We start from the raw sequence: 71,846 nt of genomic DNA, 5'->3' as shown, positions 1-71,846 counted from the left end.
GAAAGGCCGTCAATGATTGGCTGATGAATTTACGATCTCTTCTTTTTTTGAAAGTATGGGCCTTGATTCACAAGGGATCTGGCCTTTGGAACCCGATTTTTCCATAACTGACGATTGTTTGAGATAGCTGCTGGACTTATTGCAAGGATATTGACGACACTTATTCAATATTTTCTATCAGCCATTTCCTATGAGAAGCTATTTACTAGCAGCCATTTCTTAGGTGAAGATATTTCAACACATAACAAATCTCAACTGCTGACTATGCATGTACGGTTACAAACGCAGTGCTGAAGAAATCGCCGAACTCTCCCTGCGACCAAGTGTGTTCAAGATGCTCCAGCAAGTACTGAAGGTCAGAATGGCTATACTGGAAATAGGTACTGGCTTTACTGGAAGAATTGCGTGGGAGAAAGTAGATTACTTTTTGACTATTTTTAGCGCATTTTCTCATTTATGAAAAAAAATGCGCTATTGTGCTCGCCATGTCCGTCCGTCCGTCTGTCTATCCGTCTGTCTGTCTGTCCGTCCGTCCGTGACTCCACGTTTGAAAATGCGCTCTCACTGCAGTGAGTACTGAGTTGCATTTTTTATTTATTTTTATGGCTGTATCTCGTTCTGAAGCGCTGGAGAGGTTCGTGTTCACGATATCAGTGGATGAAATTTAAAGCGTAACGTACGTTATCCAAACAACTACAGTATTATTTTTCTCAAACAGGGCTACAACAAATGCGACTTGCAGCAGAGCGACCAGCAGATGCTGTTTGGCCTTTATTCTTTGGTTGCGCTTACCCAGACGCGCGGATACGCCATGGTCAATTATGCTTATATGCTCCTCAAACTATATGATAAAGGTGGGTTCTTGACACGTCAATTATGCTTATATGCTCCTCAAACTATATGATAAAGGTGGGTACTTGACACGTCATTTATGCTTATATGCTCCTCAAACTATACGACAAAGGTGGTTCTTGACACGTCAATTATGCTTATATGCTCCTCAAACTGTATGATAAAGGTGGGTACTTGACACGTCAATTATGCTTATATGCTCCTCAAACTGTATGACAAAGGTGGGTAGTTGACACGTCAATTATGCGTATATGCTCCTCAAACTATACGACAAAGGTGGGTTCTTGACACGTCAATTATGCTTATATGCTGCCCTAACTATACGACAATGATCAGTGCTTGGTCAAAGACTGCAAAGAATTGATGCTGTGTCAAAATTAGAACAAAAAGCCCCGATGTGACTATAATTCTCAACAATTTACTGATTTCCTTGTTGTATACACATTTCATGAAAGTTCCTGTTACGTTTGGAGAAAATCGACAAACCTCATTAATCGGCGCCCTCCATTTCATGGAAGCGAAGTGCCATATAGCCAATTAATTAATTATCTAACTTTGAGACTTTGATTTATAGCCAGCATGCCAAAGTGGTTTTTCTACCATATATTGACGGGATTTTTTTTTTTTGTACAACATCAAATATTTCAAAACCAATGATCGTGCGAGCATATTTTAAATTTATTTTGATAAATTTATTGATTTCTAAAATGACGTATAGAAATCGAAACGACAACGACAAATTTTCATTAAAGAAAGAACTGACGGATTGATGATCTTTTTGGACAATTTTTATTCCTGCTTCAATGATCTTTTACTAATTTCTATTTGTACTTTCACACTTGAATGTGAAATTTTACTGTGTGAAGTCTCAATATTGATATTATTTTATGAAATATCTCTGTAAATGTCTACATGCGAAATTAACCTAGTTTAGATTTACACTCTAACGACTTGAATTATCTCTTTAGCGGAGCGGGCTGACCTCAAAGTAATGTTGTACGTTACATTTAAATGAATATGGCAAAAGTACCACATAGGCGACTATCACACCCAAGTTTTTTATGCAATTCTTAAAGAAGTAAGCAGGTGCAACAATTGCAGTTCCCGTAGACGATGCTCAGTGCGGTATAATTTTTAATGAAGTTAACTCGTATAACGTTTGCGGTTTCTTGAGACGATTCTCGATAATTTTTACTGAACTTGAAATGTGTAACATTATGAGTTACTTAACCCTCTACCGCCTGACATGAGTAACCGGAGCAATATTGTCACGCGCCTACTTCCCAAAAAAGATACGTTCTAGTGAGCGCAAAATGACTTGCACTGATGGTTGCCGCCACGTACGACAACTTTAAAATGTTCTCTGTTGCGTACAAACGTCCTCAGGTTGCTACACTCAATAGTTTACGTATAATTTAAGTTGAAAGTTGTGTTCCCGGAGAGTGACATACGGCGGTAGAGGGTTAAGTTGAAAGTTATGTTCCCGGAGAGTGACACACGGCGGTAGAGGGTTAAATATACAACGGTAATTGAATGCGGGTAAAGAGGGTTATATATACGGCGGTAGAGGGTTAAGATGATATTCGGTATCATATTTTGTCAGGTAACTTCACCGTGGAACAGGACTTGTCACGCACTCTGTACGACCATTACTCGCGCTTTTTAATGAAGTTGAAATGTGTAACATTATTAGTTACTTAAGACGATATTCGGTCTCGTATTTTGTCAGGTAACTTGACCGTGGAGTAGAATTTGTCACGCACTCTGTACGACCATTACACGCACTTTCGCTTTTTAACGCTCGCACTTTCGCTCATAATGTGTAACATTATGAGCTACTTTAAGACGATATTCGGTCTCGTATTTTGTCAGGTAACTTGACCGTGGAGTAGAATTTGTCACGCACTCTGTACGACCATTACACGCACTTTCGCTTTTTAACAAAGTTGAAATGTGTAACATTATGAGTTACTTTAGACGATATTCGGTCTCGTATTATGTCAGGTAACTTGACCGTGGAGCAGAACTTGTCACGCACTCTGTACGACCATTACACGCACTTTCGCTTTTTAATAAAGTTGAAATGTGTAACATTATGAGTTACTTTTAAGACGATATTCGGTCTCGTATTTTGTCAGGTAACTTCACCGTGGAGCTGAACTTGTCACGCACTCTGTACGACCATTACACGCACTTTCGCTTTTTCGCTCGCACTTTCGCTCATAATGTGTAACATTATGAGCTACTTTAAGACGATATTCGGTCTCGTATTTTGTCAGGTAACTTCACCGTGGAGCAGAACTTGTCACGCACGCAAGTTGAACTTGTCACGCACGCAAGTTGAATTGTGTAACATTATGAGCTACTTAAGACGATATTCAGTCTCGTATTTTGTCAGGTAACTTCAGCGTGGAGCAGAACTTGTCACGCACTCTGTACGAGCATTACTCTCGCACTGGTGACACCTTCGTCATGTTCACTGAACTGTTGCAGGTGAAGAATGCCTTTACTTTACATAATAAAAGAATTTATAATGCCTTTGAAGAGCAGTGCAATTAGAGGTACCTATGCTTTGAACTTCTGTAGAGATAATCTATGTTTTCGGGAGCTGGTGACACCTTCGTCATGTTCACTGAACTGCTGCAGGTGAAGAATGCCTTTGATTTACATAATAAAAGAATTTTCGTAAATGTAAATCATTTAAATTTGTAATTTTTTTAATTAAATTTCGTAAATGTAAATCAAATAATCAAAGAATGCCTTTGATTTACATAGTCAAAGAAAGAAGAATGCCTTTGTTCACTGAACTGCTGCAGGTGAAGAAAGTCTTTAATGAACAGTGCAATTAGAGGGATGTTTTGAATTTCTGAAGAGGTTATCTATGATTTTGGAAGTTACAGATTGTTTAAGATTGACGTTATCTGAGCTTTTCAGTCAGCGTAACTTCATGTTATATCGTGTAACATTGCGCTGTTTTTACTTTAGTGCTCGATAATAATTATTGATATACCGGACTTGGAGTGATTATTAATAGAACTCGTTTCTAAAGTGAATGAATTTTTCAAACTGACAGATGAGTAATAGTATATTGTCTACATTCGAGTAGAAAGTAGGTACAGTTAGCAAATTATTTAAGATTCTGAAGTGTGTTTTACTTGAAAATGTCTTTACCTAATTGCCATCTTAACGCAATGAAGCATTAGTGAGGTAAGGCTGTATTTTTTGCCCTCATATATATATAAATAGACCGATACTCTCCTTGACTTCGAGTATTCATACTAAAACTTATCTGTTGGATGTTGCAAATATTAACAGTAATGTTTTTATTAACGTTGAACTGTTGACTCATCGGATCATTGATCAATTCATGATGCATGAGTCATCAATTTTGAAATGAGAAGATACGAGTCACTGGCTCATGCTTCTTTTCCTATTTTACAACACTTCTCTTTAACTTCTCTTCTCGTTTGTTTGTTTGTCTGCATTAATCTTATAGTCGATATTTAACTTCTACGCACCTTACTTCTATTATACCTCCCCTATCAAAATTTTTAGTTTTGATAGGGTACCTATATCCAATCGATCTTAAATTTTACACACTTGCTTAGAGTCGGAGACAATGCTTGAATCAATTGACAGAATAAATAATTTTAAAAATGTTTAAATTTTTTAAATGAAAAAATTAAAAAAATCTAAATATTTAAACATTAAATTAAAAATTCATAGTACTTGTGTGACATCGGAGATGCTGGCCTCTTTAGAAGTGTTGTCTTTAAAAAGTAATTTTTTAACGCACATTATTTTATTAAAAGAAATATGACTATTATGCGCTTACGACAGAGCTACCTATTTTTTATTAAAAGAAATATGATTAATACCTATGCTTATGAAAGGGCCACTTGAATATTTTATTAATAGAAATATGATAGATGAAAATAAATATGCTGATGGCAGGGCCACATGGAGAACGAGGTTGACTTAAACCATTGGTCACTCTGCTGCAAGTCGCATTTGAATTTGTTTTTAGCGCATTTTCTCATTTATGGAATAAATGCACTATTGTGCTCGCCATGTCCGTCTGTCCGTCTATCCGTCTGTCTGTCTATCTGTCTGTCCGTCCGTCTGTCTGTCTGTCCTTCCGTCCGTGACTTCACGTTGTCGTCGACGAGAAAATGCACTCTCTGTCACTCACTGCAGTGAGTACCGTACTGAGTTATATTTTTTGACTATTTTTCGCGCATTTTCTCATTTATGGAAAAAAGGTGCTATTATGCTCATCAAGTCCATCCGTCCGTCTATCCGTCTGTCTGTCTGTCCGTCCGTCCGTCTGTCTGTCCGTCCGTGACTTCACGTTTTCGTCCACGAGAAAATGCGCTCTCTGTCACTCACTGCAGGGAGTACTGAGTTATATTTTTATGATTATTGTTTACCTATGACAGGGTCACCTGGAGAACGAGGTTGACCTGAACCATTGGTCTCTCTGATGCAAGTCGCATTTGAATTTCTTTTTATGATTTAATTTGAATTTGTTTTTATGTTTAATATTGTTTAATTATTGCAGGGAGAATGAGGTTGACCTGAACCATTGGTCTCTCTGATGCAAGTCGCATTTGAATTTGTTTTTATGATTTAATTCGAATTTGTTTTTATGATTTAATTTGAATTGGTTTTATGATTTTAATATTGTTTAATTATGACAGGGTCACCTGGAGAACGAGGTTGACCTGAACGAGGGCAGCACCTGCTGGAGTAAGTGCGATAACTACGAGCACGCCCGAGCCCAGGGCTGCTATGCGCCTAGCAAACAAATATGCGGCTCCAGGAAACCGTGTAAAGGCACCATGCACAACTGCAGGTTAGATTAATTTTTAATGCAGTTCTCGCTATAATGCACTACCGGTAGTTCTTCTTAAAAGTTCTTTAGCTCGTCATATCCGTCCGTCCGTCCGTGACTTCACGGACGGACGGACGGACGAGAAAATACGCTTTCTGTCACTCACTGCAGTGAGTACTGATCTAATTTTTAAAACAAACTTTGCCATCGCGAGGGATTTTCAAGTCTTGCATGACTGCTGTTCTAACATAACATTGTCGATGATTGACAGAAACCAAGAATTTCTCAATTATTTAATAAATACTGTTATTCTATTCCTGATTCATCTTTTCGGTTAGTCTCAAACGATAAAAAATTAGAAGTTTTCATCGAACGAAATACTGTCATCCAAAGTCCCGTTTGCACGACTTCCAATTCTACAGTAACACTTTACTTTTTCCTTCCGTGAATAATTGTGGCCGATTTGTCGAGCGTCGCGCCACACGCGAAGGGGAGAGCTGCGGCGACGGAAGCGAGTGACGTCATCACAGAGTCGGCGTACCCGGTGACCTGCGAGTTCATAGGAATTCATAAGACGTTTTAAATGAAATTGAAGTATTAAACTGATGAATACGATTACATAATCACAAAAGAAGTTAGATAATGTGCTGCAGTTTTTCGACACCACAGATAACTACCTCAGCCGATGGATAAGCACTTGCATCATACTGCACTGCAGCATAATTTATGGTAAGATTGTAAAAGCACTTGTATGTTGTATCACACTGCAGCATATTTATGGTGAGATTGTAAAAACACATGTACCATAGCTACTGCAGCATATTTATGGTAAGATTGTAAACTGACTCAACTGATGGATGAGCGTGATCATGCGAGGGAGCTTTGACAGGGTCACCTGGAGAACGAGGTTGACCTGAACCATTGGTCTCTCTGATGCAAGTCGCATTTGAATTTCTTTTTATGATTTAATTTGAATTTGTTTTTATGTTTAATATTGTTTAATTATTGCAGGGAGAATGAGGTTGACCTGAACCATTGGTCTCTCTGATGCAAGTCGCATTTGAATTTGTTTTTATGATTTAATTCGAATTTGTTTTTATGATTTAATTTGAATTGGTTTTATGATTTTAATATTGTTTAATTATGACAGGGTCACCTGGAGAACGAGGTTGACCTGAACGAGGGCAGCACCTGCTGGAGTAAGTGCGATAACTATGAGCACGCACGAGCTCAGGGCTGCTATGCGCCCAGCAAACAAATATGCGGCTCCAGGAAACCGTGTAAAGGCACCATGCACAACTGCAGGTTAGATTAATTTTTAATGCAGTTCTCGCTATAATGCACTACCGGTAGTTCTTCTTAAAAGTTCTTTAGCTCGTCATATCCGTCCGTCCGTCCGTGACTTCACGGACGGACGGACGGACGAGAAAATACGCTTTCTGTCACTCACTGCAGTGAGTACTGATCTAATTTTTAAAACAAACTTTGCCATCGCGAGGGATTTTCAAGTCTTGCATGACTGCTGTTCTAACATAACATTGTCGATGATTGACAGAAACCAAGAATTTCTCAATTATTTAATAAATACTGTTATTCTATTCCTGATTCATCTTTTCGGTTAGTCTCAAACGATAAAAAATTAGAAGTTTTCATCGAACGAAATACTGTCATCCAAAGTCCCGTTTGCACGACTTCCAATTCTACAGTAACACTTCACTTTTTCCTTCCGTGAATAATTGTGGCCGATGGTCTATGCAAAACGACCGCGGTACTCATATAAATGAGTTTAATTTTTACTGGTAATCTTCTAGCCGCCTTGTAATCCGGCTCAAACCTCCTTATCGTTCATAGAAGTTAAGAGGAGATCGTTCATAGAAGTTAAGAGTTTATCGTTCAAGAAGTTAGTTCTAAACTTTTTATTGCATGTATCATCTTGTTTTCCAATAAAAATATACGATCACGAAATAATTTTTTTTGTAAACTAACTCAGCATTTGATTCCAGATTCATACACGCTGATGCAGACGTTTGCTACTCATCAAACCCATATCGACGCTATGATTGGCTACATTATGAAAATGGTAAATATTATACTAAGTTATTTGCGCTAATTATTCAATAACCTTCAAAATTAAGTCAAGCTTTATTCCTACTATTTTTTATTCTACTTTTATCCCCACTTTCGCGGAACGAAGTGTGCCGTTTATATCAGTGTTACCCTCGACTTTAAAAGCAAAGAAAAAGTCAAGTGAATTCAACATATTTTCTTTGCGCTTGGTACTATTTTACCTCTTCAGACTGACTATGGTGGAAGAAACTAATGATATAAGTTCAACTATCGATAACTCTCATTCCCAGGCCTATGGATGCGGATAAGAGTGAGGACATGTAATGTATCCGTAGCCGAAGCATTATTAAAAAGACCGGTTTTCGGGTACCATGATATCTTGCTTTTCCTTTGCACGTTAGTTTTCATTATCACAGACAACCTCGTTGTCCCCACGACGAACTTAGGACGACCGCAATTCGAGCGCCGACCAAGTGAAGACGATAAAGGTATCCGTAATTGAAGAATTAAAAGGAGCAGGATTTTTGTACTGTGATATCCAACAGCGCTACGGATGTACGTTATTACGTTTTGTAATAACGACTAATTTCGTTGTTCCCAGGACGAACTTTAGGCGTGCGCAACTCGTGCGCGGACCAGCAGAAGGTGGATTCGTGGTGGCGTTTCCTGGTGCATTGTTCCTACTGCATGTGCCTGTGCGACGACCCAACATCGCAGTCGTCCGACCGCTTCCTCAGTCTCGTCGCCACCGAGACTAACGTCGACGAAGGCATGGTGGGTTACCATAAGAACGTTGGTGTCGTTTCTCTGTCACATATATTGGATGAGTTCCTTGAAATGTTTTAGTTAGTTAGGGTTTAAACTGGTTACTAATCGCACAGCTAACACCTGAAAGGAACTCAGAAGTGAACCAAAAATTTTGGAAAGTCTACGTAGCTTTCGAAACTTTAGATGCCTGCCTTAGTGGCCTTACTTGAACATATTCCGCAACCTAGTCTCCCTCCTTTTGAAATTTGAGTTTAAAGTTTGTTATTTAAGTTTAAAGTTTAAGTTTTTAACTCCAGTAACTATTGTATTTGTTTATTTTTTCGTTCAGGTGCTGACAGGAGTCAAGCTGAGCAAGCATAAGCGCGTGGTTATGATGGAGGTGCAGCAAGGACGAGCGATGCCTCAGGGGCAAGTGGATCCTTCATCACTGGAGTGGATCTCAGTGCCTCCCATCGACGTCGACAGGTTGCTGCTAGTCATAAGCAAATGCAATTTCTTTGTCCAACATTGCTTGAAATTAATGCTTATCAAGATTTATTTTTAATGCAGTCGTTAGTTAATCAAAATTTCTGTTCTCTGGTGTATGTTATGGCACGATTTTTGTCATCATTGAGTTAAGAAAGTGATTCATCTGTTTGGAGATAAAGTAAATAAGCTGTTGCGCACCAACCGAACCGTAATTGCGAAACGTGAGTTGTTTGGCTGCATGGGAACAAGTAAAATAGCTTGATTCCTATCCTCAAGCCAAGTCTCTATCATCAAGTCCTATCATGTACACACTTGCCAGGGTGATCTTCAATGAGATAACTAATGCTCCGTCTGTTACAGGCCTTACAGCATCGCATTCATTTGGCTCATCTTCAATGAGGTAACGAATACCCCGCTTGTTGCAGCATCGCGTTCATTTGGCTCATCTTCAATGAGGTAACTAATGCTCCGTCTGTTACAGGCCTTACAGCATCGCATTCATTTGGCTCATCTTCAATGAGGTAACTAATACCCCTCTTGTTACAGCATCGCGTTCATTTATCTCATCTTCAATGAGGTAACTAATACCCTCTTGTTGCAGCACCGCGTTCGTGGAGGGACAGCACTACCAAACTCTGACGTACGAGGCGCGCTCCATGGACCTGGATGAACTCAAGGCCCCCACCGACCACGTCATCACCGGCACGCGCTTCCGCATGCTGGGACCGCATGCTAATCTCGAGGTAGGATGATAATAATGTGATACTGATGATGATGTTAAAATTTCGCTTGAATAAAGAACTGTAAAAGTACAAATATAACAGCGATTTGTTAAAGTACATTTGTTAAGGTACATCGATTTAAAGTGCACTAAAATTAAAGTGTTATATTTGTTAAAAAACAAATATAACAGGGATTTATATTTATGAAAAATTAAGCGCTAGCACAACCTAGGTTCTTAGTATGAATAGCGAAAGTCTTATGCTTTTCTGTCGTGCTATACATTTATTCATAGATATGAATTTACTCGTTATAATTTATTCTTTGTTATAAATTTTCTCATTATAATTTACTGATTGTTATAAATTCACTAGTTATAATTTACTCGTTGCTATAAATTTACTCGTTATAACTTACTAGTAGCTATAAATTTATTCGTTATTATTTACTCGTAGATATAAGTTCACTCCTTAATAAAAATTAACTCGTACCTATATATAAATTCACTCGTTATTATTTACTCATTAGAATTTACTCATTGCTATAAATTTACTCGCTGTTATGGACTCACTCGTTGTTGATACAGATTCGTGTGACTCCAATTAATTTCGTGGACGGGAAGTTGAACCCGAACCTGAGTTACTGGGTGAGCAACGACAACACGCCGGTCATGTCCAAATCTCCTCGCCAGGAATTGAAACTCTACAGACCTGATGATCCATCCAAGTCAACAATTCCTTCCCGCATGGACAGCCACAGCGACATGTACGTCGAGTTCCAAGCTACAGACCTGGACTCTGACGCTTCACAAATGACCGTTCCTTATTTCGACGCTCAACCCGTAACCACTTCACCACCTACGTGGATCTCGGGGCTGCATTTGTTCCATAAAGGCAGGCCTTTCAGTGGTGGCTTCATTGCCTTGCAGTTGCAGTGCTACAATGTCTCACGACAGTTCGAAATGGCCGTTGTTTCGCTAGATACTTAAAGAAATATAACTCAGTACTCACTGCAGTGAGTGACAGAGAGCGCGTTTTCTCGTCGACGAAAACGGATAGAAAAACAGACGGACGGACGGGCATGGCGAGAACCATAGGACATTTTGTCCATAAATGAGAAAATGCGCTAAAAATGTGTGTTTATATTACGCATTGTTGTAATTCACTCCTTTATGCAATATACGTATATAGGATAATGTTTATGCTATATTAACCCTTTCATCTCGAATACATTTACCGTTGTCAATGCTATTCGTACCTAGTAGTTTGGTGCCGAGAAGTCCCGTCAGTCACGAAAGGGTTAAATTGAAAGCGTCCTTTATATGTTATGATTATTGCATCAACGTTCTCATTATGTGTGTCAGAGCCAGAGGACATTTTTTTCGTGTGACTTTGGGTCCTAGAATTATATAGCGAGCACTGTGATGCATTTCATCGTATTAACAAGCGCTCGGCCGGACTGAATAGGTACCACTTGCTACTGTGATGCGCAACTTCAGTGAGACTTACTCGTAAGTTTAATAAGTGTTGGATAGAAGCTGATTTGATCTCCTTCCCCTCTTTGATAATGGAGATGGTTTTCCTTCCATCGTGACCTTTCAATTTTTGGTTCACCGTTGAATTTAAGCACTCGCTTTACGACTTTCACATCTGATCCAAACTCCATGAAATTAAGTCATTCAGTCTCGTAGGCATGAAATCAAAACTGAAAGTCACGCTTGGAGACTTTAATTATGCTCATGGAAGTTGAAGAACGTGACTTTGGATTAAACTCTTTACCTTCAGTTATTGAAAAACACGTAAAGTTATGAACATCATTGCCTTTCTCCGCTGAGTTACATCTAGGTAGAAGTTGACAATTTTTTAACTAAAGGATTTTTTTTACAACTAAAACAAATAATTTTACAACTAAAATCATAAAATAATCTTTTTTTTGGCGTGCCTTCTTTCGGAGTTGACTTGTATTCTAGAGAAAAATAGAAAAAAAACTCTACGAACTCTACGTATTAAGAATGGGATAGTTTAACTGTCTTATTATTATTATTATATTAACTGATATTTTATGCGAATGCCGTCTTGATTGCCCTGACCACAATACGTTTAAAAAATTAAAAGTTCGAAAGTAAGAATTGCACAAAAATGTTATTTCAATGAAATTAACTGATTGCAGTGGACAGAAAAACAGACATGTGTGAATTTCCTTGTGTGTTTTTCTTACTTGCAAACACAAGGTACGGAATTATCTGTTCAGCCTGATCGGTGGATTTCATATGACTTTTCAACGAATTAGTAATAAAGGTTTCAACTGTGTATAAATTTAGTCTAAGAATTAGCATCATTGTGCAAAACATGAAAATGTAATTAAACTTAGACTTTGCCAATACTTTTTCTCACCAAGCACGATTGTATAATTTTTTTTAACTATTAGGACAGAAATTGTAGAGCTTGATCTCAAATCTAACTAGCAGATTCATTGAGAAATTAACTTGAATTATAACTATCCCATTGTAATGACGCTGGTGCTTCATCGGGTTTATTAATACTCGTGTCAGGCGTTCAAGTTCACAAGATGAATTTATTTATTATACTATTGGAATGAAACAAATATTAGTGTATCAGATATAATTAGTACCGTAACATAATAAATCTTTTTACTACGTACACTATAATACAACTCTTCAGTAAAAAAGGTTTACACATTTTTTGGTGCGGAATGAGAAATAAAACGTCAACAGTACCTACAACAGTTCAGAAGAAGAAAAAGAGGGTGGCTGCGTTAAATATGCATCCAATGTTTAACATGCATAAATTAAAATAATCTGTAATTACGAACGAACTATTTGCAACACATTTTAATACCAGGTAACCGAGAAATATCGTTACCATCACTACATAAGGACATCACATAAGACTCGCAATATAAGAACTTTCATCAATTAATACTGGAGACTTTAAATAAACAATTGATATGTTGAGTAGTATGCATATGTAAAACTTTGTCATTGCTTTTTGTGCACAGTTGGTAATCAATGATTTACTCGTGGGATCTATTTGTTCAACTTTCACCCCCTGCTTCTTCAAGTTATCAACGAAATACCTAGTCAAATTCCACTCAAATGACCGATGGATGCGGGGAAGTGTATGCGACTTTTCCAATGTTTTCAGGCTTCAGGGCTTATTGAACCAAGTCGTTATAGGCCTGAGGCGCGAAAGAATAAACAACATCGCAAAATTTGTCGATATTCTGTCCAATCCTACGCACGGACCTCAGCTCTTTTATTGCCTCCAAGCTACCGAGAAATTCGAAGGTATAGAACTCTGTCCCCGTCCGGACGTGAGGCGAGTGGTGAAGAACCAAGTCCTCAGATAGTGGACAAAAGAAGTACCTATAGAACTGTAGATGAACCGAACTTTCTATCCGTTCTTACATGTCTCCTGAAACAACCTTACTACAGATTTAATGTCATCCTAATCAGAAGGGAGGACTAGATTCGGTGTATATCTAACTGCATTCAGTGCCTTGCGGGCAGATATAAAATCATTATTCAGCAACGAACGTTAATCTCACATCTGAGCTCAGAATATTTAGCTTGGTCAAATGTGCTGTGAACGGCATACATACGAACGATAATTCAGAAGGTATTGAATTGGTATCCAAAAACTTTTTGAAGATTTCAACATACATTCGGTCGTTATCGACGAGATCAAGGATCGAAAAAATGAAAGCAATGTTATGTTCAGAAATCAAGGGAAACTTTGAAGCAATGAACTTAGCGCTTTCTTCAGTCAAACTTCCATTCGTCTTCAAAATTTCAACTGCAAATTGAATCACGTTTACCATTTGTTCGCTTAACTCAGTTTCGGTCTCGGGAATGCAATTTGAAAAAGGTTGGTCTTCTTCTTCGATTTCTTTGACAATATAGAGGGCCGCCATCATTTCTTGCTGCGTCGCGTGGATAAAAGACCAAATCTTCTTGCAGCTTGAGAGGGAGATGCTCGTCTCGCACTGCATTATGGAAGACATGGCGTCTTCGACGTCAAACGTTTGTGAAAGTTTCTTGCACTTCATTTTGAGAAAACGCATGTTTTGTTCGTCCAAGAAGAGCTGTTGCTTTGCAATGCCTTCAAGAGCAATCTTACCCAAAAGGTGCAGCCAGAAATCAACGTTATTTTCCAACTCCAATGGGTTTGCTTGGGCAATAGAGGGTTTTTCACCAAGTCTAGTCAATAGCCGTCGCTTCATCATCTCGATGATCTTGACGTGGATTTGGCCCTCAGAAGATACCTCGTCAACTTGGGAACGATCGTCAATCCAAAGTAAAATAAGTAGAGCAAGAGTTAGTGGTAGGTTGATGATCGATTGCAGTTTGCTACGTTTTAATATGTAATCGAGGAAGGCGTTGGCTCCTGATGCATTATTAAGTACAGAGAAAAGCTTGTGAGAGTATTCCTGGATGCAGCCAGTTTCAAACCCCATTATTTTAAGATTCAGTAAGTTGAGGCAAGCGAGACTGTGCACAAGCTTGGCTGATAGACTTGCACAAATGTGGGGTCTGGACGTAATGAGTATCTTAGTCGAGGGAAACTTATGGTGAATTTCAACGATGAGGTTTTGGACAGCATAGTCTGCTTCATCGTAACCATCGATGACAAACAACGGTTTGAACCTTTGCAGCATCTCGATAACTTCGGTCTCTGGCACCAAATAAAACGAAGTTTTCAGCAAATCTTCCTTTATAAAAGCAGCGAAGCCATTAGACTTGACATACCGACACTGAATGAAAATAAGTAGTTTGTACTCATTCAGTTCGTCCACTTCACCGGTTTGTCCCGACCAGCTGTAAATAAGGAACCTACATAAAGATGTTTTACCTGAACCTGCCAAGCCTGTTATGATTATGGTGGAACAATCGACTCCGCGCTCGTTTTTCACCAAGAGAATTTTCCCAATATCAACCGTGGTGTTGCTTCGACTCATAGTTAGTTTGGTGAATACCTTGTCGATGGTGATGCTCTGAAACTCGTCATAGGTGAACCAAGTTATGGGCGATAGAACTCGCATTGTGCTGTATCTGTCCTTCAACTCAGCGATGCTGCTATCTAGGATGCTGTCTTGAATGTCTTCTTTGAACGCCTTCATCTGAGCATTACGGTCAGCAAGTTCCGCCTGTAAGCTCGTTGAGACACTGATGTTGTCTAATTCAGCTAGAAAACCATTCTTGAGACCACGATCAACACCAGCCTTGTCACTGACTTCTTCGATAAGTTTTCGAATTTTCTTCAGTCGCGAATCAAGTTCACTTTTTGATAATTGCACAGCTTCATGGCTGAAGAAGTTACGTTGTTCTTTCAGGCGATACAACATGTTTTCTATCGAGTCCCCAGGCTTTAACCAAAAATTAGTGTCATTGCTCAAATGACAGCATTTCTGCAGGAGCTTGTACAGCAATGTGATGTCGTAATCTTGCACAGTGTTGAGAAGCAACTTATCTCTTTCCTTTTTATTGAAACTTTTCAAGTAATCGTTACCTAAAAGAACAGAACAATACTGTTCCAGAGTTTCTGAGCCCCTACGGGACAAACTTTCGAAGACGGCAGCGAATACTTTGGCCACAGGACTGCTTCTACGCAGAGCCATGAACAACTTCAACGTATTGATGTCATCGTACGTAATGTCTGTTGTGCTGGCTGTTGAAGTGCCAGCAGGGGATGTTCTCGTCACACACGCACTAACACTAGGTCCTGACGGTGCAGTAACACCAGACCCTGACGGTGCAGTAACACCAGATCCTGGCATTGCAGTAACACCAGATCCTGACGGTGCAGCTCCAGTTGCAGTAACACCAGAGCCTGGTGGAACAGTAACACCAGATGGTGTAGAGGCGGCAGGAGGGGGCCGGGCGACACCCCATACTGACGAAGGCGTGGCGGTTGCAGCCGACGAAACAAGCGCAGCGGGTCCAGACTTCGTAGACGCGCCGCTTGCCGAGAAAGAACTTCGAGTTGATGTAGAAGAGGATGAGTTGGCACTACAGCCACCATGTCTGGATGTGTTCGCCCCCATGATTTACTCCTTGAAAAAATCGGTGCAGTAATACCAGAGCCTGACGGTACCATACCAGTTGCAGTAACACCAGATGGTGTAGAGGCGGCAGGAGGGGCGACGCCCGATACTGACGACGGAGTAGCGGTCGCAGCCGATGGAACAAGCGCAGCGGGTCCAGAGTTCATAGACGCACCGCTTGCCGTGAAGGAGCTTCGAGTTGATGTAGAAGAGGATATTTTGGCACTACAGCCACCATGTTTGGATGTGTTCGCCCCCATGATTTACTCCTTGAAAAAAATAATCTAGGACGCTAAAATGCTGGAATTTCTATGAATAAATGCAGATAAATCTAGGACGATATGTTTGATCTACAAACCTGACAAATCGTTCATGAGTAGCTTTAAAACAAATTGAATAAAATCATTCATGATTGCCATCCATTTCAGCGGAGCAGATGGGTAACTGCAGACAAATATCAATCTTTACAGAGCTTGCGCGAGTCGGACTTAGTGGCGAATAGCCTAAGACTATTAAGAAAACACTTTTAAAGATTTTTTTAAGACACTTTTCTTATGACAGTTAAAATTTTCGACAAAATCACTCTCTGTGAGTGCAAAAAATATGCGCCTTAGGCTTCTAGGTTTATATTTATTTCCTAAGTTAATATATAGCTTTAAGAACAGCCCATGTGTTCTTGTCGAGCGTCGCGCCTTACGCGTAGAGGGAGAACTGCGGCGATGGAAGCGAGTGACGTCATCACTGAGTCAGCGTACCCGGTGACCTGCAAGTTCAGGGGAATTATTCAGACGTTTTAAACTAAAATTTAAATACTAAACTGATGAATACCATTACATAATCACAAAAAAGCTAGATAATGTGCTGAGGTTTTTCGATACAATAGATAGTTGAATACTTCAGTCAATGCCATGGGCCTATTTCTTCAACGCCGACACTTCTATTCTATTAATGAATAAGCAGTTAACACTTGTAGCATACTGCAGTACAATTTATAAAACGATTGTAAACTGATTCTACTGATGGATGAGCGTGATCATGCGAGGGAGCTTGTAAATCATCTTTAAATTACTGAGCTGTCTCACCGTTTCACACATCACTTCTCTGAAATGAACAGATAAGTTATTATTTAGATATTGTGAAGGGGATTGGTTTCATGTGAATTGAACGGTGTTCCTTCTCAATTGTAATATCAATGATACGTAATTTTTGAAAGGAAAACATTTTATTCTTGACTAAATCAAAAATAAATCAAAAATTTCCTGAACGTAGCCAGATCACAAATTAATCATTCCTTCCATAATAATTGTACCTCACGACCTATTTTGTTTCACAAACCTAATCCTTGGCATGTGATCGATCATTCCGCTTCATTGACTCCATTTTCACCATTTATTGAGACTCAGTTGCGAAAAATTAGAATCGCTGCAAGTCTGCAACACTTAATGACTTACGTCGTCAAGCAGGTCGTCACCTTCTACTCGGATCTTTATGTGATGAACCGTATCGAACAATTTATCTCAACATATAGGCTAAACAGCATCACAGTATTTTATTTTTGAACCGAGCCGTACAATTTGAACTTTTAATCCGTATTGATGATCGGCGAGTTTAGAGAAGCATCTGCTCATATGTCATTGGACGTAGTCAAATATTGCACAAACAGATAACAAATGAAGATAAAATCCTATGAGATAAGGCAACTTTGCCGGTCGTTTCAGTCGTGCATCTGGCAGCTTTGCTTCGTTATATGAGCTTATGAATCTTCTCTTATTCTTATTAGAAATCCTAAAGACATCTTCCGATAAAATTTTTGTCGGTATAAATGAAAATGTACAATAATAAAAGCACCATAGAAGATATCACAACTTTACGAGTATTTACCAATATTTAAGAATAAAAGTTTGTGAACATACCATTTTACCATAGGCATAGGTCTCTCAACTGGCTTGCGATGTGATGTACCCAAGTCGTGCTGTAAACGTATTGTTATCAACTGTAGGGTTTCAAACGAAGGCTTCTACTTTCGATAGTTTGATTTTCCGAATAAGACAGCCAAGTTTCAATTTCCAACTGTCTAGCAGGTTTTTGTAGTATGAATATCAATACAGCACAGTATTTTTCTGCACAAACGGAGTCAAAACACTAATTCTTAGACTTGCGTCATGCTTGCTCTGTTCGAATTTTGCGCTACAACCAAAGTGCAACAATCAACAACGTGATTAAAGAGATTGGTAAAGGTTCTACATGACATGAATCTGAACAATAATATTGAAAGTGTCGCTGTTTGACAGTTATTATTAAAGAGTGTCGCTATTCTACTAAAACAACAAAAATTTTCATCTCTCAACGACCCGTCAACGCGTCGACACTTATCGGCCTACGACATTTGTGGCACTGAGAGCTGCCTGAGCGCGAAGCCCGCGAAGCTGCGTCCGGCATGCCAAGATTGCCAGTTGGTTACTCATGAGGTATGATTTTATTTTCCTGTTTTGTGACCAGAAATGCTTTCAGATGAATGATATCATTACAGTTTTTGCACGAGCACGAATACGGTTTCGCCATGACATTTTTAGAGCTCCCTAAGCTAGGATTAAAATCCCTGGGTTGATTAGCTCGTTCTACACAATTTCACTTTGTGACATCATTATGATTTCACGGTTATTCCATTTTTTTTATTCAATCTCAATTGAATTGTTTTACAACCTCAGAAAAGATGGTACTGGCAAAAACATCTGAATTGTTTTCTAATCGATTTATTTGACAACGAACGATCGGGTTTCTGCCACCCATTGAAATGGCTTAAATTTTCAAATGAACCATCTGTTCAATTACAGAAAATTGCAGGTTAATGTTGCTATTAAAACAATCGCAAAGCAATTTCCTTCCATCAGCATACACATTGGAAGTATTTGGCACAATGTTATAAAATTGCAAAAGCAGGACCAAATCCTTTTTGCTTGAGATAAGAAAACTTCTCAAATTAATTTAGATTAAACTAACTTAATATATCTTACATTGAGTAAATTAATTTCTCAAAAAACTCTGGACCGCTAAATTTAGGATGTTCAATTTCAGGCAATTTAAGTCTGGAGTGCTGACTAGGCGAGTGAGGTAGCTTACGCTACCACACAAACATGAGACAGCAATACGGGCAATAATCTAAATTTGAGAATAAATAATATGAATAAATTGTGACTGTAAGTAATTAAACCATGGATTTTAAAATTATTTAATGCAAAGCTGATTTATATGCTTACTATTGTGAGACGCTTATACTGGAATAAATGTTAGGCAAGACTCCAGCTTCAGTTTCTTTGCCAATAAACCATTACGCTCTATGTAGGATTCTCCAACTAATGAGACGTCCTTAATCTAATACGCAGAAAATTGATTATAGCAATTGGATATCATGACGGATCAAATAAATGTTTAATATTGATTAGTTACAACCTTATACGACGGAGTCCACTGCGGTCCGTTAGTTACGGACCAGTGGGGCCCTTTCAGGTTAGACTCAGCTAGGATTGGTTCAGTTTTGGTTCAGCTAGGATCGGATACATTATTGCTAATATTATGTAAAAACAAATAGCCTTAACTAACTAATCTTAACTTACCTATCTTAACCTAACCTATTTTAAACCAACATATTATTTTGCAAGTTTCTTTTCAATTGGAATTCTGCTGAAAAATTAATGAAAAGCCATAAAATGGCGTATAGCGACTTCTAGCCCAGCCCCATGTTTCAAATTTCATGCAAATCCGTTCCAAATTTAAGGAGGTACGATTGTCTCACTTGTATAAAAAATTGCGTTTCAATAGGAAACGAAGCAAGGAATGAATGTGCTAAAACTCCAAGACTGGTGCAATGCTATTTATAACTCATGTTTAGAATTTCATGAAGATCCGTTCAGACTTGAAGGAGTTATGAATAGGGCACTTGCTAAAAAATTATGTTTTGCTGTTGAGTCCGCTGGTGAGTTCGGAGAACTGTTTATTATATGTTTACGACACGAGCGATGATTTGCAACTATAAACATAATTGCAGCTCAAGACCGAAGATGTGCCGACTGCCGATGCAGCCGCTCGATAACTAGTATTCTCTCAATCTGTCGCCAATAAACCTGCTGTTCATTTAGTTGTTGCCTAGACTGAAGCGTAAAACGACCTTGAGCCGCAACTCGCAAGTGAAGTTGGGAGTCAGCGCCCAGCAGTCAGTTACTGCTGAGATCGAGTACAGTGTGCACTGTGCTGTGTGTGTTGTGTGAGCGTACTACAGCTTCAGGTTTCAGTAATAGAATCTCTGCCGATTAAAGTTTTAGAGTAGCAATTTTGTGATATTAATCGTGGTCTTCTGGTAGACTGGTACAACGATGTTCGATGAAAATTTGAGATGATTCAGATGTCTATTCTATCTTTGTTTGTATTGTAAGAGTAAATGCAAGTGTTCTGCTATTCCCCGCGTCTTGCCAGTTGCCACATTCAGTGATTTTAGTACAATGTACATGCAAGTTATTCGATAACTTTTCTAACAACTTTGTCTACTTATGACATGGAGTCCATGTTATGCGTGTTAAGGAAAGACTTATCCGTTGTGGTAAAGCTTTTAGCTTTAGAGTTTAGATTAAGGTTAGAACGTTAAGTAGGCCTCATACCTCCAACTCGAAGTGGTACTATACTATAATACTAGCATACCTATGATATGATCTGTGATCACGATGACCTAGGGGTGGATAGCTAGAGGTTAGCATAGCCCAAGTCCACAGTGCGATTCATATACCTTCCAGAGCGTAACGCAGCCGGGCATCTTCACGGCTTTCGACACATAGCGCCCACTACAACTGCGCCGTTCAGTTGGTTCACAGAGCCGGAGCACAACTGGCCGGAGCGCAACAGGCCCTACCGCAACAGGCTACTCTAACAAAATAAATTTACTTTATTCACTATTTAAAAAAATAAATTTTCTACAAATAAATTTTCTATTGTATTTTTTTTTTCATTTTTATGCACACCTCCGGCTACTAATAACAAATGCTTGCTCTCAATAATCAGGTTATTTATTAGTCTTCCCAAAATTTCGAATTCGATCGATAGGCTTTCCATTGTTTCGATTAATATACTGATAAATTATCTGATGTAGATGTCTATTATTATGTAATCCAGTAATTGATTTTTGCTCAAACATCAGATAAACATGGTGTTTAGATAACGATAATTGTAGGGCTCGTATCTTGACGCGTGTCCCGACAGTCTGCCTACCTTAGTTGGCGACTAGAAAACCTAACTAACCTAAGTGAATGATATCACCACGTAGCGAGGCAGGCAACATGCTACATCTTGCCACTTCTTCAACTCGCACTAAATGGTCGATGAATGTATATTGCAGTAGCTAAACTTTTCAGAATATGTGACATTATCCGTTTTGACATTAGTTTGTACTTAATCGTTTAAAATAGTAATTTTGCCAAGTAGTGATGATTGGACTTTAACGCCCTGGTTACTGAAAATGTATTAGCTGGACAAGAAATCTATTTCAGGGACATTTTATTCGTTATCTGCATTTCGCTGCTGTAGAATGGATTACTTTGATTGAACTGCTTACGACATGACTGTTGTGAACATGATGCAACAACAGCTGTGCCGAACCCGGTTGCTGCTATCAACCGGACCACTAACTCTGCGTTCAAATGATTCTGTTAGCTTGGGACGCTTAAATGCTTCTTGTCGTGCCTTTAGTGTTGCATGTAGGAGCACGATTCGGCCGCTGCATCAACCCTCAGGAGCACCTGAATGGTCTAAAAACACTTATAGTGGATGTTCTTTCACATGTGTTCCTAAAAATAAAAGTTTCTGCACGACTTCTGTATTCAGTCCCAGTAAAAAGAAATATGGGGTATTTTCTGCGGGAGCATTACGGAAGTACAGCCACCAAGCATCGTCTTCTGTACACCCACAACGCTTCTTGGAGCCCCTTGAGTGGAGTTATGCATCGATGCCTGGGGAGGAACCGTTGCTGGGGCTCACCATGGGTCAGGTCCTCGCAAGGGCGGGTCAGAAGTTCCAGGGGCGCGAGGCAGTCGTGTCCGTTGCCCAGGACATTCGCGTGACGTATGAGCAGCTCCAGCGAGACGTGGGTGCCTTCTTTTATCTATAGATTGAGATTTAATAATATAGGTAGCTATAAAACCGAGAATAAATGACACATTTACCACGGGTTATAAGAAACAGAATAAAAATGATTAATTATGTTTTTGAACATCTTGAGCACGTTTTTAAATGATATTCATAATTTTCTGGCTCTGTATTTCGTGTAGTTTATCTCTCATTTGTTTCCTTTGTGTACATGATTATTATAGCCATATAACATAGACAAGTCGCTGCAGTCTAATATAAAACGAAGTTAACGAAATGCATCCAGGTTTTTCATGTTATGTTACTATACAAATGATTTAAACGGTTTTATATTCATTTCTGCCACTCTTACTGAAATTAGAGTATTTGTGGGCAGGAAGTTATCGTCTCTAGTAAACTACAGTGATATTGAGATTGAGTGCAGCGGCATTGCTGTGGCGACTCAGGTGTAATTATCACTATAATGTTCATCCAATGATTCCAAAGATCTTCATACCGCCAGTGCGTCGAATTATTAAACAAATTCTTCTCTTTCATACCGCTAGTGCGTCAAATTATTAAACAAATTCCTCCAATCCGTCACGTTGTCCGCCAGAGCCTGGAAATGGCTGCGGGCTTGGTGGGCTTGGGGCTGGAGGCGGGCGACCGCGTGGGCATCTGGAGCGGCAACAACTACGAGTGGGTTGTGACGCAGTGGGCGGTGGGCATCGCTGGACTAGTCTTGGTGAGGAATTCGGGTTCGAGTGGGTTCGTCTTGGTGAGTGGGTTTGTCTTTTTTTTCTCGGTCAAAACTAACATTTTACACTTGCGACAATCTGCACTTCATATTACTTTGTTTTCTGTCCCATGTAAACATAGATTTTAGAATCAGATTGAGAAAAATAATAGAATACAATAGAAGTGTCGGCACTGAAGAAATAAGCCCATGGCCTGTTGCCGATTCTTGAACTTTTCGTGACTTGATTCACAAGGGATCCGGCCTTTGGAACCCGATCTTAATTCCATAGCTGACGATTGATTGAGATAGCTGCTGGACTTATTGCCTGGTCCGTAATTTGCGAGGTATTTCAAGACTGAACATATGCTCCTGCATAGCTTCGTCTAGTCTGTTTTTGAAGACGTTCATACTCGGAGCGTCAACGATGCTGATGCTATCAGGGAGGCTGTTCCACATGTCGGTGACTCGAAGCGAGAAGAAATGTTGTCGCATGGATGTGTTCCAACGCAGTTTTTTTAGTTTATAGCCGTGGCCCCTGGTGTTGGTTCTTGTTTCAAATTCTTGTAATCCTTCTGGGACCTTGTATAAGTCATGAGTATACTTGTATACTTCAATGAGGTCCCCACGTAGACGTCGATAACTGAGGCTTGGAAGCTTCATAATCTTTAATCTTTAAAACTATAATGTATTTATAGTTTTATTCTACACGATCTGATATCTTGCTCCCTCCAGGTGAACATCAACCCGAGTTACGTGGCCAGCGAGCTGCTCTACTGCCTTAAGAAAGTCGACGTCAAAGCTCTAGTCATGTCGCCAACGTTCAAAAATGTCGAGTCAGTCTTGCTAACTTTATAATAATCTTCAATATAATATATTCAATATATATTATCTTCAATATATTATAATCTGCCTACAGAACTCTGCACCTATGGTTTAGCCGCAGGGCTCACTGTTGCCTCTGCAACCAACTGAAAGACCGGAATAGTGCGAAATATTTTCGCACAGAAATTTTATATTTATTGCAATATAAAACATATAGTAATTTATTATAATGTAAACAGATGGAATTCTGATTCAGGTTGCGAAAAAAACAAATTCTAAAGTTACTCCTTCGCTTCTGAAGAGCCGCCAGCTTAATGGAGCATTGAAAAAAATCTTGTGTAAGAACTTTAATTTTGTCTATAAATAATATTTTGCCTGGAAAAAGTATATTTCATGATATACGTAATATTTAAAATGTAAGATATTTGAATCTTTTCTACAATCATATGTTTGACCGATCCATTATGTTAACTTTGACGAAACGAATTTCAATTTGATCCATGTTTGTCTAGCAAGACAAAGACTATGTAAGTGTTGATCTCTAGCATTATTCATCAGTGCAATCATTCGATCTGATATGCGATTAAGATGTATATAAAATTTAAATTTATGCCCTACTCTACAATGCACCACCTTTACAAATTTATGCGTAACCTCTCTAACTGGCATTGTTTAATTCTCAAGTTTTTGCTAATCATTGAATGGTCGATTTTGATGATAACAGGTTTGTTGTTCGCATGCAAGTATTTCTATAGAAGAATTTAATATGGCGCTTTTTTCGAAAATCCCCCTCTGTAGTTACATCAATAGTACCTGTTTCATGGTTTAGTGATATTCGTTGTGAAATATTTAGTTACGTTAAATGAAGACTAAAGCTTTAGCAATCATTATTAATAATAACCATACTATTAACCCTCTACCGCCTGTCATGAGTAACCGGAGCAATATTGTCACGCGCCTACTTCCCAAAAAGGATACGTTCTAGTGAGCGCAAAATGACTTGCACTGATGGTTGCCGCCATGCTAGGCCGCGAGTGTTGTTATCATAAGACACAATAAAATAATGTATATATACAATAAGATAAAATTATCATTAAGACGGCTATTTAAAAACGCGAGTACGTATTAAACTATATAATGAGAATTTATCTCGACAACGGAACTAAACTAAATAGCTCGGAGCCTATCGACGTCTTAATTAGTTTGATAAAGTAGCATTTTATAATTTGATGAATTATTTGATAATTAATAATTAGATAAAGGAGCATGAGTCATTGATTAACTTGTTCAGTTCTTGCACGTAGCTAAATTAAAAATAAATCTACGAGGCTATTTTGTATGGTTATTATATAAATAGAAGACTGCAAATCTATTTGGTTTGGTTAATATAGAAACACTAGAGTTTTATAACGGCGGCTTCAGTGTAAGTTCGTAGCATATCGAGAATCGCTGATAAAGCATGCTAATATCTGGGTGCTGGGGAAGGAGGAGCGAAACGGTCCACTTATCACGCGCTGATAACGGCTCGAGCGGTTTACAGGAAGTTGTTTTTGTTGCTGTTGTGATGCAACTAGGAAAGTGTGGAAGAGAACAAGAGGTGGCGCAGAGTGGCCAGAAATAGGAAGGGGAAATGGTAAAGACAGTAGGAGATGAAAAGGCGCATTGCGCATGATGTGGTCGCAATCGCGTGAAACTGCTTGTGTATCACATAAGAGGTGAACTTACACTCCAATCTGCCCCACACTCCTTATAGCCGGCTTACCGATGATTTTTTTAGGCCACCCTTGAGCCCCGATGAAGAGGTTAGGCCTTTCTTGAGCCCCGATGAAGAGTTTAGGCCTTTCTTGAGCCCCGATGAAGAGTTTGGGCCAACCTTGAGCCCCGATGAAGAGTTTAGGCCACCCGTGAGCCTCGATGAAGAGTTTAGGCCACCCTTGAACCCCGATGAAGAGTTTAGGCCACCCTTGAGCCCGATGAAGAGTTTAGGCCTTTCTTGGGCCCCGATGAAGAGTTTGGGCCAACCTTGAGCCCCGATGAAGAGTTTAGGCCACCCGTGAGCCTCGATGAAGAGTTTAGGCCACCCTTGTGCCCCGATGAAGGGTTAAGACGTTGACCATTAGGGTTTGCCGCTATGCCCTCTTGTTGCTGAGTCTTGCTCCCCTCTGCCAGAGGTACGCTGAGCTTCTCGGAGCTGTCGTGCCTTGCCACGGCGGAGCACCGCGAGCTGCTGAGCCAGCGGGCGGCCGAGGTGCAGTTTGATGCTCCCTGCAGCATCCAGTTCACCTCAGTGAGTGCGGCTAGAGGCAGTTTATGGATTAAGGTTCTCAGCGAGCTTCACTCAAGTCAGTCTGCTGAGAAAATTTCACTTAGCTGATTAACAGTTCCCATCGTTGATGATTATTTCAGTTCTACTTAGTGTTTTTCTCTGGAAGAAATCCAGTTCCCTGAGGATCGGTCGAGTTTAATTTACTTACAACACCCAACTCAGGTTGGCTCTAATGTTGAATCTAATGTTGGCTCGAATGTTGAATCTAATGTTGAAGTGTCGTTCAGTTTGCTCCAGTGAGTGATATTAGCGCTGGTGTTGTACAGACATTACCTTACCCACCTTACCAACCCCAACTCCATCCCCCCGAACAGGGCACAACTGGTAACCCGAAGGCCGCGGTGTTGTCGCACCACAACGTCGTCAACAACGCTTACGGCATCGGCTACCGCAGCGGCTACCACCTCAAGGTTNGGACATGGCTTATGGTTGGACGGGTATCCCAGACTGTGATGGCTTTTGGTTGGACGGGCATTCTAGACTGTGATGGCTTTATTCACAAGTTGACAGGCTGCAACTTAGTGACGAGTAATCTTAATGCGGTAGCAGCATAAATTTTTGTGTAGGCGTTTTTTAAGTTGTTGACAGTTGCTTTATAATATGAAAAATTTATTTGTTTAGTTTTACGATATGTGTTAAATCGGCGTGTTATCAGTGGAATTTTATCTTAACAACCCTTTCAGTGTCTTTGACATCAACGCAAGCGTTTTGAGTCGCTTTGAGTTGTGGGAAGCTTTTTACTTTAAATATTTACGAGCCTTTCACTACCTTTAACCTACCTTCAGTTGTACCCACTTCACAAATTCTCCGTGTAATACCTTGTGATAATACACAACTACCTGCGTAAATTCTCTTGCCTACACATCTTGAGTCTTCTGACATTACCTGTAACTACCTTCCTTCCTTTACCCTTCATTTATCCTTCCATTACCCATAAATAACTTAATTCCTTTACCCTCCCCATACCCTTAACTACGTACCTTCTTTCATTTACCCTTCCCTTACCCATAAATACCTTAGTTCCTTAACCCTCGATCCCCTTACCTTAACTTTCTTACTCCATTTACACTTCCTTTACCATTAACTACCTCAATTCCTTTACCCTCCCATTATACCCATAACTACCTTCCTACCTACTACCCTTATTACACATAACTACCTTCCTCCTACCTACCATCCCCGTTAGCGACTACATTGAAACGTCTTGCAAGGCCAAATGTTCTACAGAAGTTACTCTTTTCAACTACTAGCCTCTACCTTCTCAAACATATATCCTTTGACAACCATGTAGCTCTATCAACCATCCATGTTCCTCAAGAGTACTCGGTAGCCACTTCTAGGCCCTAGAACCTCTAGCCTTGGTAGCCACTTCTAGCCCCTACCCCTAGTAACCTTATTATTACACAGAAGAACCTTGCAGCCACTTTTAATTTAATCAGCCGCTATTTTCTACAATATTCCATGCCCCTCAAGTTTTACTTGAAGCCATTTCTTGCGCTCGACCCATACTTTCAAAAAAAGTTGGGAGATCGTAAGTTCATCAGTCAATCATTGACTGCCTATCAAGCCTAATCCACCAATCATAGACAAGAAAATGGAGCGTAAGTACTTACGTTAACTTAGCGAGTTTTGAAAGTATGGCCCCTGGACTGTTTGCCAGGAGTACGTGATTTGTGTGCCGGTGCCGCTGTACCACTGCTTCGGGTGCGTGGCGGGCACCCTCACTGGGGCGCTGTTTGGCGCCACTTTGGTGCTGCCATCGCCCGCCTTCAGCGCCCGCGCCGCCTTCGACGTCCTCACCTCCGAGCCGTGGGTACTCTAGAGCCAAATTTCTTCCATTATTGATTATCTTCATTATTTTTCTTATCTCTTTCCAGTCCTCCATTATTTTTCTTGTCTCTATCCAGTTAACTTTCCAGTCCTCCATTACTTTTCTTGTCTCTATCCAGTTAACTTTCCAGTCCTCCATTATTTTTCTTATCTCTTTCCACTTAGCTTTCCAGTCCTCTAGTTTTTTCTTATCTCTTTCCAGTTAGCTTTCCAGTCCTCCAGTTTTTTCTTATCTCTTTCCAGTTAGCTTTTCAGTTTTATCTCATTCCAGTTCATACCACTTTACTTAATCCTGAATATTTATCAAATATTCCCGATATCGGTGCCTCGAACGGTCTCATTATTTTCGTTTCTAATCCTTTAATTTAGAAGCGCTTGGCGCTATCCAGTCGAATCGAGCAAAATTAGACGCCAAAATATGAAGCTTCTTTTTTTTATGCCAATAGTAGCATGAACCACGGAGTTGTGTGGCGTGAAGCCGTTGAGAAATTAACGAAACCCTTCCTATATTCTGTCCAACTGTAAAACTATCAAAAGTCCTGACCCTGTGCACCGGCAGGGTGACGTTTTGCTACGGAACCCTTCATATATTCTGTCCAACTGACTAAAACCTACAAATCTACTTCCGCATTTCTAATTGGAAAACTAAAATTACAAAAATACAAAATTATGAAAATACTAAATTCTAATTCCCTAACACTATCATTAATCTTGACCCTGTGCACCGGCAGGGTGACGTCTTGCTATGAAACCCTTCCTATATTCTGTCAAAACATAAAACTATCAATAGTCCTGACCAAAAATGCATGGCGCTATACAGTTTCAACTGACAAAATTAGAAGCCGAAATATGACGCTTCCATTTTTAGCGCATTTTCTCATTTATGGAAAAAATGCACTGACCCTGTCAAAATCCTGACCCTGTGCACCCGCAGGGTGACGTCTTGCTACGAACTCCTTCATATATTCTGTCCAATTTAAAACTATCAATAATCCTGACCCTGTGCACCTGCAGGGTGACGTCTTGCTACGGCACACCCACGATGTACGTGGACATCTTGGCAGCCGCGCGTCGCGCCGCAGAAGAGGGCGGGACCAGGACGGTGGTGCCCAGCCTTATGACGGGCCTCATGGCGGGGGCGCCGTGCCCTCCGGAGCTCGTGCAAGCTGTCATCACGGAGCTCGGCATGAAGGACTTTATGGTGGGCTATAGGGCGTGGTGGTTGCTGTGCCCGGGGGGGGGGGGGTGTGATGAGCGCGTGTGGGGAAATTTGGACAATAGATGAAAAATATTCTGGGGAAATATTCCGGGGGAAAATATTCCGGGGGAAAATATTCCGGTAAAAAATATTCCGGGGCAAAATATTACGGGGAAAAATATTCAGGGGCAAAATATTCCATGGTGAAAAATATTCTGGGGCAAAGTATTCCGGGGGAAAATATTATAGGGAAAAATATTCCAGGGGGAAATATTATAGGGAAAAATATTCCAGCAATTTTGATGCCAATAATTTGATACGTTGTGTTGGCTCGGTAACCATCAAAAGCTAGTACATTTTAATTTTTCTTGCATTTTTAGACTTAATCTATCCCTTAATATGTCCATTTTAATTTCATAAATTAGTAAATACCAAAAATTTCTACGTGTTTGGTTGAATGTCGTTACGAACGTTCTCGTCATACGCCAGCCCGAGGTCCTCTGAATTAAGTTAATCTTAAGTTATGTTATGTCTGCACTCGCCCTCCGTGTTTTTCCATCTAAACGGACATACGTATACGCTATGACTCTATGATAAGTTTGGGACTTCTTATTCCACGGTCACGCTGATGCGCCGCCTTCGTCGTCCTCCGTCTCCGAGTCGTCGCTAGGCAGGTCACCTCGCCCTCTGGTCCCGGATAAAACGTTGGACGTGTTCCGTCTATTTGCCCTCCTTTGGGCCAGCTGATGCTTTAGCTATAATACGTATATCGCCATAACTTAACGCTATTATATGTACGCTATTTACGTATATCGCTATAATACGTTAAGATATCGCTATAATTTTTTAGTATTTGTCCCCAGGTTATGTATGGGCTGACGGAGACAAGCCCTGTGTGCTTCCAGTGCAGCCCCAACGACCCTCAGGCGACCCGGTCCCAGACTGTGGGATACCCGTCATCCCACCTCGAGGTAGGAAGCCTCCCCAGGCGACCCGGTCCCAGACTGTGGGATACCCGTCATCCCACCTCGAGGTAGGAAGCCCCAGGCGACCCGGTCCCAGACTGTAGGGTACCCACCGTCCCACCTCGAGATAGGAAGCTTCCTTCCGAAGCGAGGCTGTGGGGGTCATTATTGGAAGTTTTTTGTCCATGTATGAAGTGCAGTGTATGTGGGAGCGGTTCTAAATTTTTAATGTATAAATGTTCAATCTATTAGTGCGTTTGTGTGTGTGATGCCTCTAGGAATGTGAAAAAACAATAAGAGGTGATACGAAGTGAGAGAAAAAAGTTGAACGTTGGAGAAAAGTAAAATACAGTAGGAAATGAAAATGGGCACAAAGCGAATAATTTTGTTAGTTATTGTTAAATGCATTCGGGGTGGGGAGGTAGGAAGGAATCTGCCAGAGCTTTGATTGATTTCTATCAAGGAGTGTGGCGGTCTTGATGGTTCTTTACATTTAATGCATATTAGAGATTAATCAAGTCTGATTTTGAAACCCCGGCTGTTGCAATGTGTTGTGATTGCTCTACATGTGAAGGTGATAAAGGGTTGCTTTACGTGTGAAGGTGATAAAGGATTGCTCTACGTGTGAAGGTGATAAAGGGTTGCTTTACGTGTGAAGGTGATATAGGGTTGCTTTACGTGTGAAGGTGATAATGGGTTGCTTTACGCGTGAAGGTGATAAAGGGTTGCTTTACGTGTGAAGGTGATAAAGGGTTGCTTTACATGTGAAGGTGATAAAGGGTTGCTTTAGTGTGAAGGTGATAATGGGTTGCTTTACGTGTGAAGGTGATAGAGGGTTGCTTTACGTGTGAAGGTGATAGAGGGTTGCTGTACGTGTGAAGGTGATGTCTTTATTGAAGCTCCATGCCTCTTTACGTGTGAAGGTGATAAAGGGTTGCTTTACGTGTGAAGGTGATGTCTTTATTCAAGCTCCATGCCTCTTTACGTGTGAAGATGATAAAAGGGTTGCTTCACGTGTGATAAAAGAGTTGCTCTACGTGTGAAGGTGATGTCTATATTGAAGTTCCATGCCTCAGGTGAAGGTGGTTGACGGCGATGGTCGTGTTGTGCGAGTGGGGGAGGAAGGGGAGCTTTGCGTGCGAGGCTACAGCGTCTTCCTCGGCTACTGGGGCGACCCTGTCAAAACTGAGGAGGTCATCAGCCAGGATCGCTGGTTCAAGACCGGGTGAGAAGTACATTGTCATCAGCAGTGAAGGCAGACTTAGCCGTTAATTTGAATGTTTATTTTGATAAATTAATGACTTTGGATTGGTTCAAGACCGGGTGAGAAGTACATTGTACATACATTGTATTCAGCAGTTCTTGCACGTTCAGTACATTGTATTCAGCAGTGAAGGCAGGTTTTTCTGGATCCCTGAAAATTTGGATTATTTTGCCGTTGATTTGAGTGAAAAGTGAACGTTAAAGTGAAAGCAGATTTTTCTTGATCCCTGAAAATTGGTACTATTTCGCCGTTAATTTAAATGTTTATTTATATAATTGAATAACTTTGGATTGGTTTAAGACCGGGTGAGAAGTACATCGTAATCAGCAGTGAAGGCAGGCTTTTCTTGATCCCTGAAAATAAGGATTATTTTGCCGTTAATTTGAATGTTTATTTGGATAAATGAATAAATTTGGATTGGTTCAAGACAGGGTGAGAGGTACATTGTTCTCTGTGAAAACAGATTTTTCTTGATATTACCGTTGAATTGAATGTTTATTTGGATAAATAAATTGACAATAATTTATCAAATCGATTCAACTGCAACTAAGCGAGGAGCGAACGCGCAGTTTGCTTTCCCCATTTAACATAACATAACATATTGTTCTCGGCGCTGAAGTGTAGGCCTGATGTGGCCTGTGGCCGATTCTTTTCCTTTTCGTGCCTTGTTCACAGAACTTCTAATATCGTTTCATTTGACCGGATCTTTTGATGACTGACGATAGTTTGAAATAGCTACTAGACTTCCACCGGGTTCGATATGGTGCTAGGCATTTCAAGTCTGAACATATATTTTTCCATAGCTTTATCTAGTCTGTTCTTGAACGCGTTCATACAGAGGCTGTTTTTTTTACTAACCATCTAAGCTCTAATGCACACTATGAAACTTGTAGATTAAACGTTTTTATCCATAAGATTATTAGAACTATCTAATAATCTATTGGTATCACTTCTATGAGATACACCTCAAAGTTACGTTTGTTCACTGGTTCATTCTGTCCTCACAGCGAAACCATGTTAATACGATCTAAGAAACACTTGGCGCAACGGATTAGTTCAGGTGATGTCATTTTCCTGTAGGACTCAACATAATACTGAAAAATTCCATCTGCTATCACTAACAATAGGTCGATGGCTTATCTAATTTTTTTTCTTTCTGCAGCATTAGGATATTACTTTTAACTATAAATACTTAAAACATTTCATTCAATGTTGTAGTGACTTGGCTGCCATGGACTCCAGCGGGTACGCCTTCATCAGAGGGCGCAAGAAAGATATGATCATCAGAGGCGGCGAGAACATCTACCCCGCCGAGCTGGAGAACATTTTCATGGCGCATCCCTTTGTGCTCGAAGCCCAGGTGTGATCTCTTTCATTCCTCCATCTAATTCTTCATTTGCGACTGCACACTTTTCCTACATACTGTTATTACCCCCAACTCATTTCATCACCGAGCCTCTAGCCTTTTTTCTTAACTACCTACTTTTGCAGCCTTTTCGTTCCGTTCATTTCTACCACTTCCTCGTCCTGCCTAGTTTTCCTAGCACTTCCTCCACCTGCTTACCTTGCCTACCACCTTATCCTCCAGCCTACTCTTCGTGCTACTTCCTCCTCCAGCCTACTTTTCAATTTTCATATAGCTAGCTGCTCCAGCCTCCAACTCGATGAAGATGCTGGATGAAGATGCTCGATGAATGGTACAGATGCCCTTAGGTGGGTCATCTTTACCCAGTTAAGCCTGGACAAAAGGGCGTATCAGTGCTACGTGCAGAAAGTATTATTATTATGACAACATGTACCATTCATTTTTCTGAGTGCTGTATCTAAACCCCCAGGTGTTCGGGATCCCTGACCCCCGCCTGGGGGAGGTGGTGGTGGCGTGGCTGCGCCTGCAGGAAGGGCGTCACCTCACGCAGGAGGAGTTCCAGGCGTGGTGCCGCGACCGCGTGGCGCCCTTCAAGGTCCCGGCAGTCGTCATGATGAGGAAACAGTTTCCCGTCACCGTCACCGGCAAGATCCAGAAGTTTAAAATGAGGGATGAGACCATCGAGCTGCTAAAAGCACAGTGACACATGACGTCTTGACGCAAGATCTGATAGAATAGCGATGTGTTATCATCATTGAGGGTGAAAATACCACCTAGCCGCGCCACAGAGACCGCCGAGAACAACACCTCTTGGCTGTCCTGCTCATACGATTGTCTTCCGAGAAAGCCCTACTCTTCCGCTAAACACTGCCTCAATTACGACCTGGTCTTAGCAGCTCCGTAATATCGTCTAGTTTGTGATAGGGCTTTCTCCCTCTTTTCCTGATGGCCGGGACTCGATGTAATTCGCCAAGCATTTTTCTTCAGAAACTTCACTGCCCACTACAGTCATCCACTCCGTTTTATAGGCAGCAGATCTGCCCAAGGGTTTTCTATAGTCTGCTTTTCTACTCTTTCCATCACTTGTTTCGTCTGCCCCATGAACTGCCATCTTAGGTGCGTGGGCCGCAAACAAAAACTTGATGCGTGCGTTCAACCTAATTTTATAAGCAAGGATATTGCTGAATGCAGAGCTCTCGCAGGTTTGAACCATTCGGAGTCTTCTGTCTTTAGCGTACGGCGAAAAAAAACTCTGATAAAAATCGAACACCGTAAAAAATTCAGCTTTGAAACGAATTAATCCACTCGCCAACGCAAAGCCTTGAAATTAGTCTAATAAAAAGACACGAAGTGTACGGTACTATAGTTCTATAATTGTATACCGACGACGCGTTTAGAATTGAACCATTTTCTGTGACGAAGTTCGTTTTTTACTCTCGCACTTGCTGAGTTCGATAATTGCAAATTATTTTCACAATTAAAAACGGATTCATTCTCTTTTAGTGGGTCTCATTGAAATTATTTTTCCCTATGAGAATCAATCCTCACGCGGAGCCTAATACATTTCTCACTAGTAGCTTCATTGCATCACATAGCGTAAACAACGTAAGATGTATTTTTGCACTTTCCATTCGCCAAGGCGTTGTGTTCCCAGCAAACCTAACTGGCGTGTTCAGGCTTTGTCGAAGTCGTACTCGCTACATTGACATCGTTTTGGGTTGCAGGCAAATTGAATTCACTAATATGAAATTCGACAGAAAAAAAAAAGAATTTTCCATACGTCGTCTTTCCTTGAAACATTTGAACCATTATATTTACGGGAAGGGCAGGGTGCCCCGTGGTTAAAGTTCAGATTACCAAGATTGGCGCAGAGAGGCGCGGGTTCGATCCCAGCTCTGTGCGCCAGTTTCTGGTCAGAATCGGCGAGGAGGCCGGGCGGTTAAGCACAGCAGAATTGTAGTAGAGAGTTCGAGATCGCAAAATGCTGTGAATGTTCTGCGATTTTAAGAATCGTCAACAGGCCTATACGGCCTACTAAACTCTGAAACCGCTATTATTTTATTATTATTGACGAATAGAGCGTTCCACAGTTTCAGAACATCTAAATTTTTTCATTCAGATATTTTTTACTGACATCTTGTATAGTTTTAAGCTGCTGAGAGTGCCTCCGGTGCTCTTGAGTTTCTAAATTCTCAGAGCTAATAACACAACATATAGCGATGTGGGCGCTGAAGAGTAGGCCTGATGTGGCATGTCGTCGACAGTTATAAATTCGTTGAAATTCGTATCTAAGTTGAAGTAAATAATAGTTTTAGAAACTTTTCATATTATTTTTTTTTTCATATTAAACATATTTGGTTGCAGCCAACGTCGTTGAAAACTTGCACTTATAAATGTAACACTTAATATGCGTTCCGGATGATAAACCAGTGAACACATACAAGGAAATTTCTTATTCTTATACTATTGTCCTCACAACACGATGTTTTACCAATTTCATTGCTTCCATAAGACAGTCGGAAATTTCTGATAAAGTTTGTAACTTTTATGTGTATGAGCTCTTACGTTTTTTTTTAGTTAGTTACTAGAGAAAACGATGCAATGAAGCGACTTCGACATAAATATCATCCCGGGAAATAAAACTCATCCATACTCTTTCGAAATGTACAGTGAAACCTCGCCGCACGAACTAAATTCATGTAGAAAGAAACGTGGTTTGTATAGTATTTTGTTCGTAAAGTGAGTCTATTCTCCCCAAAAAATTAAAGGGAAAGACTCCCATCCGTATTGGGCCTCCCCAGGAGTCGGCGCTTCTACGCACATGTTGTCCTTACAATAAAGTGAAGAGGAATTCTTCCTCTTATATTTGAGGTACCCAATAAGGCATCGTTCTGATCCAAAAAAGTGGAAAGGGTAATTTTATTCCGGCCGTACTCTTTCAAGTCGACAACCCCCATCTAGAAGGCGACCGGCATGCCGGCCAAACGGTCGTGTAGTGCAGTGGTTCCCAAACTTTTTCAGGCTGGCGCCCCCTTTGGCTCTCTAGTGAATTTCTATCGCCCCCCACAGACATATATAAAAACATATGCCTCTTTCTTGAAATTTAGTACGCTGCAATTTTAGAAGATAAAGTTTAAACACAAATGTGTCTTTTACAAATAGAACCCCATTTAGTGAACCAATATGTTTTTAAGCTATTTCAACTGTTTGAGCACTAGAAACCTAGTACGTCTTGGGCAAATTTACGGCCGGACTCGTGGCCGGTCTCACGGCCAATCTACAAATTCAATTATCAAGTAATATCTCCCAAACTAATGNATGTCGACGAACAATGCATGTAAAGAGCCGTAGTTACTTAAATCTAAAGAAACCAGAACGCTGCAAAAGCATGAGCTGCAAAGCTTATAGGCAAGTAGAATGGATATAGGTATAATCATGAAAATAAAAACACATTTTCGTATCTTAACAGTATCAGATTCAGATTCGTGGTAACTTCCTCCTTTCCGCGGAGAAATTGGACCCACAATTTTTACGTGAACAATCTGTGTGCTGAAAACATCAGCTTAGGATCTTTATGTATTGAATCGTACGAAGATTGGAGGAGCATCATGAATGATAAGATTATACTAAAAATACCAAAGAATTCTAGCGTTTAACTATGTATGAAAGGAGAAGGAATCGTCGATCAATAAGCTTGTTACACAGTAAGAAAAATCACCGTTAAACGGTCTCACCGGCGTTCTAGTGGCCGGCCGCCACGTGAAAGGAAATACCGTATGGCCGTTCTTGTTCAAATTTAATACTAAAAACCAGTACAGCTTCTGAAAAGAACGGATATACGGTTTATTTTCACGTGGCGGCCGGCCACTATAGAACGCCGGTGGGACCGTTTTCTCGAACAGTGTATAGAAACATTTGACGACGAAAATCGAGTTCGGTATTAAGGGGGCGCAGCCGTAGGCCACAAATTTTACTCTTAAATAAGCCCAGGAGCCAACGCCTAGCTTCAGCATGCGTTAACTTTACTCAGCCTTAGAACTAGAAGCCGCAGACTACGCTTGAACTCCGTAATCTAGACAAGCGACACACTGCCGAAAGATAATAGCGCCGTAGGTCATCAGCCCCTGCTTAAGCATGCTCGCTCATAAGCAGGCAGTTCCCCATTCGGCTGTACCTAGGTACTCCGGCCTAACCTCTTCTGGCCTAACCTCTTCTGGCCTAACCTATTCACGCTGTCCCGGCTCACAACCTTCTTGCAGCCAATGACTAACTCTACCAGCACACTTGCACCACCTTTCTAACTTCTTGCAGCCAATGAGTTTAGGTTAGGTCCGCTCAGGTTTGTTTTGGGTGGAGAAAGGTTGCAGCTCGTATAGGTTAGGCCAGATGATGTTTGGCCAAATGCAGTATGGCCATGTTTACCTTTGGCAAGCTTATTTTGTGGCTGTGGACATCCGGCGCTATGGCTTTGAGCACTTAACTTCTTAGGCCGTTATGAACACGCCCGTAATGAACGCGCAAACAATATTTGCTCTCTAGTCATATACAGTTTAGGACTTGAAAAGTACTAGCATATAGGAAATTCAACTATCAGATATATGCATCAATAGAGAGGATAATGAGCCAGAAAATCAACACTGAACAGGCAACATTGAAATAAATGAGAAATAATATGAGCAAGGCGGAACTAAATGAGAAATAATTTGCGCATTTTTTCTTTTTGAATCACGGAGCAATAGCCTTGCGTTAATGGACGATTACGAGTGACATCAAACGTGCCGGTGTGATCAAGAATCGAGTACTTTACCGATAGCCTCCTCGAGAACCTTGGAGACGTTATAGGTTTGAATCTGAAGACCAATGAACCCTCCGCTGAGATCTCTGCCTCTGTAGTATAAACTCACTCCGGAGATCCAGGTAGGGGGTGAGGTGCTCACGGGCTGTGTGTCAAAATACGGCACCGTCATTTGAGACACGTCAGATTCCAAATCTGTTGCCTGAAACTCGACATAATTGCCACCGTGACTGACAACACGGGAGGGAATTTGTAGCTTGGTTGGGTCATCTGGCTTGTGAAGAATAAGCTTCTTGCGAGTAGTTTCTTCAGAGTGGCTGTTAGCCCAGAAGCTATCTTCGGGCCTCAACGAACCATCCATGAAGTTGATTGGAGTCACTCGGATCTGAATGTGCATCATATTATTTATATGTTTAGTGAAAAATTCAGAATCTATAAAACAAAGAATTTAGAGACAAAGAGAAAGGTACAGGAATTCCCATAGCCTTTTACAACAAATTGTTACGGAGTCCAGCTTCATCAGTGCGATGATTCTAGAATATAAGTGCAATCAATGAGTAAACCTAAATTCACATCGCAGATGTTGTAACCTAATTTGATGACTAAAAATAAACTCGACTTTGAATCAAGCAGACGGGACTATCTATTTACAACATGAAGAGGATTAAAACTGAACGTGGTATTAAAACTAGGCTTCTTTTTGAAAATATTCTAGTATTGTATAACTCTTAAGTCAGAAACACCGTTTGTGGAAGCCAAAACTCTAAAGTCACTATCGAGTACCGGGACATTGGGATGCTCGGTATGAATTCGCACTGCTGGAGGAGGTGGATGTGGAAGTAGATTTCCTGTTCGATAACTCCTCCCTCTATGCTAAGCCAGTCTAAAATCAAAGTTGAGTCACATCATAACCGACTTATTTTCATGCGCTTTGCGCCCAAATGTATTCTAAGTGAAGACTTAGGCATAAGTACAGGAAGTGTATCTTTATACCCGAGCAAAGAGCTAAATTTAAAATTATTCTCCAACAATGCAAGAAGATTGACATTCGGAAGATATTTCCCGAATAGTGCCTCCAACGCTTTTGACATACATATGTAGTCTCAGATGCATTGTCAAAGTATGGAAATGAACAATAAACAATGTTCCTGTTAGCCCACTGGGGGAAAACATCAATATATCTATCGAAAAAAATGCCTAAATTTGTGTACACGCTTGGTGAGACGAAAACCTATTTAGCGGACAGGCATTGGTAAAAAATTCTAATTCACTAGACATAACATGGAAGGTGGACCAACACGAAAAGCCCGGTGTTTTTGTGTGCGAACCTTATTTGTGAACCCCACTTTGGTGAGTGAACCCCATTTAATGCAAAAATAAACAAACAAAAGCTAAACAGTATCGAGCATAAGTTCACACAACTTTGTAGGCACGTGAACGTCGCGCTTGCTCAAACTTTCTTCCATATTATGTCCCGATAATTTTATATTTTCTTTCTAACAAGTGAATCATGTCATTTAGATATTTATCTTATTTCAATGTCATTTATATTGTTGAAGAATACTTCAATAAATCAACTATACAGGGACAATTACCCCTCTAAAACTTGTATGTTTATACATGTCGCTAGAGACTTCCCAATTGTCATTTTATGAGATGCAGACATATTATTGATAAATGACAACCTCAAAAAATGTATTTTAATTTTCTATTCGACAAATAAATCGTATAAATATCGTGTCTAGGCTCACCTGAAGTTTAAGAGAAGAATCCACAACATGAAAGCGCGTGCCGGTGATGACGTGGTCGGCAGGTGCAGTCAAGTCATCCAGGTCCATGGTTCGAGCCTCGTACGTCAAGGTGTGGTAGTGAATGCCCTCCACCAAAAATCTCCTATAATTATTGGCAGATAATTAATTGAGTAGGGTTTCATTCCGAGTTTCTGTAAACAATTCGCAGTGATATTGTTAATAAATTATTTCTTTAATATAGGTTGTGATTGCACCAGTACATCCGTTTTCAAGTTGGAACTTCATTGAACAAAATTGTGAGAGAATTTTGTTGGACGTAAATCTAAACAGATTATAAAAAACACATTTATCTATTAGATTGCATGATTTATTAGCGTGAAGAACAAAATCGAACAAATGATTACGACCGAAATTTTTTCAAACTTAATCTATTGTCACAATGTTCAGCATCAAATTTTCACTCCTGGGGAAAAAGCGACAAATTAACTTTCACATTTTTGCTTTTTAAAAAGAAAATAGATTTATCATACGTAACATTGTTTTACATTTATCTCTAAACCTCTCGTGGTACATAAAGGTCTTGACGGTTTAAGACAAAATTTCTCGAGTGATTTAAAATGCCATGTTAATTCTAAATATTGATAATGAGCAGTTAACTACTTCGAAAAAGTCGACTTACACAACCAAAGAAACGGGCACCATTAAAAATTCTCACAAGACAAGAATATTGATTGCGTCTGAACAACATTTAAGATTTTATAAGTGCGTACATTTTATAATATTGACTGAAGAAGTTAAGAATATAATCTCATGACGATTATTATGAACATAGTAATGAGTTATATCTACAGGGTCTCGTCGGGCAATGGTATCCACTGGCGAGACGAAGGCTCCACTTGTCCCTGAGGCAAGGCTCTCCCTTGCTCCACTTGCATCATAATCATACGCTGGTGCTTGGTGAACTTCACTCCCGTCAGCACCTAGAAAAAGTAAATCAACAGTTCATAGACTCGGTGTCCTGTACATTTCTCAATCATGGTTCAGTCTTGAAATGCTTAGCACCTTACAGACCAGGCAATAAGTCCAGCAGCTATCTCAATTAATCGTCAGTTATGGAAAGATCGGGTTCCAAAGGCTGGATCCCTTGTGAATCAAGCCACGAAAAATTCAAGAATCGGCAACAGGTTATGGGCCTATTTCTTCAGTGCCGACACTTCTTTTCTATTCTATAATGCAATCCGCGCGGAAACATCTAAAAAACTGGATCTATTATGCGTGCAAGTGAAATTATTTAGATGAATGAGACGTAATTCATCACCGATTTCATTGCGGCATGAGATAAATCTTAGTGTTGTTTGACAGTGTGTAAAAATGAAGTGGAAAATTATCAATTGATTCACCTCGTGGTTTTTATACGCACTCATTTTATGGTATCTTCAATTAAATATATTATTGCTGTAACGAGTATTTTCTTACAAAATTTTAATAAAATCAAAGACTTCGATTGGATTGAAAAAATAATTGAAAGTAAATAAATCCAAAAATGAATCAAAGGAGAGTATTTACCATGCCATTGCGGACGTCAGTCTCGATAGGAATAAGACTGATGAAGCGGTCTGTTGTCTCTGATGAAGGGTCGTCACAAAGACATACGCAGTACGTGCAGAAATAGAAAGTAAGGAACTCATACCATCCATTCGCAGTCTTTTCGTTCTCGCAAGCGCCATGCGATCCGTGTAACACACCTGAGGCAATAATGCAATATAAAAAATGCATCGCAGTGTGAACATGAGTAACATTGCACGAATAAGCATTTAAAGAACGAATAAAGCATTTAATTTAAAGACACTAAAACATACTGCATGAAGATGATGATGATGTTGACAATCTAAGATGAGAAAATCCCATAGCCCCGGTGATTAATTGTTACGAAAGTTTCGAAATCAAAGAATACTCTTTTATAAGATTTCGACTTAAATTTGTTAAGGTAATATTTCGGTAAAATATTCAACATGAAAATACGTTAAACCAAAAGAATAGAATGCAGGAAAGCAGAAAAACAAACTTAGTTAACATCAGGGTCGTGTTTCATACAATTAAAGATCGAACAAGTCGACGATGGTAGCATAGCAAGCAATAAGCTTTACTTTTCAACTTACATAGACCGACAGTCGCTTTTACCAACCAAATTACGGGTTACTGAAGGATGAAGCATGATTTCGCTGAAGCCGTGACCGTCGCAAGCCGTGATTCCCAAACTACTTGTTACTGACGAAAAATCACTGTTGGTAAATGAAGTTTTGAGAGCTATAGAGGTCGCATGGAAGTGTCGAATATATAACGCTTGCTATGAACATGCATGATTGATAAAAAATTGTTTACAGACTTAAGTTACAGGAATAATTAACACATTGTATATAAATTTACTCAGTAGAAAATGCGAGTCTGCATTTGTCGATTACAGACTGCAAATTCATCGACATTGGAGGCGATTGTGTTAAAAAACTAATAAAACAACGGGAAAAAATTGTTTTGGAGTAGCTAAATCAGTGACATAAATAAAAAAATGACAAGAACAAAGAACAATGATAAAACAGCACTGAAAAAATTCAGCAACAATACGAGTTCAGCAACAATTGAAACACTAACTTCGGTCGTGAGTGCACAACATTAGTTTTTCGCAAAACAAAAAACAATTATGGTGAAACTTTTGTCCCAAAATTTTCAAATTCGAATATTAAAAAATCTTGTGCCGTGTAAATATTGGTAAAACGAAAATAAAGTAAGATGTTGGATAGAAACTTGACATTATATAGACCAAGTTTTTGAAAAAGAATTGTTTTTATAAAAGAACCGAAATCCAATCAAATTTTTAGGGGAAATATGAATTCTGAAAACTCGTTTAGAAAGTAAATGCTTGCAGAGATTCTGTTAAACAATTAACGATAAATAATACAAGACTCTCACCATTGCCATACCGGATCCAGTCATAACGACGATGTGGANATGTTTCCATCTTCGGTTTTAATTTAATTTGAATATGCAGCAAATTCCTGGTATCCATATTCTACGTTCATGTCGATTTTTTTATTGAAGGCATTTTTAGCGCATTTTCTCATTATGGAAAAAAATATAACTCAGTACTCACTGCAGTGAGTGACAGAGAGCGCATTTTCTCGTCGACGAAAACGTGAAGTCACGGACAGAAAGATGGACGGACGGACATGACGAGCACAATAGCGCTTTTTTCCATAAATGAGAAAATGCGCTAAAAATTGATACCAGAAGTTCACGCCTACATTTCTTACGGACAATTTGTTACTTAGATTTGGTATAACTAGACATGAACATATACTCTCGCACTGAAAACAATCTATTAATAAAAGACATATATGAAAAATTATATTCCCACATATACATCCTTTAATAATCTAATTACAAAAAATATTTTACCTCTATAGTGTGAAATCTCAATCTGCCCACTGTGTTTTATAAAGATTTTGGCGTTGGTTTTCAGAAGAGTGTTGAATGCAGTTTGCTTTTCCGCAGTGTTTACGAACATTGTGTTCGGCATCAAAGACAGGAACATGAATAAGATTGGAATTTTTCCGCGGAAGTTTTCTTTGAATTTTCAGCGAGAGCGGACCAACAGATTTATTATTATGCAAATTAGTATCTGAAAACAAATTTCATACTTTATTTTGGAATTATTAATTTTTTGTTGCAGCGAGGGAATAATCATCAATTGCTAATATGTGTCCCCAACATTATCCGGTGCTTCTTAATTTATATATAACTACTTAGATTGTACAATGATTTCGAAGCTGCTTTAATTATAGCTGAAATTTTCGGCAGGTCAAGCGCGACTAGTCAGAATCACCTTGCCGACTTTCAACGACTTAATAGTCCCCTGATAGTATGACAAGTGTGGGCTTGGCCAAGTCTAGCGAGCCTGCAAGCTGCTAAAGAGCTGCACTTCGGGCCCATAGCATAAGGCCCCGGGAAGACGCCTCCTAGCTGGACGCTATAGCACGCGCATTATAGACGCCTCCTAGCTGGACGCTATAGCATAGACATATATGAAAAATTATATTCCCACATATACATCCTTTAATAATCTAATTACAAAAAATATTTTACCTCTATAGTGTGAAATCTCAATCTGCTCACTGTGTTTTATAAAGATTTTGGCGTTGGTTTTCAGAAGAGTGTTGAATGCAGTTTGCTTTTCCGCAGGGTTTACTAACATTTCATTCGGCATCAAAGTCAGGTACATCGTACATGAATCCGATTGGAACATTTTCTCGGAAGTTGGCATTGAATTTCCAGCAAGGAAAGACCAACAGATTTAGTATTATGCAAATAAGTATCTGAAAAAATTTCATACTTAATTTTTTATAATTAATTTGTTCGTTGCAGCGAGGTAATGATCATCAATTGCTAATATGTTTCCCCCAACATTATCTGGTGCTTCTTAACTTATATATAATTTAGATTGTACAATGATTTTGAAACAGCTTCTATGATAGCTGAAATTTTGGGCAGGACAAGCTGCAGTTTTGTACAGCAGTTCATATCATTTATGTCACTATAATTTTTATTAAGAATAGCAAGTATCACCCATGATTCTCCGCATGACTCGTTACACTCGGCATAATTAAAGTTGATCTGCTCAAACGCCCAATTAAAAACTAGCGACTATTCAGAATCACCTTGCCGACTTTCAACGACTTTATAGTCTCCTGATAGTATGACAAGTGTGGGCTTGGCCAAGTTTAGCGAGCCTGCAAGCTGCTAAGGAGCTGCACTTCAGGCCCAAAGCATATAAGGCCCCGGGAAGACGCCTCCTAGCTGGACAATATATAGCTCGCGTATTATAGACGCCTCCTAGCTGGACGGACGCTATANGACGCTATAGCACGCGCATTACAGACGCCTCCTAGCTGGACGCTATAGCACGCGCATTATAGACGCCTCCTAGCTGGACGCTATAGCACGCGCATTATAGACGCCTCCTAGCTGGACGCTATAGCACGCGCAATATAGACGCCTCCTAGCTGGACGTTATAGCTTGCGCATTATAGACGCCTCCTAGCTGGACGCTATAGCACGCCCATGCAACGTCTGTACAATTAAGAATCCAGTGGTACATCTCCGTATAAATGCGGGCTTCTTTTCGGTATCAATTCACTTCACATGCAAAAAAAGCATATCATTCATCAAAGCAAGCTTATAAATGCGATCGTTTTATTAATCAGTTGATATAATTACGAAATTTGTTTAATCAAGGACCCCTTAATAGTCATGTACTGTGGCGGGATACCACCATGGTACTTGCAGAGTACCACCAACTAATGCTAAATATTAGCTGTTAATAAGTTGTATTAGTTGCATTCAAAAGGAAATTCCAAGGAAATGTCTGACGAATAATTTTATTCATCGTTGATTTATATCCATATTACTGCATTTCCAATTGATGGAGCTAGTCTCTGAAACGTTTTCAATAGTGAATATAGTAAAGTTTCTGCCTAGGTTTTTCTTTGCTGTTAAATTCTTGGTACATTTGAGATTTAAAATCAGTTGCCGACCGCAACGAAGATCTCAAACTTATAATTATTTGATCAATGATGAATTTATAACTGATGGTCATGAATTTATAACATGATGGTCATAACTGATGGTCATGAATTTATAACATGATGGTCATAACTGATGGTCATGAATTTTATATGCTGTTCGACGAGAAATTGGCATTCACTTACTGACAGTCACGCAGGGTGCCGTGACATCTTTTCTGGGTCCCACAGATCTGTTGTGTTGGCGAGAAGCAGTGCATAGCTTCAGCAGTCGTATAGTGCGCGCAATTTTGCGAACATGACATCCGTTCGTTCATGTCACTCTCAAGCTCCAAGTGGCCCTGGCATAAAGATTCTCACAATTAAATAAAGGGCATTGAATTCTGAATCATACAAATAAATAAAATTATTTTCTTTCAGTTATTCTTTTCAGTTACAATCATTCTTAATTCTTATCTCGCTCAAAGTATAATTTATTGGATTGCAGTTTAACTTTTGCTATCAGATTGTTCTTTTAACATGCCAGATTCTCGTTCACTGCTAGAGTTTCGCGCATAAAATTTTCCGCCAATCAGTATCATTTCACGGCAGCGCGTGAGTCAAAAATTTGTTAAGCGACCATGCAGAGACAGGAGTGCTCCTCGGCAGTGCTCAGAGCCGGTACATTACCTGAGCTATTTTTATAACGAAGACATTAGATACTTTTGACTTTATACAAATAATCACAGCAAATCCAGATTGAGTTAATGATAGATAACGATAGGGTCATTATGAATGTGGAGAAATGTGCTGCTATTCAATGAAAATCGAAGTCAGCGCGGTTGGGGACGGTTGAGTAAAAATTGGTTGTGGACCGTTGAGTATTACGGCTGTCAGTATAACTAGATATTCTTTTCAATGTAATCAAGCTGTATCAAGTATATGAACTTCAGATAAGCGCATCGCCTTCAATGGCGAACGATTCAATGCTGTAGTATGAAAATTCCAGCCAATTGCTTTTCATTTGGTATGAATAACAGTAAAATATATGAGAAAAACTTTTAAATTGTCGTGCATGTATAGAATTATGAGAATGTCAGCTCCATGTTCTGATGTCCTCGAGTTCATTAAGATTCACTTATAAATAAATATTTATTTGTATTGGTAACATGTCACACTACTTTCAATTAAATTTTGCATTGTGAATATGACCAATACAAATCGAACACGAACTCGATAATATATATGCGGTAATGTCTTATTGCTCTAAAAACATCTAGTAGATCTAGTTACATGATCGATGTACCTATTATTCCGTCTAGTTATGAATTGCTTTATGAACTACTGATGTTTCCACCTTCGGTTTTAATTTAATTTGAATATGCAGCAAATTCCTGATATCCATATTCTACGTTCATGTCGATTTTTTTTGCTTTTTTCCATAAATGAGAAAATGCGCTAAAAAGGCGCTATTGTGCTCGTCATGTCCGTCCGTCCGTCTGTCTGTCCGTGACTTCACGGACTGACGAGAAAATGCGCTCTGTCACTCACTGCAGTGAGTACTGATCTAATTTTTAATTTATATTTTGTTTTCATAAATGAATATAAAGCTTTCATAAATGCATGCTGATTAACCTGAAGAAGTTCAGTGAACATTTCGTATGTCTCCCCGAGCTTGTGGTTTACTGGATCACATCGAGAGAAGGAGTTCGAGGCACGAGATGTGCACTTCAGAGCTGTCTTGGTGAGGCTATAGATAAAGTGGTCATAGAGCTTCCGTGCTGCTGCCATTTCTGTTTCGAACCTTCCTGAAATTTTAAAACAAATGTTAAATTACAAATAATTTAGAATTTTATGATTGGCATAACTTTTTGCCAATTGTTCTTTTTCTACGGCAGTCGTAGCTGCAGCTGGAAGTGTCGTATATAGCCAGAAGTTTATTGAATTTTATCTATCTAATCTTTATTTTTTATAAATTTATCTGTTTGCTGTTGCCCTGTCTTTCCGTTTGCTTGAAAAGCGATGCTAATATTTATTTTTTTATGTGCTCCCTGCATTTTTTATCATGGTATTTTATACAAATTTTGCCATAGTACTCTGGTTTTTAATAAGAATTTTTTTCATATATCTTGATTTCCTGGATAAAGATCTTGCAGAATTATCGAAATTAAAGTCAACTTAAATTCTGATGTCCGAACCTAATCCAGACTTGGCCAGGATCTCGTAGGCTGAAACGATCATGACCAAACCTCTTGCATGGGTGAGGGTCACGTGGGAGAACAATTTGAAAAGCATTTGTTGGCTGCTTTGATCCAAGAAGCACGAGTAGTACTGAAAATCAAGAGGATCGGGTTTGTTGTATAATGGACATCAGAATCGTTGCACTTCAGGCTGTGAGGAACGACGCTTACTTTGTATGGAAAACTATTTGAAGTGGCAACATTCTTCTCTCACTCGAGATAATCGGGATCTGAATTAATTTAAAAAATTATTACGAGACAAAGCATTTTACTGAAAATGGCCAAATGAGGCCAACGTTTCAAACATGTTAAATTCTAGGGCAATTGATTTTGCAGCTCGTTAGGTATAACTTAAGTAATCCTTTAACCATTACGTTTATAAAAAATTATGTCATGACGAGTTATTTGAACGGCGTTTTTGAGAATCAAGGACTTCAATGTGAAGCCATATAAGAATGAACATATTCAAATTTATGAAATATCTGTCTTTTAGCGGCTATTGTCTCACCTTGGCAGCTTGTTCCAGAACGTCTAGGGTGCCTAGTACGTTTTCTCTTCTGATACGACTTGATCTTACTGAATGTTTTTTAACGGAAAAATTTTCGTTGTTTTGTTCAACGAATCGTCCACCCCATTTGTTCTTCACAAAACCCCGCTGAAAAAATAACGATTCAATGCTTCAATGACAATTCTACTTAGAAAATATTCTAGAATAAATTTTCTACTCACGCATGAAGTTTGTTGTTCGACCAGTCAAAGTTTTTTGGCATTGATGTAAATAGTCTCTTTCAATCAAATTAAAATTTCATATTATCAAATGATTTTCTAATTTTCTCTGATCTGCAATGTTTCTATTCTTTTAGACAAGGTAAAATTTTTGCACACCGCGTCTATATATATCTGATGGTATTTTTCTAATGGTAACCCTTCAGATATCAGATGGTATATCTGATGAAAACCCTTCTAAATCCATCAGTTTGAACAGTTGCATATTCCAGCATTTGACTTCAGTCTATCCGAGTACTTGTTAGTCGTGGATACTAACTTATATATTAGCTATTTTCTGCAAAATATTTTTGCACAAATCAACCATCAATTAAGCCAAATGAATAATAGCTCTAAATGGAAATCCTTACATTGAAAATGATTTCAAGATTCCTGTAAACCTGAGGCTTCTTGACAATCTTCCTTTTAAAACGTCCCGTCTTCGCAGAAAGTTCATCCGCAGACTTGTGGAGGACCTCCTCTGTGCGNTGGCTTATATCCAGAGCTTATCTGGCTTTGCAAACATGGCAATAACAGAAATCGAGCAACGTAATGTCAATAAAACATGGGTCGACACTCAGCGGTAACTCTACATAATTCACCTTTCCTCAGTAAAAACCGTATAATGCTGTTCAGAACTAAAATTACCACATAAGTAATAAGAAGCTGTTTCGAATGTTCCGGTTCAGATTGTTAAAAAAACAGATTGTTAGTATTGATGGCCAGCGACATTATTTCTATGAGAACTTGATTGGCATTGACGTTAGAAGTTTAACGCAACATCAAAACCCTTATTTAAACTCAACAACTTAAATATTAAGTAGACTCGAGACCTTGAATTTGCACCAGTGTGTGTCCGAGTCTTGCGATCGAAAGCTAGTGATTTTTTCTGTTAAAACTTGGTATAATGATGTTTTATGTGAAGAGCACACGAATGTTATTCTATTTACCACAGCAGCACAATCACAAAAATTTAGGTCCTTAATGATAATATTACAGAAAGTGGGTAGCCAGAAGCGAATGTGACCCAGCCCTGTAATAGGATAGTTTTGTCTATAATATAGGAAATGTTTAATTTCCTCATGTGTTGACATTTTTCCCTCCGTGTTCCCTTGATGAAGTTGTTTCCCTCCGTGATGTTGACAACTTCATCAAGGCCGGTCGAGAACCTACTTATACGCACGGTTAAAGTAATTGCCACTCGGCAACCAACCTGACAAACGATAAATAATAAATATCTGGAACCATAACGTAACGTAAAACCGAAAGATAAATTAATCCGATTGTTCATCATAAAAATATTAGGCGATAAGAAAAACCCATTTCTAATCACAATCACAAAAAATTTAGGTGCTTAATGATAACCTTACCGAAAATGGGTAACCGGGAGCGACCATGCCATGAATGTTGATGAGTGTGTTCAAGATGGAGTTGTCATCGAACGCAACCGCATTTTTGGCGAAGTCAAGCCAAGTGTAGTTCTGAACCTGCTGGTTTTAAATTTCTCATCGTTCATAGTTTAGCGTAATGCACAAAAACGAAATGTCTAATTTTGTTAATAGGTACCTTCAAACGGAAAGAAATGACGCCTGAGCAAATGTGATAAATTTCTCCTTAAAATAGGGTGGCACATGATTAAAATAATAAAAGATTCAATGCAATATAATCTGATTGAACCTCATCGACGTGTTCTCTTAACAGTGCGAAACGCATGTAGTAAGAGTTGATTTTGCGCGTGTAGCTCCTGAGAGTTAAGGCTTCTTGCGAGCTGCGCAGCAGAATGGGTATACCTCTGCGTAGCTCCTCAACCGTATCCTGTATACCCTGCACCTGAAATGCGAAGCTTAGCACGTAAGTAAATATATTTCATGAATAATTTAAAAACGAAGAAATATTTCTGGAGACAAAAATTATTAAAATAAAAATTATTCAATACTTCTGGAGCCAGAATACACGTATATAGTTAGATAAAATAAATCAAACGTTACAACTATACATATAAGCGAGGTCAATTTATGTGCAGAGAATCTATTTTAAGTTATATGAACAATAATCATTTGGCACTTTTATGAATAATCATTCTTTTGAAACTATCTGAGCAATCATTCGATAAAAATTATCTTGGAAATCTTGCAATTGAAATCGTCGGGACAATCATTCTATTTGAATTATCTTTGCAATCATTCAAGTGAAATCCTCTAGACAATATTTCTATTGAAGTTAACTATAGGAAAGCATTCTGTTGAAGTTATCTGGGTAATTATTTTGCTTAAAATATCCTGACAAGCATACTATTGATATCATCTGGACTATCATTCTATTGAAATTATCTCTAGACAATAATTTAATTGGAATTATCTCTGCTATCATTCTGTTGAAACTATCTATTGAAATCATCAGGAATATCATTCTGTTGGAATTACCTGGAAAATCATTCTATTGATATTATCTGGGCAATTATTCCGTAGGAATTATCAAGACAATCATTCTGTTAGAATTATCATTAAATTCATTCTACTGAAATTATCTGGACAATCGTTCTTTTGAAATTATCTGGACAATCGTTTTGATGGAATTATCTGGAAATCAAATCTCCCATTATATGTGCAAAAAAAAAATAAAACAGAATCAACCTGGCAAAATAATATTCATGGTTGAGTTCAAATAAAATTTGCCTCAGATTTACATTAAAACTTAATGCTTGGTTTTTCCGTGCCTTTTTTATTTATTTTTTCATGATTTCTAACACAATCTGTTTCTAACCAAAGCGGACACCTTCTAATAATTATATGCATCTATACATCCATGCGACAACATTTATGATCGCTTTTAGTCACCGACATGTGGAACAGCCACCCTGATAGCATCGTTGACGCTCCGAGTATGAACATCTTCAAGAACAGACTGGACGAAGCTATGCAGGAGCATATGTTCAGTCTTAAAATGCCTAGCACCTTACGGACCAGGCAATAAGTCCAGCAGCTATCTCAATCAATCGTCAGTTATGGAAAGATCGGGTTCCAAAGGCCGGATTCCTTGTGGAATCAAGTCACGAAAGGTACAAGAATCGGCAACCGGCCATGGGCCTATTTCTTCAGTGCCGACACTTCTATTCTACTCTATTCTATTCTATTCTATTCTGTTCTATTCTATTCTATTCTATTCTGTTCTATTCTATTCTATATAAATAGACTCTAACCCTTGCTTCCAGCTGGTCGAAGCGCCGTGTGAATTCCTGGTGTAAAGCCAAAGCCGCGCGATCGATGTCCGAAACGAAGTCGAGGTCGCCGAAGGGACTCGACCCGCCGGAAATCTGAATTCAAACTCAAATTTGAATATTTGAATTTGCTCTGATGTTATTATGTACTCGTAGATTAAAATCCTCATAAATAGTAATTTTAAGGCAAATAAAATTTATGTCAAATCGTTTGGTTTTTGGTTTATGCTATCCTCCCCTGAAATTTGAAATTATCTGCTCTCTTCCATTAATTAGTTTATTAAATTTACTTGAAGAAGAGCAAATTTTGTAAAGAAACTATAGACTGTAACTCAACCTATAGTGTTCAGTATCGTGTCTTGTTGCACCTAGAAGCTGCTTAAGTGTTGGTAGTTTGGAAATATTGAAGGAAAATGATCACTATATGATACAAAATTTACTCTGTTGTTTGAAGCATTGGATTGAAAATGTATGCGGATTAGTTAAACGCTTATATATAATATTTTTTTTTAAACCAGATGTTCTGTTTTCAGTGGATGAATAATAAAGTTTTGCAAAACTGCATTGGGATTGGAAAATATAACTTTGAATTCATTCGGTTAAAATTTTATAACGTATTTCATTTTTATATGATGTATTTTTATATGACGTAGTTTACATTATTATTGCTGGAAAGATGTTTCGTACAAAAATTCGAACAAAAATTCCAGCACTCTCTAGCAGGGTTAAAGTGCAGTTAAAAGCTGAGTGCGGTTGGAAAGTTTTGAAACTCTGAGGGCTGAGCAAAAGAGTGATTTATAAGTTTGATGATAATGAGCTTTGACGAAAATTATGCCTTCAAAATAATATGACTTTTATTGACCTTAATTATTCATCCCTTACATTTCAAAACGTGTCTTCCCTTACATTTCAAAACCTGTTTTCCCTTACATTTCAAAACGTGCATTGATTCAGGGAATATTGAACTCTTTACCACATCGGAGATCCGGTTGACGAATTCGACCGTGCTCAGTATCATGCGCGGCACACTAAGCAAATTCATGATTCCATTGAGCGGTGCATCCCTTTTGACGAAACTTCCTGAAATATATAAGCCTTTTTAATTTGATGCGATTATTTTCTTTCTCATTATTTGCGCAATAAAACCCAGTGAACGGGACTCAACGTTGTTTTTATTCGTGTTCCTAAACAGAGAGGGGACAACTTTTTCACGCTGTTTATTATGTTTTTGAATGGCTTTAATTTTTTGCTCATGGATTTATAGCACTATTTACGTCAGGCCGTTCAGTCTCGGAGACATACCAATTAAAATTTTAGCTATGTGACTTTTTACTTCAGTCGTGTTATTAATGTGGTCGAGGAAAATCTGACTATGCCTGGCCAATATTTTATGACAACTGAGGATTTGAAATATATTGTCATATTGACAACCAATAATTTCTCATCTATGCCAGCCAATTCATTCATGCCCTAGTGGAGTTTCTTCAAACGAATGAGACGCCTGTCATGCATGGACAAGTTTCGTGTTTGTCGACTACCTAAAAGAACGAATGAGCTACACGTAAACGTAATAATAGTACTGAAAATGGTCTGCGTGTAACACGCATTAATTGCAATGAGCAAACTCAAAGCGCAAAGAATAAAAATAAATTCTCAATTTTTGACAATATTATCGTGATAAGAAAACTCGCTAAAGAAATAAGACTATAAAACTTAACAAGTGCAAAAGTTCCAGCAGCAATGACCATACCCATTTCAAAGGAAGCCTCAAATCGCCGGAGACTGAACTAAACGAGAGACGTCATTATTACGACTCAAATTCAAAGGCATTCGCAAAAATTGATTGTTTTCGAGTAGTGTTTTATGTATTAAAAAGTAAATAGATTTTTCACAATAACCGATTGCTTTTAAAGGCTTGCTAGTTTAATTAATTGGGAGTGGCGTAAGTGACTTATTGAGCGTGACTTATTGTGAGTGGCGACTTATTGGGAGTGGCGTAAGTGACTTAAAAACCGTAAAAAATGTTTTCACTGGGGTCCTACTAGCCGGCCGCCAAGTGAAAATAAACCGTTTCTCCGTTATTTTTTTCAGATTTTGTGCGGATTATAGTGTTATATTTGAATAAAAACGGCCATACGGTGTTTCATTTCTTGTGCCAGCCGGCCACTAGAAAACCGGTGAAACAGTGTGTTAAATTTTAATAAAAACGGCCATACGGTGTTTCTTTTTACGTGCCAGCCGGCCACTAGAAAAACGGTGATACCGTGTGCTAAATTTTAATAAAAACGGCCATGCGGTGTTTCTTTTTACGTGCCAGCCGGCCACTTGAATACGCGGTGAGACCATTTAACGGTGATTTTTCGTACAGTGATATGCATGCTTCCAAGTTGCAGACGTCATCGTTATTGTATTAGCTACATTATTATCCAAGAGTATTGTAAACGGCGTCTATAGAAATTATTCCAATGTATATATGGATAGTGCATGGGAGGCTTTGCCAGGCTATTGTAACTTCATTCATTTATGGATTGAACAATGAATAGTTTTTGCATGATACGATAATAATTGTGTCAACTGATTTTCGATTCAGGCTTGGATATTTCAGAATTCTCATTTGACTATTAAAATTGAAGTTCTCACTCCCGCTAGCTATAATATTTGTCTGACTTCAATTAACAATTCTTGAAAATGTTCAACAGCGTTACTAAAGCTATAAAAAATAATGATATTTTGATTTTTCGTACCTAGATCACGAATGCCGGTGCTGGTAGGAGACACAGGGCTCCCAGCGATATCGTCTCTAGTATTTCTATTGGCTAGTTTATTAGACTTATTTTCTAGACTTTCGCAATAATTGCTGGAAACGGCCAGCAAGATTACTGAGAGAGAGGCCCATGTGTGCCTTAACATCACAAATGTTTTGTGATAATTCTCTTCTAAATTACTTGACTGTCCGAAGGCAAACACCTGAAACAAATCATCAAAAGTCTCAATATTCATAACTTACTCATGACGATATTAGTCGTAATTTATTCAAACTAAATAAATATATATATGTATTTAGATATATATTATAGATGAAAAATAAACAGGAAAGAAGAAACTGAATATACATGGCCTCCTATCTTACACTGCAATGTTTATAGCTCTCAAGTCACGCGAGATAACTGCCTTCAATAATCTGGGCAGAAACACACTTGATTTCAATTAAATAGTACAAGTTTAATTAAGACAAGACTTAAACATACTTCGCATGCATGAATAATAAACTTCCTAAATCAACCGTTTCGATAAAAAATTTATTACTTTTATTGTTAAGAATGACGCAATGAACAATTAATTTATTGACGAGCAATATTTAAATCCGATGCTGGCATTTTTTTCCGGATATTCCATTTGAAACGGAAATAAATTTGCAAGGAAAATAATTCAGTGAGCTTCTAAATTCATTTAGCCAACATTGTTTCCTTCATCTTTCGAGATAATGTTTTCAAAATGAATATATTGCTAAACATTTATTATATTGATGCTGTGCAACGACTTTATTACAACCTGACTTCTTGCACTTAATATATCGAGAAAAATTACGAGCTCGAAGCTTGAATAAAAAAGTTCAACACTGATTGATAAAATTCTGATTTCATTCATTTCGCCTGCATAAATCCATCGCTATGAAAATTTAAATTTTAAATGAAATAAGTGTCTTAGATTGTCACCATAAAATTACAATTAAAATTGCAGGAAGCAAAATATTCCATCAAAAGCTATTAAATAAATTTTCTTAGCTTCATTCGTAGAGAATTTACATGAATGTTAATTCGAAGTCGAATGGTAGCTAAATGGATCAACCGAACTCTTCAGCGTGCTGATCAAAACTAGCACGTCGTCTGTCTCATCGAAAATAGAAAGCTGGCCCTATTCACGTTGTAATGAAGTCACTGAAGTCAGCTGTTTCCTGAACAAACAATTTAATTACGATTCATAGCTACGTAAATTCAGTAAGCCTTTACAATCAATTTGTTACAGTTCACTTGACTTTACTAAATTATTCTCATGATTTTATCGTTTAATGGTATTCATAAAAAGGTATCTCGGCAAAGTATTGTCGGAGATGCGGCGAGACTGCGCGTTTCGTTCAGACGAGTTGACGGCCGCCTCTTGGTTTCCTTAGTATTTGTTTGGGACATAGCAGTCCCAGGCCACGATGGATCGCCGCCTCTGATTATCGTTCATCCGGCTTCATTTGGGCCACCTGATGCACGATGCTGTTGCTTGCTTCTCGCCGCTGGTAGTGTTGCAGGGGAGGTCGATCTGGGATTGTGCTCAGGAACACGTCCTAGATAGCAGGAAAGACAGATTTTCGTCGACGCTGGATGGCTTGAATCGAGAAGAACACGAGAAATTTTTTACTGCAAAATGGGTTAATTTTTTCAAAATATTCAACTTTCAAAATTATAATAAATATTTATTCGCTTTGACTCTCTTTTCCACCATATTTTTAAGAACTTCTAGTTAGTATTCCGTATTTTTAAGAAGAAACTTTGCAAATAATCTACGTCAATGTTCCATGAAATTCACAAGTGGTTCCATTTTCTTACTAAGCTGGGTTGCTAGAAAAGCACGGAAATACACAAGTTAATGGAAATTAATAAATGGATGAAATAAAGGATGATAATCGACAACGAGACTCAAAGTTTATTGCGCTGATAGAGCTACCCTTGGAGTCCCGGTGCACTCAAGCTCGGTTGCTTCGTCACTGAAAGATGTCGTCCTTTGCAGTGGCTTAAAGAAATCGGATCTCGGTGTTATTCTTAAGCTAACTGATCTTTAAATGCTCAAAAATTGACTTAAAAAACGAATGAGTTTATCAAAGACAAAATAAAAACCGCTACGCTTCAATGAATTAAATTGTACTTACCGTACGTAACATTAAATTCTGAATGATGAAAATTCAAATTTTAAAGAAATTATTCTGCGATTAATTCGAAGGGAAAGCCCTGATGTGGAATTTTAATGTCGTTTGATTTTATAGCGATTCGGTCGCAATTTTTCATTAATCAATTTATGTTCGGTATGGCGTCAGAAAACTCGTCTAGAAGCTATAAGTTTTAGCAAATGTTTACTTACTCACATGTGGATTTAACGTTGCCATGTTCTCTCGTGAGCATGATATGTTTTAGTAAATATTTACTCACATGTGGATTTAACGTTGCCATGTTCTCTCGTGAGCATGATAAGTTTTAGCAAATGTTTACTTACTCACATGTGGATTTAACTTTGCCATGTTCTCTCGTGAGTATGGAAGTAATTGGAGATTCAGCTATAATAAAATAATTATTGAGAATAATTAAATTATTATTATAATTATTAATTATATGCAGGAACTGTCCTTTGCTGATCCAGATCAAGTATATTAATGATCTTGCAAATTGAAATGAGTATTTTTATTTGTGATCGAAACCCGTCAAGCTTGAACGAAGAAAATTACTCAAATGTTATTCTGGTTTGAATGCGGTATCACCGTCATCAGCTACTTTAGCTTTAGATCTATCGCGCTACTTTGACAACTTCTAAATTTCTTATTCTAGCCAAAAACAACAAAAAAAAATTAATTCACAGAAACTCAATTGTGTTTGTTGACAAGCCTTATGTAGAGGGTTGAACGTAAACGTGCATGTGCCACAGCCCGAAATGCTACATCGAGGCTCGCGGGAGTGGAAACTCGATCATGTTATTGGTTGCCTCTCATTCACTTGATATCTCAACAAGGAGCCTCTCATTCACTTGATCTTATTATTGCTTGCCAGAACAACGCGCCTTTCATCGTAGGGGCAGCTTTAATTCAAGGAGTTAATGTTACCCCCTCACTTTATCAATCATCAAATTAGGGTTACCCCCCGTTTTTTAAACAAAATTTTTGATGAAGTTTTAATTTATACGAGGTAGTTCTTTGTTTTTTTTTTTTTTTAAAAGTTGCAACTAATGAAGAATGTGTGATGTGAATTACACGCCTATAGAGTTATTCAATTTTTAATGAAACACTGTTCTTGTAAAAAGTGTCAAAATGGGCCCATTGCCCCACCCCTGGGGCAACGGGTTCATGGGCTTGGGGCAAGGCGCCCACCCTTGGTCCCTTTACAACAATTGCATATTTTTTGTTTAAAACTGATATAACACCACTTTACAGTTCAAAATAAGAAAAATGTAATAAAAAATATTACATTCATTCATTTATCAACAACTAAAAAATCAAATCCTTAACTTGAAAAAAATATATTCGTGGCTATAAAAATCTATCACTGACGTGAAAAAATATTTCCTTGACATAAAAATAAATATCCTTGACTTGAAAACTTCGTTCCAGTTTCGTCCATAATCCAGATATTATGTGCAGGGAATTCGTACTTGATCATGATAACAGCCAACACAATAAAAACTCATCAATTTTTGGCTCATTGGTGTTGACTGAAATCAACTTTTGGCAAGGCATGTGTCAATAATTCGATACGAGGTCATAAATACGCATAACTAGAAACTGCTGCCGTGAGGCGGAAAATAAAAAATCATATAATATGAAGTATAATTTGCAATTTAAAAAGCTAGTCATAGTTTTGAAGAGCTCATTAAGACAAATCTAATGATTTATAACGCAAGACTTCACCGAGGGGTATTGAGCCTACCATGGGCGCTTTGCCCCGTACACGCATGGGCCTGTTGCCTCACTAGGCATCATTTCAATTTATATCGTGTCAACATATTATTCTAAAAGCTAATAGTCTAAACTCGAACTCAAAATTATCCCTATAAATAATACTTTCAAAATATAATTCATACTAATTTCAAAAGCTTCCTATAAAGTAATCGAAAACCGTTTTATTTAGCAGCAAAAAAATTTTTCTATGGGGTAACACAGTTATTTGCTAGTAACTTAACAAATTGTAAGGACAACATTTTTAGCAGCAAAAAAATTTTTCTATGGGGTAACACAGTTATTTGCTAGTAACTTAACAAATTGTAAGGACAACATGTACGTAGAAGCGCTACCTCCTTGGGAAGCCCAATACGGATGATAGTCTTTTCCTTTAGTTTTGATAAGTAAAATCGATTCACTTTACGAACAAAACACTATACAAACCACGTTTCTTTCTGCACAAATTTAGTTCGTGCGGCGAGGTTTCACTGTGCATTTCCAAAAAGAAAGGATCATGGATTGCCGCTCCAAGTATAAACGCGTTCAAGAACAGACTAGGTAAAGCTATGGAAAAATATATGTTCAGATTTGAAATGCCTAGCTCCTTATCGAACCCGGTGGAAGTCTAGTAGCTACTTCAAACTATCGCCAGTCATGAAAAGATCCGGTCAAATGACATGATTTTAGATCTTCTGCGAATAAGGCACGAAAAAAATAAAAAGAATCGGCGACAGGCCACATCAGGCCTACGCTTCAGCGCCGACATCACTATGTTATGCTATGGATGACAGTTTTATTTACTGGCATGATATATTTGTCAAAGTTACTCCCTTGCATCGTTTTCTACAGTAACTAACTACAAAAAACGTAAAGCATAGCTCACACAAATAAAACTTACAAGCTTTATGAGAAATTCTTATGGAAGCAATGAAATTTGTAAAGCATCGTGTTGTGAGAATAAATATAATAATATTGTATAAGAAAAAGAAATTTCATATGGATGTGTTCACGGGTTTATGTTCCAAAACGCATAATAAGTGTTACATTTATAAGTTCAAGTTTTCAACGACGTTGGCTGAATCTAAATGTTTATCATATGCTTTACACGAGTTTATAATAAAGTCAAGGAGAATCGTCTACAAATGATATGACAGTTATTTGAAAAGTTCCCAAAACTAATATTTCCTTCAACTTATAAACCAATTTCATTGAGTTTTTTTTTCCGAAAAGTTGAAGTAGCTGATGAAAAATGTGCTCGATTTCATGGATTTGAAAGAAAAAAAAATAGGTATGACGAATATGTGTATTTGCTAACCTGCGACTCGCTTCCCTCATTTATCTGTCGAAGTCGCTTTAGGCCGCCTATGTGTTTATTCTGGAGAATGCCTGACCGTACTAACGCTATCCCGCACTTCACCGGACCTTCCAATCCTGACCGTACCAACGCTATCCCGCACTTCACCGGACCTTCCAATCCTGAGTTCTTACCGTACTAACGCTATCCCGCACTTCACCGGACCGTCCAGTCCTGACCGTACTAACGCTCTCCCCCACTTCACCGGACCGTCCAGTCCAGGTACCAACGCTATCCCGCACTTCACCGGACCGTCCAGTCCTGACCGTACCAACGCTATCCCGCACTTCACCGGACCGTCCAGTCCGACCGTACCAACGCTATCCCACACTTCACCGGGCCGTCCAGTCCTGACCGTACCAACGCTATCCCACACTTCACCGGACCGTCCAGTCCTGACCGTACCAACGCTATCCGGCACTTCAACGGACCGTCCAATCCTGACCGTACTAACACTATCCCGCACTTCACCAGACCGTCCAGTCCTGACCGTACTAACACTATCCGGCACTTCACCGGACCGTCCAGTCCTGACCGTGCCAACGCTATCCCGCACTTCACCGGACCGTACAGTCCTGACCGTGCCAACGCTATCCCGCACTTCACCGGACCGTANTGAAATTCACTAATTGGCTATTCTTGATGCTGTGTTAGTAGGGGAAACGCTGTATACTGTAGGTATAGTCTGTCTCTTATACACATCTAGATGTGTATAAGAGAGCGGACGGGAAATGCATCCGGGAGTTGGCAATGGCCCGGACCGTGGAGCGAGATTAGGCTCAGATGGCAATTACCGAAGCCGGAAGTCGCGTGGACGGCGTCTGAGATTTTGATCTCTGGACGCGTTGTCTAAGTTTGATGACCGCCGCGGCAACAGTTGTGATACAACAGTGATACTACACACCTTTATTACACATAAAAAAATTAATAAATTACATATAAATTATGATATAACACATAATTATTTTATGTGTAATTATTAATTACACATAAAAATTTTATTACACATAAAAAATAGCGATTCTATATACACATTTATTTGAATTTAGTAGCGACGAAAAAAAAATGCCGAGATGGCTAGAATTGTAACTGCCCTGAAATATGGACATGCCGCTGGTTGATTTTTAACGGTAATTAATTTATTCAAAGAAGTTCTTCTGCGTGGTTTATAAAGAAGTTCTTCTGCGTGGTTTATAAAGTTTTGATAAATGGGTGTCTTTTTCTTGTTTCATTAAAATGAATAACTTCGTAAAAATCATAGTGATTGCTTGTAGCAAATCAATCGATTTGTAAATTCAAATACAATCGATTTGATACAAATCAAATACATTCAAATACAAATACAAATTGAATTTGTAAATTCAAATTCGGCAATTTTGTAGAACTCTTTAAGGATTTAAGAAATTGCGAAAGACGCTTAAAAATTTGTTCTGCAATTTGAATTGTAGAAGTATCTATAATAATAGTACTCCGGTTGCGCGATGAACCTACTGGCTTGATTTTCAGATCTGGTTTGACTCATGTTTTTCAACGCTCATCCTAATGTATTAATGTAAAGATTAACTTTTGCATTTGAAAATAAGTTCCTTGGAGGAAACTTCAATTATCCGTCAAACCGATTGACAAATAAAATTGTTTAATTTGAATGAAAATATCAGACAAGAACCGAAGTAAAACCATATAATCGTATTGATAGAACGGATTTCGTCGTTTAAACGCCGCTCGTCATTTTTATTATGACTAATAATTTCTGATCTACTGAAAACGAGTGTCAATTAACACGAAGACTTCCTACCAGTTATTTTTTAAATTCTGCTTCCTGATATGTCGAAGGACGGATCAATAATTTGAGTCACTTTGTGAAAAGACATCATTAATAGCGACTTGAAGTAATCGTTTGTCCAAATTCACTTTCTATTAGCAGTTAACAATACTTTAAACTGAAATTTAATCATAATATGGTTATTAATTTAATATTGGCTGCATACATGATGTAGAGTAACGTTTAATCCAAGTTTGTATTGTATGCATTCCCGTTTGCGGTATCTTTTCAAGAAATCTATTCAGGTATTGAGCAATGTAGTAGTCTAAACTACTATTTTAACCAACACGACATGACAACAAACATAATTTTGAAACTATTTTTGAGGTATAATGCAGGTATATATGAAAAATTCTAGTAACTTCAGTGAGAAAGTTTTCATAGGAATGGCTTTTAAAACGCGAGGCACTTTCGACACGCTCACTTATTTGTTGTCGTTTCTAAGCTCATGAGACGACGAGCAAAGTGCCATTAGAGAGACAGCGATGCGATTATGTCGCCGTAATTGAAGTTGCTCTCGCATCTCCGACTCCGTCCATGATGAATATTACGTTTAATCTCAGTTTAGTTTTAAAAAGTGATTTTTGCGTGTAGTTGGCCATGATGAATATTACGTCTATTCTCAGTTTAGTTTTAAAAAGTGATTTTTGTGTGTAGGTGACCATGATGAATATTACGTTTATTCTCAGTTTCGTTTTAAAAAGGGATTTTTGCGTGTAGTGGACCATGATGAATATTACGTCCGACACATGAGCCCTCGTGACTCGGAACAAAGCGACACGAGACGCGGCGTCCGGCGTAAGACTACACCTCCGTACCGCCGGACTGTGACTGGCTGCTTCGAGGTAGACAAGAAGCGACGAAATCTGATCAATGAATATGCGGTGTATCATGCTTGATAGCTATGGGAATTATAAAAGAAGATGTTGTTTTTAGCTCATTTTCTCATTTATGGAAAAAATGCACTATTGTGCTCGTCATGTCCGTCCGTTTGTCGATCCGTGACTTCACGTTTTCGTCGACGAGAAAATGCGCCCTCTGTCACTCACTGCAGTGAGTACTGAGTTATATATTTTTAAATTATAGAAATAAAGGATTTAACATTTTTAAATTTAAATGACGGAATTTTTAAAACGCGTGCAAGGGCATTGGAAATGAGTGATCGTAATTTTAAGATCAAATGAAGCTACTAATAAAATTTTTATATTATTTAAAAAGTAAAATGTTTCTTTTTTTTAAATGATAGAAAAAAATTTAACATTCTATTAATTTATATGACTGAATTTTTGAAATAAGTGCAAGGGGCGTTAATAATGATTGTTTATGAGTTTATCATCATAACAAGCTAATAGGTGAATTATGCAAGAAACTATTTTTTAATGATATAAATAATTTACAACATTTTATATATAAATGATAAGATTTTTAAAATGAATGAAAGTGCTGTTAATAATGTACGTGTCTGCGAGTTCAAGATAAAAAAAAGCCACTAAAGAAGTTGACAAAGAATTTCAAAGCAATTGTATTTGCATCCAAGGTTAATTTCGTGGAGGAGCCAGCTAATTTAGCTTTAATCCTGTAGCATATATTTTATATAGCATCGGCATTTTTTTAGAAACAACATTTCAGTACGGCTGAAGCGTTAGGCATGAAACTTGGCGAGTAATATTTTTAATCATGATTAATAAGATTCGATGCAAAGAATTTAATATCGTAATTGAAAAATCATGCATTGTTGGAGAATAAATTTATTTGTTGAACTTGTTTAGAACTTTCGTTTCTATGTATATTGTTGATTTTTTCCAATATTGTTATGCTCTGTTTCAATTGCTATGGTTATAGTTTCAATTATCGTGATTGATTTGGGTGGAAATAATGGCAAGGTAGATGTTCTAAAATGTCAACTCGGTTTCTATAAAGATTTAAATTCGTTAAAATTGTAAGTTCACTTTGAAAAGGAAATTTTGAACTCTATGAAAATTTGTTAATATACTTTTCAGTAATTTCGATCTATTGATTTTTTAACTTTTAACTTGGTTAGTACTTTATCAAATAGCAAGCTAATATCATTTTTTTTTGCTAATATTTGTGACTAGTATAATGAGAGCGTCACAAGAGTTTACTGGCTCCACATTTGAATTCTATACAACTCAGGGTTGTTATTATACAAAAATAAACTCTAAATTTGGGTCAATCATAATGTTTGAAAAATCAATCACATTTGCAATAACAACGTCAACATATGTTGCAAAATCACAATTACAATTCATCTGAAAAATGCTATTACAATTTTTGAGTAATCATTTTACGAAATATTCCGTTGACCTCAAAGGATGGGGTCAGCTTATTACTGCTCCGTAGCTCCCACATTAGCGTCAACCGCTCGTCTCTCGCGCCAGGCAGCGGAGAGAGCGATGTCTTCCCTAACTAGACCTGCTGCTAGGCGCATACTTTCAAAAAAAGTTAAGAGATCGTAAGTTTTTCAGCCAATCATTGACGGCCTTTCAAGCCAAATCCACCAATCATAGACAAGAAAATAGATCGTAAGTACTTACGTTCACTTATCGAGTTTTGAAAGTATGGCCCCTGCTGAGTCCAAGACGAGAGAGGCAAATATCTTGTGGATGCCAAACGCAAGATGGAGGAGAGACTTTCTTCTATATTAGAAAATATAGTCCTTTTACTTCAGCTTAGACACATTTAATCTATCTGTTGTGCCATTTATGGTTAAGGAATAATTTTTCTTACCATGAGTGTTTGTAATCATTCTTCCTAGGTGATAGCTATACAATTCTAGAGTGAAGCATCAATGCACATAGCGGAGTTTAGAGGATCATAGGAAGCGTATAGATGGAGAGCCACTTCTTCCGGTATATACTCGAGTGTAAAACAGCAATAAATTTAATATGTAATGAGTGCAGATTCGGTGCAAGCGATTATCTGTTGACATTATATGCATTGAAGATTATATTGATCAATTGATTGCACATGGTTTGAGCATTTATCGGCTAATGGGTCTAAAAGTGTGAATGAAAGATTCATAAAACTGTCATTGACACTTCAAATTTTCAAATTTGGTTCGTGAATCTTATGAGCATACTTGTGAATCAAGGATGATTACGTTGATTTGTATTATGAGAAATATCTTCAAGAATATTTTCCATATTACCTGCTATTTTTTTGGCATTGTTACATATATAACTAAAAATTACTGAACATTATCATGAACAATTTTTTTGTCGATTCTGGAAATCTAGAAGGGGGTTAAACAATTACGATGAGAGAGTTGAACGTAGAAACGCAGTAAACTAAAGTTACCCAAATATTTCGATATATCAGAGGTCATCAAAACCGTAAACATATTGCTAACAATATATTATGAATAATGATTCTCACTACGAATAAAATTCAGATAATGATCCAAAGCTCCATCAATGTAATGCTCAGCTCTGCTGGTCATCACACTTGCTCGCTCAGCAACAATTGCATGGCAACGAAGCACTTTTATCTCGTTTTTCTCAGTGAAGTTTAGGCTTTTTCTATACGTGCAACTTAGTGTGAAGTGTAGCAGGCGTAAAGAAGAGCGGCCGTATATCTGTCGAGCTGCTTCGAGGCGTGCGCTCTCATGTATATATGTGGGCATTCATGTATATATGTGGGCATCTCGACTGAAACGGTCGCAGTGTCGACGAATGTCGCTTTTTGCCCGGCGCGATGGGAATCTTACTGCAGAATAATGTTAGATGTTAATGGATCTGCATGCATAAACGACTCACGTACTTTAATTTTGTAATGAACAATATCAATGAAGATTAGCCGTCGTTCGAATTAAGGAACTGTTTTCATTGGGACAACAATTTTCTTCGTTCTTTGGCGTAAATTAATAAAAAATGAGGTAGGATAGAGGTTCATGCGTGAATACAAAAACCTACAAAAGTTTTATGCTACAGGTTGTATTTTGAAATTGCCTGATATTTATTTTAAATTGATAAACAACTAAGAAGAAACTCTATTAATAAATGAGCATCTCTAGTGCAGCCACCTCCCTGTCCATAACAAAACTGAAGCCTATTAACCCTAGATGTCTATAGAACCAAACTTGATGCTCCTGAGAGATAAACAGGAGTTTTTTTGTAATTTCATTCGTGTAAATATGTTGAGGACTACTTTCAACTTTCCAAAGTTGGTTTCAAGAAAAGAATCCCAAAATTCATTGTAATTTATAATTTCCAATCGAGCGTCTAGTATTTCTCGCGGTTGAAATTCACTAATTGGCTATTCTTGATGCTGTGTTAGTAGGGGAAACGCTGTATACTGTAGGTATAGTGACATATATTCATGGACTTGTTGCAGTGCTTTTATATTCAACACACTCACACATCAACACGTTATTTAAGTCCAAAGAAAACAAACTCTTCACGTCCAACACTCGAGCATAAGACATCATGCATTTAATGTAATGAGATCCGCTCGGGAGGTTATGCAACGGCTCGTTTCGGTCTTCTACCACGCGCACCAGAAACAAGACGACTAAGAAGAAAGAAATTCGCTGAAATAAAGTCGTATTCCCAGAAAAAATGTTTTTGAGTTCTTGATTTGATCCAAACAAAAGTTGTTGTAAGCGCTAAAGAGCTAAATAGTTCCCAAATATTGTTCCCGGTTGATAACTCCCCAAAATTAGTCAGTGCTGGCGAATCTTGTTATAGGGCACATATCTCACGTCTAGCAGGGTCCAATAGAGCTAAATTTAAGAGATAAAATATAAATTGAATTGCATCTAGAATGCTAGGTAAATTCTCGGAGATAATTGGTGTTTCAAAAACTACCGCATTTATTCCCAAGAAAAATTCTCATTACGGAAACTCGTTTACATATTTTCAAAACCTGTAAAATTATTTTTTAAAAAACTCTTTTATTTAAGCGCCTATTTAAAAAAACTACCCGAATCATTATGATGCTATAAATAACCTCCCAAATATCCGACAGCATCATTTTTGAGGAGCATATTTCCAAAATCCAATCATGATCTTAAATGGGGTAAAATTGAGACACAACTTTGAAGATTTAACCATGAAAGACAAAACGAGCGGAGGTTGAAACCGTTTTATTTATTTGCTTAGCAGCTGAAAAAATTAGGCTTCATATTTGCTACAAAACTTATAATCACCATCTTTTTACGGAGTAGAACAATTGTTCAATTGATGTATTTCCAATATTTATTGAATCAGATCATTTGGATGTTTTTGTTAAAATATTTCACAAGATTGCTGTATGTCCTTTATGCTCGAACAAAATCTACCTACATTTGGGTAGTGATGCCCTCTTGTGGTGATACATTTGGGTAGTGATGCCCTCTTGTGGTGATACATTTGGGTAGTGATGCTCTCTTGTGGTGATACATTAGGATAATGTTGCCCTCGTCTAGGGATTCTTCGGGCAATGATGCCCTCGTTCAAGAATATCCTAGTGTAATGTTACCTAGTATCTTAGTGTAGTGTTACTGTAGCTGCTGCAGTGTTTATTTATATGCAGATTATTCCTTAGTCTGTAGCGCTGCACTAACGTTTAAACACAGCAGCCGTGTTGTTGTCATGCTGCTAGTGCTGTCATGCTGCTAGTGCTGTCATGCCGCTAGTGCTGTCATGCCGCTAGTGCTGTCATATCGCTAGTGTAGTGCTGTAGCATTCTACGCTATTTGTAGCGTAGAATGCTACACTACACCAGCGTTCTACGCTACTCGTAGCAAATAAGAATGTGTATTGATGTACTTGTAGGCAATAAAAAAGTTTTTTTATATCCTGCCATATTTTTATGCCATATTTATGCTGCCCTTTTTATATGCCTTATTTCTCTTAGTTCTTGCCTTACTCGTAACAATTTTTAAACCATCATGAAATCAGTTCCGTAAACTTAGCAAAAGTCCTTATAACTCATTAATAAACCAAAGGGATCTCATATGGAGATAAGATGGAGAAAGTAGTAAATGCATCCATAACAATAAGCTATTTGATTATTTTAAACAGGAGCAACGAAACGAATGCTCGACTGGAATATTTATATTTGAAAAGAACGCGTCTTTTTTCATTTAAGTTTATTCCAAAATAGTATCTCACAGTGTATGTACTAAATTCGAAACTTTCCCTAGGTAACTGGTAATGTAAGCAATCATTATGCATATCGTGTTTAATTCACCCATTTTGATGGCCTTAGCTTAATATAGAATATTTTTAGTGGGCGTAGCTACTTGTTATTGTTGTTTTGATTTCGTTAACAAAACTTTGCTGTAAATGGCCTGAATTAATGGCTACCTCGGAATTATACGGAATAAATAGACTCAAGGTTACATCATTGAAAAAAATTCAACAGAATCTCCCGTCAGTTTAGAATCTTTCAGTCCTCCAGGCCACACAGGAACCCCTCGTCTACCCTCACTCGCATTACACGACAGTTTCCCTCTTCTTGCTATTTTTTATAAAAATTCTCCTCTGTATTTCCCGAGACTCTCCGTTTTTGTCGTCAACCGTCGTGCCATTAAAGCTGTTAAAATGAATCAACATATTTTTCTTGAACAAATTTTTTTCCTAATAATATCTATGGAACATCAAATTTGAATGATCAAGAATGCTTGGTTCCTAGTAAAAAGCTTAGAAAGAAAAGAGTTCTGGAAATTTGTGATAAAATTTATGTAGATTTGCAATTGACTTACGACCATTCAGTGGAAAATAAGAATTATATTTTAAGGGAAAAGGCCTGATTGACTTTGTTAAGATCCCAAAACACATCACATCTCATCAGCTGAAGATCTTGCTTTCATTGTCTTTGAGCGACATTGCTTCTCTCTGGGAAGTAGCAGTCCCATATTATAAATCAAAATATCTATCATACGAAATTACACATTTTTTCGGTGGTAGTGATGGTAGCATCAACTCCGGGCAGAAAAGTCAAAGTTCAGAACCAAATTTGACTACTTTTCCGCCGTTACTACACCAGCGTCCAGTCACTAAATTTAGCGTCCGGTATATTAGTGATCATTTGTCATACCAGGCGAAAAGGTGAATTCACTACATTTTCATCCCAGGCTAAAAAGAACAATTCACTAAAAATTTCCTTTTGAAATCACATTGCATTAAACTTTCAAAAGTGGCATATAACTAATCCTGTCCGAATTTCTTACAATAGTATTCGAAATATTGACGGTTAATTTAGTGAAATTAGTTTTTGGTATATAATGTAGAAAAATTATTGATTTGGGATTTCATTTTCGTGAAAAAATATGAATGAGATTTGTTTCAGTAGTCAGTTCAGATTTAATAATTGTGATATGTTTGTATGTTTATTCAGTTATGTTAGCATAATTTTTAGCGCATTTTCTCATTTAAGGAAAAAAGGCGCTATTGTGCTCGTCATGTCCGTCCGTCCGTCCGTCCGTGACTTCACGGACACGAGAACATGCGCTCTATGTCACTCACTGCAGTGAGTACGGATCTAATTTTTTTATTTTTTTTTGGTAAAAGTCAAATTTCATTCCATATTAGCCTATTTATTTACATTTTTAAAACTTTTTTCATGAAGTGAGAGTTGCATTTTTATGTTCCACTCACTCAGACTTTGCTCAAGTTTCACGTCTTAAGAAGCTCGACTATTTGGTCCTCAGTCAAACAGAACAAATTATTTAGCTGTACGTACGAAGACGCTTGGCGTTCAGAAGTTGAGTGGTGATGACAGCCTCATGATGAATCACAAGCTAAAAATCTACAGTTTCTTTTACAGAGGAAAAACAATAATAGAGTTTAAACATATGGAGAAAAGTTATATTAATTTTACAAAGATTCTCGTCGTTAAATAGCGTTGCGATTAGATCACTCGGCATCGGAAAAAAGATGGTCGAAACTCCTACGCAGCTGATTGCGACTCCGATTCAAACCAACAATTTGTAACTATGAAAACTTTCGAAGTTTAAATTTTACCATAAATTGTTTGGTTTCATTTGTTGTTTTAAAAAAAGTCATGAACTTGCGCACGATAATGAAAAGTTTTAACTACTAAGCATCAACAATTGCAGTAATTCAGTGGCCAAAGGAACCGCATGTAAAGAAATATTGATATATATAATGAAAAATTCGAAATTCATATTTGCTCGTAAAATTACCAGTTTCAAAAATAACTCTCAGAGCACAATATTTATCAGCAAAAATATTGTAAAAAAAGTAAAGACAAAAGAGCCCTTAACACGGCAACCCTATCCGGCGATGTTAATTTCGCGCCTCTGACCCTGCGTGGCAGTGCTGAGAATTGCGAGAAAACGTTTTCCTTCATAGCTTACGTGCGGCGGAATAACAGGGACAATAGATAACAGGCATTGTTATTCAAAGCGTATATTACAGTCTGAATTATGAAGATATAAAAAGCTGCAGACGATTCATGTGTAGTTATTGCAAGAAATCGAGGTTCGAATAACAGATATAACAGGAACAATAGATAACAGGAATCGTTATTCAAACCGTAGATAATATTCTAAATTATTGAGATGTGAAAAGTTATACAGACGATTCATGCGCGGTTATTGCAACGAGTATAAGGTTTTAATAACATAAATAACAGGAACAATAGAAAACAGGCATTGGTATTCAAACCGTTGATAACAGTCTGAATTATTGAGACATTAAAATCTACAGACGATTCACGAGTAGTTTTTTTGCAACGAGTTGACCTTTGAATTTGTGTTCGAGATTACTGCGCATGAAAAGCAAACATGGAATCGTTGGAATTCATTTTACATAATTGTGAAATCCAGAATTCATCTGCCGGTAGCTATCTGTATTTTTAATTATTTTGCTCGGATTTATGGTTAGTTAATATATACAATTTTTAATCCTTAGTTGCTTGATATCAATAATATCTGATGGTGCACTCCTAAAAATCACTGCCTATCCCGAATGTCATCGAGGTTTTGATCTCGAATGGTAGTTTATTTTGGAATTTTTTATTTCTAATACACCAAATAAATTCAGGCAACGTCAAAAAAGATGTAAGCTAAACGAGTTAGACATAGAAACATAAAAAAATTGAATTAAGTAATTTACCGAGCATTACCTGGTGAAGTGTCTCACACACAGATGAGTCAAGTTATGCATTATACAAGTTAATACAGATGTGTACGGAGACGGTGGAAAATATTTCAGATTCATGTGCAATGTTTGTGTCGTAGAAAACAGAAGTTCAGCAAATATGAAACTTTTAAATGCAATGAAATTCCCAACAATCGTTTTGCATTATTTGAAGAATTGGAACAATGTAAATACGTGTGCTCTAAATGACAAATGAATTATTTTCATAACGAACCATTTCTGGAATAAAATTCATGTAAAATTTTTAAATATTGATGGTTTGCCCGACACTGTAGGAATTCAGAATTAAAATGCAGGCAGGAAGCTGTATGCAATAGCATTTACATTAACCAAAAGGCTAAAAAACATTGTTTTATCTCATTATGGAAACTCATTAACAAGGACGATGCTAGCTGTCATTAAAGCTTCAGTTTCAAGACTCATAGGAAATTTACAGCGCTCAACTTACAAGTTTTTGTGCTCATGAGGAGTCCGTGAGAGACACAGACAGCAGTTCTAGGAACTGCGTTGTCATACAACACACAGAAACCAAACACCCACAAATACGAACATATCGTGTGCAGTCGCCCGCACCACTGGCAACGAGCCTCGGAGGCAACGACGATTTCGACTCTATATGTACATTTCCTTTCTTGATTTTGTTTGAGATAATAATAAATTAAGGATTCAAACTATCATTAGAAACTAATTAATATAAGTGTTTATTTGAGGTAATAATAAATTTAGGACTCAAATTATCAATAGAAACTAATTTGTATAGTTTCTAAACTGCTGTGAAAAAGTAAGCTATGTGCATGGCTGCGAATCAAGGTAAGCCATCATGCTTGATTGTCGAGTGATTAATGATAAATTTTTGTTCTACAGTATTGGGAGTGTACCGATGATACTTATTGGTATTAGATGATATCATTGCTCTAAATTATTAGGACTCTACAGATGATACCTTAAGGCATTAGATGATACCATTATTCTAAATTATTAGGAGTGTGCAGATGATACCTTATGGCATTAGGTTTAACAGTTTTGAAAAAAATGAAAGGAGTGAAAATTGGCAAATCCTAGCTTAAAAATTCCCTTGTCTGATCATCGCTTCCGTGTACTCATCAACCACATGGCCTTAAATAATGCCGCTCGATTTTCTGGTGAAATCTTTGTCTTAGTGCTGGTACTGAATAAAAAGCTTCTCCTGTACGTTTTCTTTCGTACGCATTTCGTCGCCGCGGGACAGCGTTGCAGCGCCTGGCGCCTTCTTTGTTGCAGGGCAAACTTGTGTATGTGAGTGCGAGACCTTGTCATCCGTACCAAGTTACAGCCATATGAATGTGGTGCGCATTGCGAGCTTTGTTTGTTTTGTTGCAGTCTTTGAAAAAAGTTATACGTTATGAGAGGAAATAGTCTCGGCAGCTTGTCGTTGTGCCTCAGGGAGTTATTTTTTTGCGGGAATCTAATTTGGAGGAATTTTTCAATGGGAAATGACGTAGATTTTTGACATCGAGCTCGCGAGTATAAAATATTTTGTTATAATCTTTGCCGATGGAAGATTAACGATCAACAGAATCCAAAGGTCAATACTTTACTATAGCGCAGTAATTTCACTTGCCCATTGCAATGACATGCTAATTATTGGAAAAACTGAAACTGGCCACCATCCATGCGTGATTTTACCACAAAAATTTTATTATTGATTATTAATAGTAATGAGTCTCGAGTTATCAAAATAAATCAAACGAACCATCATCACTTGACCAGTTTTAATCGCGCTAGAGGGAGTTTATTATACGCCAATTTAGAGATCCATTGTACTTGCAATTTGACTTGCAAAAATTAACCGTATAATTTCTTCGTATTAATGAACAGGTGCAAAATTGATTAAATTCGCGTTATTGAAGAATTTTCATATATATTAAAATTAAAATATAATAATTTCAGTTTTATTTTTTTTATCAAATCGTTTCATAACGGCAAAGCTTAAACGCAACCGGAGTTTTTTGTTCAATTTCCGCTGTTAGTAATTTATTTTTTTCTTGAGTTTTTCCCAGCCGAATTTTGTAAAAAAATTCTCATGAGGTCCGACTGATATATGAATGGATCATGATGATAATTACCGGACAAATTAAAAGTGGGCAAGCAATGAAACT

General features: G+C 38.2%; 6 protein-coding genes across 6 annotated transcripts in view; 2 read left to right on the top strand and 4 right to left on the bottom strand.

Annotated features, from left to right (window-relative positions):
- LOC108667068 overlaps positions 1–10,745 on the top strand; it is a 12,379-nt gene extending 1,634 nt beyond the window's left edge. The window contains exons 3-14 of the mRNA XM_047883121.1: positions 269–355; positions 719–854; positions 3,251–3,310; positions 3,461–3,498; positions 5,553–5,707; positions 6,698–6,707; positions 6,837–6,991; positions 7,690–7,766; positions 8,355–8,527; positions 8,850–8,986; positions 9,591–9,732; positions 10,296–10,745. Coding sequence (XP_047739077.1) covers positions 269–355; positions 719–854; positions 3,251–3,310; positions 3,461–3,498; positions 5,553–5,707; positions 6,698–6,707; positions 6,837–6,991; positions 7,690–7,766; positions 8,355–8,527; positions 8,850–8,986; positions 9,591–9,732; positions 10,296–10,697 — 1,572 coding nt within the window. The 3' untranslated portion in view covers positions 10,698–10,745. The remainder of the gene's footprint in view (positions 1–268; positions 356–718; positions 855–3,250; positions 3,311–3,460; positions 3,499–5,552; positions 5,708–6,697; positions 6,708–6,836; positions 6,992–7,689; positions 7,767–8,354; positions 8,528–8,849; positions 8,987–9,590; positions 9,733–10,295) is intronic.
- A 1,570-nt stretch (positions 10,746–12,315) lies between these two features.
- Positions 12,316–15,597, bottom strand: LOC125178716. The gene has a single exon (XM_047883119.1). It carries the CDS (start codon positions 15,503–15,505, stop codon positions 13,250–13,252), a length of 2,256 nt encoding a protein of 751 aa, XP_047739075.1. The 5' UTR covers positions 15,506–15,597; the 3' UTR covers positions 12,316–13,249.
- Positions 15,598–20,982: 5,385 nt separating this feature from the next.
- Positions 20,983–33,999, top strand: LOC108667067 (medium-chain acyl-CoA ligase ACSF2, mitochondrial-like). Its single transcript, XM_018154048.2, has 11 exons — positions 20,983–21,899; positions 22,497–22,625; positions 23,352–23,452; positions 25,611–25,728; positions 26,082–26,177; positions 27,428–27,576; positions 28,612–28,798; positions 29,659–29,766; positions 30,837–30,985; positions 32,243–32,384; positions 32,860–33,999. The coding sequence occupies exons 1-11, from the start codon at positions 21,375–21,377 to the stop codon at positions 33,091–33,093; spliced, it is 1,938 nt and encodes a 645-aa protein (XP_018009537.1). The 5' UTR covers positions 20,983–21,374; the 3' UTR covers positions 33,094–33,999.
- A 2,823-nt stretch (positions 34,000–36,822) lies between these two features.
- On the bottom strand, positions 36,823–41,952 carry LOC108667066. Its single transcript, XM_018154047.1, has 5 exons — positions 41,904–41,952; positions 40,503–40,681; positions 39,786–39,916; positions 38,937–39,078; positions 36,823–37,570 (listed from the first exon to the last, which is right to left on the bottom strand). Exons 1-5 carry the CDS (start codon positions 41,950–41,952, stop codon positions 37,178–37,180), a joined length of 894 nt encoding a protein of 297 aa, XP_018009536.1. The 3' UTR covers positions 36,823–37,177.
- Positions 41,953–44,694: 2,742 nt separating this feature from the next.
- On the bottom strand, positions 44,695–47,978 carry LOC108667065. Its single transcript, XM_047883120.1, has 5 exons — positions 47,868–47,978; positions 47,240–47,386; positions 46,690–46,822; positions 46,127–46,299; positions 44,695–44,853 (listed from the first exon to the last, which is right to left on the bottom strand). The coding sequence occupies exons 3-5, from the start codon at positions 46,784–46,786 to the stop codon at positions 44,695–44,697; spliced, it is 429 nt and encodes a 142-aa protein (XP_047739076.1). The 5' UTR covers positions 46,787–46,822; positions 47,240–47,386; positions 47,868–47,978.
- An 864-nt stretch (positions 47,979–48,842) lies between these two features.
- On the bottom strand, positions 48,843–53,675 carry LOC125177542. Its single transcript, XM_018154046.2, has 5 exons — positions 53,458–53,675; positions 51,687–51,793; positions 50,696–50,809; positions 49,174–49,326; positions 48,843–48,983 (listed from the first exon to the last, which is right to left on the bottom strand). The coding sequence occupies exons 1-5, from the start codon at positions 53,621–53,623 to the stop codon at positions 48,843–48,845; spliced, it is 681 nt and encodes a 226-aa protein (XP_018009535.2). The 5' UTR covers positions 53,624–53,675.
- Between the last annotated feature and the right edge of the window lie 18,171 nt (positions 53,676–71,846).

Source organism: Hyalella azteca, unplaced genomic scaffold (assembly GCF_000764305.2).
Source record: "Hyalella azteca isolate HAZT.00-mixed unplaced genomic scaffold, Hazt_2.0.2 contig12034, whole genome shotgun sequence".
NCBI lineage: Eukaryota > Metazoa > Arthropoda > Malacostraca > Amphipoda > Hyalellidae > Hyalella > Hyalella azteca.
Note: the sequence above shows the minus strand (reverse complement) of the source record. Positions and strands in the feature narration are given on the sequence as shown.

What these genes read in the sequence shown, in the direction of transcription:
- LOC108667067 (XM_018154048.2), top strand. Translation starts at nt 21,375, where the DNA reads ATGACTGTTGTGAACATGATGCAACAACAGCTGTGCCGAACCCGGTTG. An exon ending in GCATCGCTGGACTAGTCTTG is followed by an intron (nt 22,626 to 23,351) that starts GTGAGGAATTCG and finishes TGCTCCCTCCAG; the next exon opens with GTGAACATCAACCCGAGTTA. An exon ending in CCAACGTTCAAAAATGTCGA is followed by an intron (nt 23,453 to 25,610) that starts GTCAGTCTTGCT and finishes CCCCTCTGCCAG; the next exon opens with AGGTACGCTGAGCTTCTCGG.
- LOC108667065 (XM_047883120.1), bottom strand. Translation starts at nt 46,786, where the DNA reads ATGCTTTTCAAATTGTTCTCCCACGTGACCCTCACCCATGCAAGAGGT. An exon ending in CCTGGCCAAGTCTGGATTAG is followed by an intron (nt 46,300 to 46,689) that starts GTTCGGACATCA and finishes TTAAAATTTCAG; the next exon opens with GAAGGTTCGAAACAGAAATG. An exon ending in TGTTCACTGAACTTCTTCAG is followed by an intron (nt 44,854 to 46,126) that starts GTTAATCAGCAT and finishes TCTTTATGCCAG; the next exon opens with GGCCACTTGGAGCTTGAGAG.
- LOC125177542 (XM_018154046.2), bottom strand. Translation starts at nt 53,623, where the DNA reads ATGTTAAGGCACACATGGGCCTCTCTCTCAGTAATCTTGCTGGCCGTT. An exon ending in CACCGGCATTCGTGATCTAG is followed by an intron (nt 51,794 to 53,457) that starts GTACGAAAAATC and finishes TATATATTTCAG; the next exon opens with GAAGTTTCGTCAAAAGGGAT. An exon ending in TCAACCGGATCTCCGATGTG is followed by an intron (nt 50,810 to 51,686) that starts GTAAAGAGTTCA and finishes GTTTGAATTCAG; the next exon opens with ATTTCCGGCGGGTCGAGTCC.
- LOC125178716 (XM_047883119.1), bottom strand. Translation starts at nt 15,505, where the DNA reads ATGCCAGGATCTGGTGTTACTGCACCGTCAGGGTCTGGTGTTACTGCA.